We start from the raw sequence: 72,089 nt of genomic DNA on the forward strand, positions 1-72,089 counted from the left end.
CAGTAAATATGATTATGGTAATGCCAAGAATATATTTGATAAAATTCGCTCAGTACCTGGATTTAATATTGCTCATCTTAATATTTGTTCTTTAGCAAAGAATATTGACGAGATTCGTCACATTGTAAGCAATGAGAAAATTCACGTAATGTCATTATGCGAAACCAGACTGGACGACACGATCTCTGATATTGAAGTAGATATTCGAGGCTATCAATGTATAAGGTTAGACAGCTGGAATCGAAGTGGTGGTGGCATTGTGACCTACATCAACGAAAATGTTGAATTCAGTGTCAGAAAAGATTTATTCATTGACGGTCTAGAGCTTATGTGTATTGAAATTGTTTTGCCAAAGCTAAAACCTATTATTATAGTATATTGGTACCGTCCTCCAAACTCCCACGATGCGATTTTTGATCAGTTCGAAACTTTACTACAGTCGTTAGAATTTTCCTCAAAAGATGTTATAATTTACGGAGATTTGAACTGTGATTTAATGAAGAAACCTTGGTCATGTCAATCGAGACGGCTTCAACTTTTAGCTGAAGATTTCGATCTGAAGCAATATGTCGACAAGCCGACAAGAATCACACCGTCGACAGCTACATTGGTAGATGTGTTGTTTTCATCTTGTAAGGATAAAGTGAAATTCTGTGATGTACTGCCGTTATCAATTAGTGATCATTATATGATCGTTTGCTCTTTAGGTAAAGCCAAGGCTGGGAAAGGTTACCATAAGTTTACATATTGCCGAAATATGAAAATGCTTAATCTGGAGGACTTTAAGGCTGATTTAGAAAAGAATAGCTGGGATGATGTACTGGGTGAGTCAGATCCGAACAGTGCGTATGACAAATTTTCTCATAAGTTTATTCCTCTATTGGATAAACATGCCCCCCTTCGAAAGAAAAGAATACGGCATCGAGAGTCACCGTGGATGAATATTGATATATTACGTAAGATGCGTGAAAGAGATCACATGAAACAACAAGCCCTTCGCTTTAAAATCGACGAGGATTGGAAATTATATAAGAGATTGAGAAACTCTGTAACTGATATGATACGGCGAGCAAAACGAGCTTATGTGTCTGAAAGCATTGTAAGGAATAATGGTGATACAAATGCAATGTGGAAATCAATACGACGCATAATGCCAAAGAAAAACAGTGATACTCCCATTCAAAAGTTGATCATTGAGGGAAATGAAGTTAAAGGTTCAAAAGAAATAGCGGCCTCTTTGAATGATCATTTTGTATTAAGCTTGGCTGCTAGAAGAAAACAGGAGTCTAATACGAAATTTGGTAAAAATATGCAACAATATTTATCTAGGATTAGATCTCAGTTCACTTTTACTCAAATTTCTCCAAATGATGTAATGAATGTTACAAAAAATATTTCGAGGAACAAAGCTACTGGTTTGGATCAAATTCCTGCCTGTATCATAAAAGATACTATTGATTTTATTGTCGAACCTTTGACCCACATTCTAAATCTGTCATTGAAAACTGGTAAAATTCCAAGTATATGGAAAAGGGCACGTGTAACACCTATCCACAAAGGTGGTGATAAAGACAACCCATCAAATTATAGACCGATATCAATTTTACCAGTAATGTCCAAAATATTAGAGAAAATTGTATTTGATCAAATATATTGTTACCTGTGTCAAAATGACATACTCAGTTCACATCAACATGGTTTCCGCCCTGGTCATTCCACTTTAACCGCATTGTGGTATTTAACAGATGAAATGTGTAAACAAATTGATAATGGAAATGTAATTGGTGTCGTTACTCTGGATTTAGAAAAGGCGTTCGATTTGATTTCCTTTGATGTTGTCACTGAGAAATTAAGATATCTTGGATTCGACTCACAAGCATTGCATTGGTTCAGTGATTATTTCACTAACAGAGAGCAGTCAACCTTGGTAAACGGAAACTTGTCAGCAAGTAGAACGGTTACAAGCGGAGTGCCACAGGCAAGCATTCTTGGGCCCCTTTTGTTTATCTTAGCTTTAAACGATCTGCATAAATCTGTCAAGAAGTGTGCGCTTTCCCTATATGCAGATGACACTTGTTTATATTTTCCTTCAAAGGATCCGTCCTGTTTACAGAAAACAATCAATGATGACCTAGTGTCACTTCTTGAATGGTTTAAAAGTAACGAATTATTGTTAAATGTAAACAAATGTCAGTTTATGTTGATTGGATCTAAACGGAATTTGCGAAATTTTCAGAATGTTCATCTTAACATTCAAAATACACCTCTGCAAAGAGTTTCAGAATGCAGATATCTCGGGGTCATTCTCGATGAAAACCTAACATGGACCCCACAAATTGAAAACGTTAGAAGCAAAACGCTTAAAGTCTTTCATGCAGTCAAGCGTATAAGAAAGTACATTGATAAGGATACCTCCCTGTTGTTATACAAAACTCTAATCCAACCCCATTTGGACTACTGTAGTGTAATCTGGAGGACTAGTCACTCGGGTCAACTACATCGATTGCAAGTTATTCAGAACAGATGCCTAAGAATGGTGCAAGGTGTTGGCACCCGTTATAATAGGGAAACTCTTTATTCTTCTCTTCAGGTCGACCGACTCAAAGAAAGAAGAGGAAAGCAAGCCTTAATCTTTATATTCAAACTGTTGTATAACCTTGCTCCAACAACTTTGTCCTCTAGTGTTCAACTCAGATCATTTGAAAATTACACTCTACGAAACTCAAATACTCAAATTGTGATGCCAAAACCTCGATCTAATTTTTTTCCGAAATAGCCAATTATATGTTGCATGTAAAACTTTCAATAACCTTCCTGTTCATTTAAGAAGAATTAGTGACATCAAAAGTTTCTCGAGAGAGATCATGAAGTTAGCGAAAATCCCTTAATGTGTCCAAAGAAGTATATTGATTTTCTCTTTTGTTTTTAATATCTGAATTTTTTCTTCTTTTTTTCTCATTGATCTTCTTTGTAACTTGTTCAGTGTTTGTTATATATTATTGTATATAATTGCATATGTTTGCTTTTTCGCCGTGTGTATGTATACTTTGTTATTCGATGTGAAACACGGCCTTGCTGAAAAACAGCTGTCCAGCTGAAAGCAGGCTTTTATTTCCGTGTATAAATAAAATAAACTCAACTCAACTCAACTCAACTCAGACTCAGAGCCTCCTTCTCAATTGTGGAGTACTTCTTCTGGTATGCGTTCAATTTTTTGGAGAAGTAGCTAACTGGACGTTCAGTGTCTTCTTCATCTTCTTGGAGCAAAACCGCTCCCACTCCTACATCGCTAGCATCTATTGCCACCTTGAATGGCTTTGAGAAGTCAGGAGCTGCCAAAACAGGCTCATTAGCAAGGACTGCCTTTAGTTTCTCAAAGGCTCTTTGACACTCATCAGTCCAGGTGTACTTTGCCTTGCCCTTCAGCAGGTTTGTTAGGGGGGTGACTACAGTGCTGAAATTCGGTACAAATTTCCTGTAGAAACCAGCCATGCCCAGAAATCTGAGCAACTCCTTCTTGGATTGGGGGATGGGAAAGCCTAGTATAGCCTCTACCTTGGCTTCTCTTGGCAATACTTGTCCCTGACCGACTACATGCCCGAGATACACCACTTTGGCCTTCGCAAATTCACTCTTTGCCAGATTAATCACCAATCCCGCGTCCTTGAGTCGATCAAAAAGTTGCCGCAAGTGTGTAATGTGCTCCTCCCACGTGTCACTGTACACTAGGATGTCATCAATGTATACTACACAATTGTCAAGTCCGGCAATGATTTGGTTTGTCAGCCGTTGGAAGGTGGCTGGAGCATTTTTCATGCCGAATGGCATTACTTTGCATTGGAACAAGCCATCTGGTGTAGCAAAGGCAGAAATCTCTCTGGCTTTGTCGGTCAAGGGCACTTGCCAGTATCCCTTTAGAAGGTCTATTTTACTGACATATGCAGAATTTCCGACCCTGCCAATGCAGTCTTCTAGTCTGGGAATGGGGAAAGAGTCTTTTTTCATCACGGCATTCACCTTTCTGTAATCTATACAGAATCTTTGAGACCCATCCGGTTTGGGCACCATGACGATTGGGGAGCTCCAACTGCTTTTACTCGGTTCTATTATGTCATTGTCTGGCATGTATTGAACCTCTTCTCTTACTTTTTGCAGTTTGCTCGGGTTTAACCTGTAAGGGTTTTGCTTGATAGGGTCAGCATCTCCTACATCAACATCATGTACAGCCAGAGGGGTGCAACCTGGTTTGTCTTTACACAGTTCTTTGTCCTCATGTAACAGACTAGTCACATCTTTCCTCTGATTTTCAGGTAGGTAGTTTAGTGCCTCATCTACTTTTCCTAACATCTCTGAGTTAGACAACCTGGCACTAGAGGGCTCACTTCCATTCTCATCTTGAGCTTCCCCCTCTTCCTCTTCTACCACCTGAGCTACGCCTACCGGCTGACTAGCCTTTCTCTCATAGTACTCTTTCAGCATGTTTATGTGACACACCCTCTGATCTTTTCGTCTGTCTGGCATACTGATCACATAGTTCACCTCATTGAGTTTCTTTTTGACATAGTATGGGCCACTGAACTTGGCTTTCAGTGGTTCACCTTGTATGGGCAGCAGTACAAGAACTTTGTCACCTGGTTTGAAGGTTCGGGCTTTTGCATTTTTGTTTGCCTTTCTCTTCATAGAGTCTTGTGACACTTTCAAGTGTTCCCTAGCTACCTCACAAGCCTTTGAAAGCCTTTCACGAAACTTTGACACATAGTCAAGTAGGTGGACCTCATCATCCTCAGTCATGAATTTCTCTTTGATGAGCTTCAGTGGGCCCCTAACTTCATGACCGTACACCAACTCAAATGGGCTGAAACCCGTCGACTCATTTGGGGAGTCCCTCGTTGCGAACAGCAGGAAAGGGATGCCCTTATCCCAATCCTCGGGATACTCCTCACAAAATGCCCTAATCATCGTCTTTAGGGTCTGGTGGTAGCGCTCCAACGCACCTTGGGATTGGGGATGATAAGCTGACGACTTCAGCTGCTTTACACCCAAACGATACATCACCTCTTGAAATATGCCTGACATGAAATTTGACCCTTGGTCAGACTGCACTTCCTTGGGCAACCCATATCTAGTGAAAAACTGCACTAGAGCATCTACCACAGTCTTAACAGTGATATTTCGCAATGGTATAGCCTCTGGAAACCGTGTAGACATATCCATGATTGTCAAGAGGTACTTATGACCCGACCTAGTCCTAGGCAAAGGTCCAACACAGTCAACTAGAACCCGACTGAATGGTTCTTCAAACGCAGGTATCGGAATCAATGGCGCCGGCTTCACTGAATGCTGTGGTTTTCCAGCCACCTGACATGTGTGACAAGTCTTGCAAAACTCAGCCACATCCACATTCAACCCTGGCCAATAAAAATGCCTCATGATCCGATCCTTTGTCTTTCTGACGCCTAAATGGCCGCCAACAGGTAACTCGTGAGCAATCCTCAAGATCTCACCGCGGTAACTAGGAGGGACAAAAACTTGATGGACCACCGTCCAATCCTCATCAGCTGGCCTATGGGGAGGTCTCCACTTCCTCATCAAAATGCCATCTTTGACATAATAGCACTCAGGGACCTTTTCAGCCTCAACCTCAGAACACGCCGTCTGAGACAAGCCTTTCAACTCAGAGTCTGCCTGCTGTGCTTCAACCAAGGAAGACTTGCTAAACAGCCCATCACTGTTAGCCTCGGAGCCTAATACAGCAACCCCATCATTCAAATCCTTGAAAAAGGTTTCTGCCAACCAAACAACGGAATTCTCCTCCACATCAACAGAATCCGCATCATCTTGAACAGCCCTACGCGAGCCTGGGACCTAGTCACAACACAATCTGGGAAAATCCCAGTAAACTCCTCCTGCAACTGCTCAGTTTCAGCAACCACCACTGGTTTATCCGAAACAACTGGAGACGCAACCACCTTGTCCCCAGCCAAGTCATTCCCCAACAGGAAGTCAATCCCTGCCATCGGCAACTCAGGAACAACTCCAACAGTAACAGGACCAGAAACTAGGTCACACTTCAAATCCACTCTATACAGTGGCACTGACATATAACTGCCATCAACAGTCTGAATCAAGACTTTTGCATTCACTGCACTATCTGGTGGAAAAGTCATACCACCATCCACCATCAACGACTGAGAGGCCCCCGTATCCCGCAGGATGACCACTGGCTTACCTGCCTCACCAGAAGTACATGGGGTCACCTCACCATCAAACAAAAAGCTACGATAGCTCTCATCCACCTGCTTCAGCCTATCTTTGAATTTGGGAGATTGACTTTCAATGGCCTGTGTTTCACTGAACGGGACACTGTCTTCGGGTAGGACACTTTTTGACATGACAAATCCCAAGTCCTTCTTTGTTTTGTTTTGCAACTTCCAACACTGTGACTTTACATGCCCTGTCTTGTTACAGTGAAAACATTTGATGACATTTGCACTTGTACTGGACCCTTTGTCAGATTGAGGCTTTGGTGCCGATGAAGTTTCAGAACTCGTGCCTTTTTCAGGACCAGCATTCTTTGGATTGCTCGACTGATTTTTGTCTCTCTTGTTTCCAGAGAAATTCCTGAAAGGTGGTCTGTTGTCATTTCTTTGGGTCAGCTCTTTAATACTCATCAGCCATCAAGGCTGCTTTATGCAAACTTGTCACTTTGTGATCATCCAAATGTGACCTCACACTGAAAGCAACACTCTTTTTGAATTCTTCCAAGAGAACAACCTCACGTAGGTTATCAAAGTCCTGATCCACTTTCAGGGATCTGTACCACCTATCAAACATCATTTCTTTTTCACGAGCAAACTCAACATGTGTCTGGCCTGGTTTGCGGTACGAATTTCTGAACTTGTGTCTGTATGCCTCTGGCACCAACTCATAAGCATTCAACACTGCTTTCTTGACTGTAGCATAGTCACGTGATTGCTCTTCAGAGAGAGATGAGTACACATCAGCTGCTTTGCCGACAAACACACTTTGAAGGAGCAAGGGCCAAAATTCCTGTGGCCAGTTCAAACTGTTAGCCACCTTCTCAAATGACACAAAATATGCATCAACTCTGTTTTCTTCAAACTTTGGCACCAATCGAATGTTCTTGGCCAAATCAAATTCAGAGGGAGCCTTTTCATGATTTCCAACAGTCTGTGAATGAGTCAATTCCATCTCACGCAATTTCACTTGTTGCTCCACCTCAAACTTCTTCTGTTCCATTTCAAATTTCTTCTCTTCCATTTCAAGTTTCTTCATTTCAATTTCTCTTTGTTTGTCCCTTTCCTTCATTTCCATTTCTAGTCTCATCTTCTCTTTCTCCAGTTCAAATTCCCTTGCTCTTTCTCTCTCCTTCATTTCCAATTTAGCAAGCTCAAGCCTGGCTTGATCTGAAATTTGAGCTCGATCTGGAGTGTCAATTTCTTCTTTGAGCTCCATGTGACCAGCTACTAAGTCAAGAATCTCTGCCTTTCTTGCACCTTGTGGAACATCTACATTTAAATGCTGTGCAATAGCAGTCAAATCACATTTGCGTAACCTTTGCAAATCTTTGAGGGACAAATCTGTCCTCTGAACAAATGCCTGAACATCCATTGTACTGATTGACATTGTCACACTGTAATACACACAATATACAATTGAACAATCAACTCAACTGATATTTTGTCTGTACCAATACTCTGGATTCCGGAACGTTCCAAATTCTAAGTTTTGGCTTAAATTCACTTCCCGGACAAGCCCCCAATTTTGTTACGACCAAAATCACTCTGAGAATGATCGCACAAAAGAAACAATCAACTGATGTTCAGGCGGTTTATTAACAGTGATATTGTGGGTACAGACTGGTAATCGGCGTCACATCAGTACAACAATGATCAATAGAAACAATTACAAATCGGTAATGGAATCACTTACATGCATCCAAATCTTAGATCTCAAAGTTGCTACAGTTCCCTGGTAATGTCCAGATACGATGTTCGATGCACAAATGCATGATCCGCGATGCACCGATGAAAGATTCCTTCGACGTAAATCCAGAGGCACAGGTTACAATAGTCCGCGTTATAAATCCAGGGTATATGTCCACAATAGATCCACGGTATAATGTTCACAGCGAAATGTGCAGAATCCAACCACCACGTCCAATCGATGCGTTGAATGATTCACTTTATATTGTCCAGCTAGGAATCCAGCCCGTCACAGCTTTGCCGTAGCAATGTCCATTGACATAAAAACATGGAGTCTATCCCAATGAAGGCAAATTAATTCTCTGCAGGCAAAAATGTCTCCCAGGCCTTATCTCCACAAACAAAACATGTCAGCAGGTAACACAGGACTGACTATAACAAGTCGCTTCAGAGCCAGAAGTGACGTAACTCTCAGAGCAGAGGTGTTAGGTACTCTGCCTACTGCAGAATTTCTCTGGCTTATATACTATCCATTCACCCCTTTCTAGCACATTCTGTAACTCTCTCCAACCTGGGGCCACATACATGAACATACTAGCAAGTCCTAGTTCCAGGAAACCTGGATGACTCACTGCATAACATCATTGCCAAAATTAACTACCAATCACATTGGGCTACAGGGACAGTGCCTCACTCAGCCAAACATGTAAGCACTTCCCAGAACATTCTGGAATGGGTGAAATCATTCTAGATTGAGTGAGCTATAAAGTATTTCCTGTTACATGCATGTACTGTATAGCTACATTGTATAGCACCTAGAAAATTCTCCACTGATCTGGTCAGCCTGTATGTACTATATCTATACCACATAGAATGTTCTCCATTAATCTGGTCAACCTGTGTACATACACATTAAAACAGCCATGCATACAGTACATAATACATGTATATAACTACTAGTGTGTACATTTGTGACATTTGCAAGAACAGAATTCAGAATATATAGCAATCATAATGCCCAGACTAGCTTAGTCGATGAAATTTGCATAGAGTCTCTTGAGAGTCAACCTCTAATAAATCAGCAAGAGAACATCATTTGGATTGTGATATTATGTATAGCAGCAAGGCCTCTGCTGATCCATGTTGACTTTAGGGGAAAGGGGGCATTTAAGTCCGAATGAAAATTCACACACACACACACACACACACACACACGCTTCGGTACCTGCAGGTGCCGAAGACTGTTATGGTCCAGATATGGGAGTGCCATCTTATGCCCGTAATCAAACGCCGGCCCTTAACGTCTAATCTTATAGAACAAGTAGTCAACAGAATTGCAAACGTCGGGATATGTGACAATTATACAGACTTGCATCTCTCATAACACACAATTACAAAACAGAATTGTTGCGCAACGATTCCTCCTCAAAAATATACACTGTATAAAGAATATGCCATTTCAAAAAGACTAAATTATGTGAAATTTTGTGTGAAAGGAAACAATCAAACCAAGTAGGTCTCAAGCGTTTGTTTGTTTGTTTGTTTTTTTCAAAGAAAGTGTAGAATCGTGAAAACAAATATTTTGAGTCAAGATGACATTTGCTTGTCTGCTCTCCTTTTTTCTTTTCAGATTCAGAACAGTTTTCCCGGGTTCCTGTCACATACGGCTCTGTACGTCTGGGTAAAGAAAGTTTAGTGCTGACTGTCAACCATTTCTGTCAATGGTGGATTACTGCAAAGATCACGGAGTTTTTCTTTTCCGAGAAACGGGTCATTTGCATACCTTACATACCCAAACATGTAACAGCGGGAGAGAGGCACACAGTCACATTCATCATCCATGATGACATCCAAGGTGTGCACAAGGTATGTTTTTTGGTGTTTTTTTTTTTATGAAAATAAATCGTTTAGGTAACATTACAGGTAATTTGATAACACTTTTTAAATGTCCCAATATACTTTTCTTTGCATGATGATACCAAAAAAAAAAAAAAAATGAAAATCTAACACATTGATCAAAGATCAAATCACCCCCATTTTAGGCAGTATAAATGAGTATGTGAACTGATATAATGAAGAAATTTTGCAAGCGTATCCCGAAGTCACATCCCATAATCACTTCCCAGCCAGGGCAAAAAAAGGAATTGTTTAAGAGTAATTTATTTATTTTTTCAACAGTAAACAATCATGTATCCATGTGAGTGTGAGTGTGTGTGTGTGATGCACATTCACAAAAGTCATTAAATGTCCGAAATATAATATGTCATATGAAATATCTCTCCCTCTCTTCCTCTCTCTCTCTCCCTCTCTCTCTCTCTCTCTCTCTCTGTATATATATATATATATATATACATATGTATATATATATATGAATTCGTTTGATCTAAACTTTAAATCAGTTTGAAATTGGCTTATTTTCATGCCTGGAAAACATGAAAGTCAGAAAGCCGATATCTAAATATCTGTAGACCTAAAGTAAAACTTAGTTGAACGACTATTATTCTGCAGAATATTCATGAAAAGATGGTGACAGCTAGCTTCGTTATTGGACGGGTTGGTGGCGGCGAGCAGTTCCCTGTGAAATTGAATGACGGCAGCGTCGTAGTAACCATGTGGGTAGAGGAGAAGGTGATAAGCACTAAAGTGAGTATAGTCTAACTTCACAGTCTATCTTTTCTACTGCATCTTTATTGTTTTTTTATCACACATGGATTCACAAGATTGGTCAGACTGTTAGATACTTTGTCCGTTATATAGGTAATGGATGGCGGACGGAAAACAACATATTCGACTCCGCGTTTCGCTCTTCTTGTTTGCTTGTTATACCTCAGCAAAAATAAGTTCCATATCCGGATTAAGGTAAAATATTCTTTCGTAAATAAAACGCGGAGTGGGCTTATCCGGGCAAAAATGCCCATGATATATTGTCTGGTGCACTGGACATTTGTCGACATTGCTTTGACTTTGCGCATTCGCGACTAAAGAGCTATTCAGTTGTACACTATGACTTTAGTCGGCTACAATGGAGATGGTGGGGGGCTTCCAAAATAAGATCAAAGTTGGGTAAAATTGCTATACTCTCTAAAAAAGAAAGAGTGAATTTTCACTCGATTTTCACTCCCCTTGGTAGTGACGTCAAGGATCACTAGAAGTGGAGTGAATTTCGAGTGAACAGAAATTTCACTCCAAAAGAGAGTGAAAAAAGACGGAAATGTTTTTGGTGGGATGTTCACTCCTTTCTCACTCTAAATTCACTCCTGACGTATTTCACTCTTTTGTCAGTCGTTTTTCACTCCTTTCTCACTCTCAATTCACTCCTATTGTATTCACTCTTCTTTAACTCCGGAGGGTTTTCACTCCTTTTTCACTCTTTTTTCAATCCTTTTTCAATCTTTTTTCAATCCCAAACGGAATTACACTCTACATGAGCACACATCTCTATCACCATTGATCACAGCACTCAGTGCACTAGTTATTCAACCCTGGAGGAAAAAGTGACAATATGGTGATGAATTTGGGAATAATCTAGGTGGTCTGGAGTCATTTTTGGAATAATGAATACCAATCAAACTAATACAAACAAAAACAGCAAGCAACGTTCATAATATAGATATTTGTTAATATTAATGCATGTATTTAGAAGCCAACGATCCACCACTGGTAGCCCAGTGCATTGCCAACTTTGTGTTCCAGTTTTGAAAGTAATTCCTACCCGAGCTGGATCAATACATGAAACTGAATAAATATAAGCTAGTAATCCAAATGGCTCTTGTTTCATATTAATTTATTCTTTCTTTAAGTAGCATTGAGGGGGATATAAGAAGATAATGCACTAAATGCTACGCATGTTATGTTTTTTTTTTAATGAGCTGATTCTCTATATCAAATAAATGTGTAATGTCCACTGGATCACCTGAAATTTAAAAAAAAAAAGGAATATACCTCTTGAAATATCTAAACTTCAACTGCAGAGCAGTACACCATTACAAACAGTCTTCATGTGCCGAGTATCTGGTTTTCCATGAATTATGTGGCCAATAATAATTATACATGTTTTTATCATTTAAGAACTGTCACCACAATCATCACAAGGTCCCTGTAAATATGCTATTCTAGCTGTCATTCCCAAAGCTCTACAAATGGAGAGTTTGTTTGCAAAAACTTGTTTGCAAGTCCATATGTGCCAAATGGAGATATCTGCGATTAAAGGTCAAGAAAAATAAAGAGAATAATAAGAAAATGTTTGCTTCTTTTGATCATAACTTTAAAAATTACCTTTATATGTAGTGACCAATATATAATTTAAAAGGTATTATTTTGTACTTTATGACAGAGACCGTACTTCAAAATCTTCAAAAATGGACATATCGGTTTTTGCGAACAAACTCTTCAAATATCAACATCACACATTTCCCCGAAAATATGCCAAATTCATAAAGTTTGTGCAAATGTGAAAAATTTTACAAGTACCCTTCCTGAACATGTTTAATTTTCGACTACAAGTGAATATAATTATTGCATGTTCAATGATAAGCGACAAAAGACTTGCAAAGTATAGTCACCATTATCTATATTATAATACAAAAACAATTACACATGTAGTAGGAATTGTGATTGCTTCGAAAAATTGACAAAAATACAGAAATTTTCAATACTGCATGGTTAATCAAGTTTGGATCCTCTGTCATGTAACACAGTGATGCTCTACAAGTACATTGTACAAATACCTAAACATACTCGATCAGAGAAGCACGGTCTTGACTTTAAGTAGGCTTTAGGTGGGGTACATTGTATTTATGTAGGTGATAGAGCCAGAGGGGGGCCTCCCTGGAACCCCCCAGACCTCGGCCATCAACCGTGCGATCATTACAAAATCCACACACAAATTGCCTGTGACATAATCTATAAAACGGTAATGTTGATTTTCAACAACAACAAAAAAAGTCACTTGGCTAAATTATGCTAATTTGAGCATGAAATCAGACCATTTGCCATAAATAAAGTTCCAGAAAGGCACATTTTTTGTTTTTTGTGTAAATATTCTTTCTAGTGTCCATAGCAAATGAAAGAGAAAAAACTGTGCCATCAAATTCTGAAGTATCTATTTTTTTCTATTTACTCATGTATTTCTTTGTTTCTTACTTTTTGTTTTTCATTGCCTTTTCAATGAAATTTGTCAGCAACACGTCCAGCATGAAAATATTTATGTTATTGATTACAATCAATAACCCCCCCCCCCCCCAAATAATCATGCCTTCATGAAATTTGGCATGGAATGTCAAAGGGAAGGAGGGCTCGTAGCCCCCCCCCCCCCCCCCTCAACCGGGCCTACTATTTATGGAAAAAGAATTGCAATCAATACAGTTGACACAACATGTATCATATCATTGATCTTCTTCACCTAAATAAGGCATCATTGTACAATATTGAACACTTGTAATCCTTCCGAGTTTTGCCAGATGTAGCAACAACTAATGCATGCAAACTGAATTTCTTATAGAGTGATTTTATGTGTTGTCATGTTGGCCACCATAATGGTGGCTTCCATAGCAAAGGCGATCAATATTCATTCATGCATGCCTCTCTAACAAAGGTGTTCTTTTGCCTTAGGTTTCCCTGAAGTAAACATTGCTGCAGCTTTTGTATGCAGTCTTGATTTCTAGTCGGTTTAGGCAATTGACTTCATTAGGCTGCGTTCACATAGAAGTATACGGTATTCGCTATTCGCTATTCGGGCACCCAGTACACCATCACCTGCACCGTCAACTCGCCATCCCATGCAGTGAGAATTTCTTCCTCCTACATCCCAGCAAATCTTATTAACAGTTTCTAAACTGCATCAGAATGTCAGTCTACATGCTTATTTTTGCTAAAGGGCAAATCCAGACCAAAATTGTCATTATTTCATAAACGAGAGAAGGTATACGCTGCAAGAAAATCGAACAAGCTCATTTCCCACTTTGCTATACTATTCTATGCTATTCGGTACATTCAAATAGTGCCCTCTTATGTGAACCGGTGTTAGGAAATCCTATCGTTCGGTTCAAGCTATTCGCGTGCCCTCGAAAACGAGCCCCAAATACCCAAATAGTATACTTCTATGTGAACGCAGCCTTATGGTGGGCAATTGTGACATCACTGCTAACACTCTATATCAAAATATGATTGTCAGTTGCAGGTTATCTTAATAATTTGTTACGAGATCAAGGGAAGAATTATCCATAAGTTTGACTTGGCACATTAGTGAACTAATCTATTTAACTCCATCTACTCTAATGCCGTGGATTTATCAATGATGGGCTGCAGATGTTTCGTGGAAATAGAAGTTGAACCAATTGAGCTTCTACCCACAAGTTTTTCAAAGTACAGTACATCAATTACATGAAGGTGAAAATGTACAAAATAACTCTGGGTCCCATAACCCTAGGGATCAATGATTCCCATCAATTTTGCTTTATTTTTTTAAAAGATTTCCCCCCCTACTCCAAAGAAGATGGATGCAATAAATTTGAGCACATGCATATTGTACTGCATCAGTGCTAATCAAAGGGGTGACAAAGGTATGTGGTAACTTAATCAAAACATGGAGACATGATCTTCATCCCAAAAGAGCATGGATGACCATTGGAAGATTCTACTATTTAGCTGCTATTTGTAGCATTCCCCCCCCAAAAAAAAATAAATAAATAAAAAAATGAGGGAAAGAAAAAAAATTACATACGAGTGTCTGTCAACAGTTTTCTCTCTTGAATATTAGGCCATAAAAAGGTTTTATTAAAGCAAATCAGAATTGCCTGGAGAGAAGGGGGTGCTTAATCATGAGCGCAGCCAGATTCGTATCATGCGGAATACCAAGCTGTGTGTGGCCAAACATTCTTTGATACGCTTGGAACACCTCACAGATGAATGTATTGATTAACATGTGGCCATGAAGAGGAGATTTTTTTGACTATATAAGTCAAAACTATTTTCAGTTACTAGTATATACAACAATCAACAATTTAAAACATTAACAATCACACATTCCATGCAACAAACTCTTTTCATCGGCGAGCCCTGTTCTACTTTTAATGTTGAAATGCTGCAGTACATCCTGGTAACAGCTTCATGCTAAACTACCGCTGAGCCTGATGAGGCTGACTCTTCAACAAGAATGTAAGTTCCAACGTCAGAGGAGCGTATGCTGTATCTCAAAAGAGGAAAAAGCAAGGGTATTTAGACCTATACACCGATGGTAGCTGTCTCTTCTCATTGGGCTTCTAGTCTAACGTTGGAATGGTGCTCGGTCAGGGGCTTGGTGGGAGCTGCAACTACTCTCTCTCTCTCTCTCTCTGCCTGAGGTGATGTGTGGTGTCATAGCTCCTCAAGGTCTTTGAACGATACTCAATGAATCCATGATCCTTGCCATACAGGTATACTCCTGAAATATAAAAATGAATTGTAAGTCAAAGCTTTTTTCTTGAGTCTCAACAAATTTGACTTTGGCACAGAGTTGACTATAACTGATGAAGATCTGATAGCAGTAGAAATACATGTAGTGGCATTCTTATGGAAGAAAACGAGAATAGGTTTATTATACTGGCATGTTGAATCAGGCCAATCTGCACACAAATCTATTAGACATCTATGAGAAGGTACATCACAATCCCCACATTGCCTGTATATTTGCACAATGAGTTAATTAAGAAATAGATGCAATTTCCCTGTAAAGGCCCTTTTTTTTTCTTTTTTGGTGGGGGGGGGGGGGGGGTCATGCCCATAATCTGAAAAACTTTGGGTCCTTGCCCCCTAACTAAACAAGGATGATCAACTCCTCGTTTGGTTGCTTAATTCTGTCCACTAGCTCTTGAGAAAAGTTGAAAATCTTGAAGTTTTTGCAAGCTAGATGAATAAGATACCATGTACGTCACTTAATCTTTCTGCTAAAGAGGGCTAAAAAAAGTTGTAAATCACATAAACTTACGAGTATAAACTTACATGTCCTTTTGCACCTTGTGTGGTGTCTCACAAAGTGGGGTACTGCATCGCAACTGCCTTGGCTACAGCATCCTTTGCTCACTACTTGGTATCTGAATTTAAAAAGAAAGCAAGAAAAATGTTAATCATATTCTACGACAAAAACATCAAAAATTTGGCCCTCATTTTAATCTTTTAAGGGGCTGAACTATTTTTATGTTTTTTTTTCTTGGCATTAATTTCTATTGCTATTCAGTACCACTGTTTCAAGTACATTTATTGCTACTTGAGCCAGATATCACTTAATACATATGAAAATTTCATGCAAATAGGTTAAGTGTGAATGTGCACAGTTAGTAGAAAAATTTATACAAGATGTGATTATCCATTGAACTTCATGGCACATCAACTCCCACTTTTTTATTAATCATTGTGATGATTAAATCATAAGTATTAGGACTATTATCAAATCAATATACATGTGGCCCGATGGGGCTACCACGAAAATAAGTCAGCGTGGAGTCTTGTACGTACACTCTGTTTACATGTTTCATACAAGTATACCAGTCTTTATTTTTAAATCTATAACCATCACTTCATTAACAATGTTATACTTACCGGTCCCTTCTACTTTCTTTCCTTTTTTTTTTTCTTTTTTTTTTGGGGGGGGGGCAAATTTTAGTCTGCTTTTCTCTATACTTGAGAAGACCAAAAAACAAAAACAAAAAACAAATGAACAGGCAAATTACATGGTTATATATTGGATGGAAATGTACATTGTAGTACAAGACATGACAATGGGAAACTGGTATTCCAGACCAATTTTCAAATTATAATAATAATACATGTATATGAATAATAATATTTTAAATGATTGAACTTACGCTGTACAGTTTTCTGCTTCCATTTTCAACAACGAATATGCTGCAATGATCTTGATGTGCAGCTGTCTCCTCGGAACAGTCAGAACTCCTTCCCTCAGCTTTTGAAGTATCTCTTCCCCCTTGAAGTGATGCGTGTGTTGAATTCCTGGGCAAATAAGTAAAAATTAATGGTTTTATGAATAATACAAATGGCAAGAGGATAGTAGGTTCCTCCAGTTTACATTATAAACTTCAAGAGCAAAATCATTTAACATACATATTTGACATAAGCAACAGCTCTACTTACACAACTCAAGACTGACCATAACATGGTTTTCACTTCTGTCGATACGGCAAGTACACGGTACACATTTTTCTTAAATACAAGGTACTAACCTGTCAAGACATTCATTGTCAGAGGGAAGGACAGCTCCAAAACTGCTCCATGAAGTATCTTGAAAATCATTTCTTCAAAGAAAATAAAACCAACCAAGCATTCAGTCTCTTAATGTATAGCCTCTTATGTAATTACTAAGACTCTAGAATGTAAAATAAATATAAATCAATTTCAAACTAGTCTCCCTTCATTAATCATTGTGGAAAACAACAGAATAGCTTACAGCAGGGTTAATGCAATGGAAGTCCATATCTCAGAGGCTCCTTCGCTGATGTTGGCCCGTTGTTTCCAGCATTCGTCAACCCTGAATTCAATGGCTAGTCGTTGTATGACCACATCTGCTACTTTGCAATCTGGTGATCTAGCTGCACCCTCTTCGTGTGACAGAGACTGTACAGCTATCAATGTCTGTCTTTGTTCTCCAAATGATGACCCCTACACCGAGTTCCTTTAAATCACCATCACTCCCGAAGAGCTGTCATGTCTACGTCCTTATCTGGAGGAAAGTATGAAAACACAAGGTTCAGAAATGGATTTAGAACTCATTTCCACAAGACAATATGCAGTTGTTTTGTCCACACAAATACTAAGTGAGCACCAATACAAAAGCTAGTAGGCCTAATTACTTTTTTAGCTACATCAGCATATTTAATGTTAGAATTAAAGACCCAAAGATGATCTCTGCCAAATTTCAATACCTAAGGTCACCTGTAACTTTCATAAAAAGCAATGTTTAAAATAGTACCAGTCATCGTCTGCTACAAAGGGGATCGATCTCCATGATGTGTGAGCACGCTGATCTTCAGCTAGAACACCCTAGAAGTGTGATGTCACAGTGGACCGAACAAGAACAGTACACGCATCATACTTCTTACCTAGTTTAGTAGATGATCACGACACATGACGTGGGAGCTAGTGTACGTGGTATTCTCCCAGCTGTTTGGATGCTCATATGTAGCGGCAAATAAAAGTCCTTTTTACTACATACAGTGTATATAATGAACAATAATCATAAATCACCAAATTTCACCATTCTTTATTACCGTACTGATCGAGATCACCATCTCATCTGGCAACACAGACCAGTGTCAGTGATTCGGCTGTCAACTCAACAATAGCAATGTAGAGTACGTGTCTGGCGCTAGGCGCTTCTAATGTATTGCTTTAATTAGCACAGCTTAGTAACAGTTAGGACCCTATAGTATAAGTTCGATCTCTACACTCGACCATAGTAATCTCTGTGTGATGATATGCTTACGAATGTCAATTCAATGACTACCATGTACGACCAACGTTTCATTCATCACTCATTTTTTTTTTTTTTGTGAATAGTTCAAGCCCTAGATCCCGACGTGTACAATTAAAGTGTTGTCTAAAGACTCAACGTATTATTAGATCCCGACACCTAGCGTGTACCATCAGCTGAGTTTCGGCCTCGGATTCTAGCTGTTCGTAAGGTGTTCTATATGGTTATATGACCAGCCCCATATAGCTAACGGAACGCACGCACTAAAATTGCGCTATTTTAAAACGGAGATTCATAATCAACGAGACGGTCACGACATTCAAAACTGCAGTATTTATGGCATATTTGAGGTAAGAATTAGGCGGATTTGTATTATATTTTTAGAATAAACAAGCTACAGATCCTTAGGGTGTCGATACCCCCAACCCTACAAACCATCGTACATTAAAGGACAAGTTCACCTTTATAAACATAAGGATTGAGAAAATGCAACAATATTAGTAGAACACATCAGTGAAAGTTTGAGGAAAATTGGACAATCGATGCAGAAGTTATGAATTTTTTAAATTTTTGTGTTGGAACCGCTGGATGAGGAGACTACTACAGCTTTTGAGTCATATGCGTACAACAGTATAAAGAAAATGTAAAAGAAAATTCAACATATTTTCACTTTTTTCGCATAATAAAAGAGCACTTGACTTGCCTCTTTCTAAAGGCAGGGGGAATAATATTACCCATAACATTTGTCGGTAACAAGTCAGGGGAATGTGTACTTTTTTCAAAAGATGGAATTTTGTGAAATTCTCTTTATGTTTTCCTTATATTGTTGTACGCATGTGACATCTAAGTTATTCATACACTGCAGTAGTCTTCTCATCCAGCGGGTACTGCACAAAAACTTCAAAAATTCATAACTTTTGAACGGATTGTCTGATTTTCCTCAAACTTTCAATGATGTGTTCTACTAATATTGCTGCATTCTCTCAATCCTTATGTTTATGAAGGTGAACTTGTCCTTTAATTGTTCGAAGGAGCGCCAGTACGGGCCCGGGGTTATTCGTATAGAACCCTAAAGGTAACTTACATAAATGGTCGTTTACGGAGAGGTATAATTAGATATATCTGGTTGGCTTACCTTCAAAAATGTGAATAATATCTCTGCCCCACTCAATTTGAAGACAGACATTTTCTCCCGTCCATCACGACATCCAGGCTCACATTCTCACGATTGTACTTACACGCACGTAAATCTGTGATCCTATGCATAATACACGCACAGCTAGCACACAGCACGCAATTGCACACAGTGTCACAGTCCACGCACAGGCGACGCGTCGCTCTTCATCTTCAGGTAACCTGCCCGCGCCCAAGCCAGGGGAAATTGCGGCTGGTGATTGGCTTAGAGTAAACACATGACAGGGGAATTCTCAATTTCTATTGGCCTAGCCAAATGCGTTTAAGTATGTATTCACTCGGAATTCACTCGGCTTAATTTTCACTCGGAATTCACTCGGCGAATGGGTTTCACACAAATTTCATTCGTTACAAGAGTGAAATTCACTCGACAACGAGTGAAAGTCACTCTTAATTGAGTGAAATTTTATTCACTCCTTCCGAGGAGTGAATTATTCACTCGAAATTTTTTAGAGAGTATACGCCAGTGCATAAATCGACTGTTGTTGGGCATTCCTAAGTCCCCCCCCCCCCCCCCAATAGCTGAAATGGGCAGCATTTCTCTTCCATTGTGTTAGAAAGGGCAAATAGTAGCCGTATAATTGTAAAATTTCCTTTATAACATTGCCAACAATAACTTCAAGAGAATTGTAGCAGTCTCCTTTTCCACCGATGGCTATACATCGAGACTTTGGAATGTCCGATTTTCCTCAAACGTTCACTGATACGTTCTAGTATGTTGCTGAATTCACGCAATCCACATTTCAATATTCGGACCTCTGTTCCTTTAAGTAAACAAATGTATCATTAATCTCATGTTCTCTTTGTGGGAATGGTTTTTGTCTTAATGAATAAAACAGCAAAAACCTTTAAAGGGATCGTATAGTTTTGGTTGAGACCTACTTTCAGGTTTCTAACATTTTTTTTGGTGAGATAATGAGAAACCTCTCATGAAATATGAAAGAGCATGTAATTCTATGAGGAATTCAACGTTTATTTAATGAAAATTGGTTTTGAAATGTCTGAGATATTCAAAAAAGAGCGATTCTAATAAAAGTGTGTGACCCACACTTTATTACGATCACTTTGTTTTACTTTGTTTTTGGATGTTTCAGTCAATCCAAACCCGATTTTCATCAAATAAACTTTGAAATCCTCTTAAAATGGTATGCTCTGCATTATATCATAAGTGTTTTCTTGGTATCTCGCAAAAAGTAAAAAGCCCAATTCTCATCTCCACCAATACTGTACCATCCCTTTAACACTCACGCAAACATGAGCGAAGTCGTTTCAGCATATGGGGGTACTTAGTTACACTTTAGAAAGTGTTCATAGGCCTACTGGATAAAAGTAGATCTGATAATGAATAACATTTATTGTGTACCTGTCTGTGTATGTATGCGGTCTTTGCATTTGTGATTGTGCGTGTGTGTGTGTGTGTGTGTGTGTGTGTGTTTGCCTCTCATATCCATTTCTATTAATTATTGATCATGCATGCACGGAATAAAGATATCACTGCTTCCTACAATACAAGCTTACTTCTCATCAAAGTAGGCCTATTTTAGATGTAACGGAGTATCAAACAGTGGTACCTATTCATTAAACATTTCTTTCACGTAGTCAAGCTGATTCCATTGACTGAAGAGTGTGGGTTTTGATACGTATCTGAATATGCGTGATATTGATGTATGTATATAAGCTGAAAAAATGCATAGAATCATAAATCAGTTTCCTGTATAGGTAACAAAGCATTATCTATATTACAAATTCATGGGTTAAGTCGTTACAGCTAAATAACATTCAAGATGTGTCATGGGGCAAGTATGCCGCACACACACTCTAACTGAGAAGTCTACAGATACGCGCTATTACCTGTGTAGTGTTGAAAATTATTGAAAAAAGAGGGGAAACTAAAAAGCAGAGCTTGTAATATGCATTGTCCTCAAAGCCATTGTTACTGAGGTACAAAGAATGTAAAGGCCGTGTCACACAAGCCTTGCGTGCGACTTCCAAAGAACAATTTTGACTACCCGGAGGTCCTCGTAGATGATCCGCACATGACAGTACCTAGCATGTATCTCAAAAGTAGTCGCCCGGAGGTGCGCACGCATATTTTTTTACCCGCAACCGTGTTTAGGCCCTGTCACACCTTTCCGGGCAAGCTACTCGGGCTTGTTACGTGTAGGGATTTTCTAGCATACCGGACATTCCTGAGAGCGGAAAAGGATTTGTGCGAGTCAGCGCATGTGTCTTACTTGCTGGACGCGTTATACTTGCGAGTATACTGTGTGACCTTTATACCAGTCGCGTGGGGGCTGACAACTCAGTGAAGGAATTCCTCTAATGGAATGGCTGAAATCTCACAGAATTTCATTATCTTGGCTGCATACTGGACAGCGAAGTACCTGCGTGGGAATTACCTGGGAAGTACTGCCGCTAAGGGTCTCCTACTGGCCTTCTGCGTGGACCTCTACGGGCATTCCCGCGACTCACCCGGAAAAAGTTTTGGTCATGCTCAAAACTTGGCTGCGGTTAAATCAGACTTGCGTGAGCACCTCCTAGCAACTACGCGCTAGATACTGCCACGTGCGGACCAACTGAGGAGAGCTCCGGGGAGTAAATTTGTTTCCCCGCAAGTCAAGCCGCAGACGTTCCCCGTACGGTATGACAAGGCATGAATGAAAATTGCAAACATTCTTGTTCGCCCGCTGAAAATCTTCTACGTGGTGGAAACTACCTCCTCGCCACAAGCCCACGTAGCTTGCCCGGAATGGTGTGACACGGCCTTTACCATGTATCAGACGGGCAGAGAAGCGTATAGAGTGAGTACAGCACAATCGTTGATGACAAACTAAATCCCTATAAAAGCCCAAAGAATGTCCCTCTTTTAGCAAGAAGTTGTTATGATGATGATGATGATGATGATTATTATTATTATTATTACTATCATTATTATTATTGTTATTAATTTTATTTTTATTATTATAACATTATTGTAATTGTTATTCATTTGGTCATAATAATAGTGCAACACAGTGCAATGTTACAGGAGTACTAAATGTAACAAACGCAAACAGAAAAACTGACCAGAATGAATATTAGTTATTTGTGGAAAATTGAGCAAAGAAAATGGGATTCCTTCGGGATCCGGACCTCCGGATTCCTAGCCCGGTGCTCTACCGACTGAGCTATAGAAAGTCCTTATTCAGTTTTAGTCCCAGAAACCTCAAATACTCTTGGTCAGAAGCTATAGCAGTGTGTTAGTGTGTGACACACACGTGCGCACTTTAACGGATAGAGAATCGTATATAAAGTGAGTACAAATATTCATTGATGACAATCACACATAAAAATGAACCCTACTTTTATGTCTCATACAGTGGACTAGCTCCCAACAAACCGGCATCCTTAACTGTGTGATAACAAGCAATCATACACGCAACCATAGGCGTACCCAGGATATCTTAGAGGGGGGTGTTCAGTGGCGTACCGTGGGTCAAGACATGGGGGGGGGGGCACCTCATGGAAGCAACATCAGAATTGCATAACTGTACAATTAAATGCGAGCGAGCGGAGCGAGCGAGCTTGAAAATTTTGACATTTTACAGTCCCCAAACTGCCGTTTGTAGGTATATATGATAATATATGTATATATATATATATATATATATGCTCTGGAAATTAAGGGGGTTGCACCGGGTGCAACTGCTGGCAGTTGCTGGCAGTAACATCAGGAGAATGGCATAACGATTAAAGAGAATTTTGACATTTTACAGTCCCCCAACTGCCGTTTGTAGCTATATTTTTTCGCTTTAGAAATTAAGGGGAGGGGGCGCACCGGGCGCAACTGCTGGCAATTATTGACAGCAACATCAGGAGAATTGCATAACGATTAAATGCGAGCGAGCGAAGCGAGCGAGCTTGAAAATTTTGACATTTTACAGTCCCCAAACTGCCGTTTGTAGCTATATTTTTTCGCTTTAGAAATTAAGGGGAGGGGGCGCACCGGGCGCAACTGCTGGCAATTACTGACAGCAACATTAGGAGAACTGCATAACGATTAAATGCGAGCGAGCGAAGCGAGCGAGCTTGAAAATTTTGACATTTTACAGTCCCAAAACTGCCGTTTGTAGCTATATTTTTTCGCTTTGAAAATCAAGGGGAGGGGGCGCACCGGGCGCAACTGCCGGCAATTACTGACAGCAACATCAGGAGAATTGCATAACGATTAAATGCGAGCAAGCGAAGCGAGCGAGCTTGAAAATTTTGACATTTTACAGTCCCCAAACTGCCGTTTGTAGCTATATTTTTTCGCTTTGGAAATTCGGGGGGGGGGGGGCGCACCGGGCGCAACTGCTGGCAATTACTGGCAGTAACATCAGGAAAATGGCATATAACGGTTAAATGCGAGCGAGCGAGCTTGAAAATTTTGACATTTTACCTTCCAAAAACTGTCGTTTGTAGCTACATGTATATTTTTTTCGCATTAGAGGGAGAGGGCGCCCGGTGCGCCCCCTGGATCCGCCACTGGTAGTCAAGGGTGTCGGTTTATGTTCATGATTGTGGGAGGTATGACCAGCGAGGGGACGTCGAAGTGACCAAGCGGGAGAAGGATGTCCAAAATCTGCACTTTATATGAAGCATCCCCTAATTTGTTTGTGTTTGTAAGTGTGTGTGTTTCATATAGATGGAAAAGTTAGGAAATAGCCAAGGTCAAGTCTTATTATTGGCAATGCAAGGCATTTTGATATAGACTAGTATGTAAAGCAACACTGCAAAATCAATGATCAAGCTTTGATAGCAAATGTGTACAACCTATATATCAAACATCACATTGCGCAACATTGCAGCGACTCTTTTTGCCATTCCGATATTCTGAGTACACTGCGCACATCCTGCTTGTATTCAGAATGCCAACCAGGAATCACTGAATCACAATCTTTTGTCATCTCCGGCTTTTCGAACAATGTTATACCTCTTTAATTATATGGTTAAAAGAAATCTTAGAAAAATATCTTTTTTTCTTGATCATCCTTTCATGTCGATTTCAAAAGCAGTTTACTAACCCTTGAATTACCATTTTCGTAGGTTTTTTTTCTTTTGTTTACCAGCGGATTGGGGGGGGGGGGGGGGGGGGCACGTGCCCCCCATTCCCCCCCCCCCCCCTCCCCCGTAGTTACGCCACTGTTCCTAGACCTAGATATCTAGTGAATTTTAGGGCGCCGCGCAATAAAGTCATCCAACCACAATTTGTAGACTCACATTCAGTTATCTTTCAGTTTTGACTTTCAGTCATTGAAAAAATTCATATCTACTGTTACTAAAGATTACCAAGTCCAAGTGCTATTACTAATTACATTGAGTAGCAAGTAACTTGCTACTCCCAGAGCTTCCAGAGCTTGCTGCTTCCAGTAGGCTACTATACTGACTGTACTTGGTAGTCAGTGGCGTATCTAGGGAAAACGGCGCCCGGGGCAAGCGCGAAAATTGGCGCCCCTAATTTCTGAAAAAGTGTTCAACCCCAACCCCATCCCTGGTAGGGACTTTAAAAAAGTCCTCATGATATGCTTTTTGAAGCAGTTAAGAGGGGTCTTTTGAGGTTGATTTAAATGTAATAGATATTGAAGAATTCTGGCGAGCGAGCCGAAAATTTTCATATTTCAGCTTTATACATAACATGGAATTCTTTCATTTTTGGTTATTAAATCTTCGAATTACAATTCTAAACAATATATAGTGACGCCCTTATAGATAACGATTTATACCAACAGTGTCCAACCCCCATCCCGGTAAGGACTTAAAAAAAGTCCACATGATATGCTTTTTCAAGCACTTAGAAGGGGTCTTTTGAGGGTGACTTAAATGTAATAGATATTGAAGAATTTTGGCGAGCGAGTGCAGCGAGGGAGCCGAAAAATTTTGTATTTCAGCTTACAAAACATGGAATTCTTGTCATTTTTGGGTTATTAAATCTTCGAATGACAATTCTAATCAAGATATAGTGACGGTCTTATAGATAACGATTTATACCAACAGTGTTCAACCCCAATCCCATCCCGGTCAATAGGGACTTTGAAAAAGTCCACTTGATATGCTTTTTCGAGCACTTCAAAGGGTTTTTTTGAGGGGTGATATAAAATCTGATAAATTTTGATAAATTTTGATAAATTTTGGCGAGCGAGCGCAGCGAGCGAGCCGACAATTTTTGTATTTCACCTTACAAAACATGGAATTCTTGTCATTTTTTGGTTATTAAATCTTACAATTCTAATCAAGATATAGTGACGGTCTTATAGATAACGATTTATACCAACAGTGTTCAACCCCAATCCCATCCCGGTCAATAGGGACTTATAAAAAAAGTCCACTTGATATGCTTTTTCGAGCACTTCAAAGGGTTTTTTTGAGGGTGATATAAAATCTGATAAATTTTGATAAATTTTGATAAATTTTGGCGAGCGAGAGCGCAGCGAGCGAGCCGACAATTTTTGTATTTCACCTTACAAAACATGGAATTCTTGTCATTTTTTGGTTATTAAATCTTACAATTCTATCAAGATTTAGTGACGGCTTCATAGATAACGATTTATGCCAACAAACTAAGGACTTGGAAAGATACTCTAAATTACTACGAGGTGAGTGAGCCGAAATTTTTATATTTCCACGTCATCATTTCTTTTGTTCTTCTTAGTTTTTTTTTTGTGGATAAATCTTGGCGAGCGGGCGCAGCGAGCGAGCCGAAAATTTTTATATTTCAGCGTTACAAAACATGGAATTCATGTTTTGTTTTTATCTTGTTTGATTTGGTTTTCTGCCCCCCCCCCACCCCCCCCCATTCTCCTTCCCCCCGTCCGGGCGAGGGTTTTTTTCTTCTTCTTCTTCTTCTTCTTTTTCTTCGTCGGTTTTTTTTTCTTCTTCCTATTTTTCTCCGCTTTTTTTTTCACGTGCCCACCCCTTGCTCCCCCCCCCCTAGATACGCCACTGTTAATAGTTGATACTACTAACTTAGCATGCAATGTGCCTATAATAGGCTGCAGCGCAGCATGCATTGTACACACATAATATTATGCATCATACACAATTTACGGTACCCGCGTACGGTATAATACCGGTAAACGGTGAACATTATGCCCAATGTATCTTCGCGATTCGGCCAGAAAGCAAAGCAGGGATCGGGAATGTCTACTGTTTGCGCGTCAGCTTCGCGCGCGGTGCAGTAACGTAGTATTAACACGTACTGTACACGAGTTCTTTAGTGCGTATAGTATTATGTAACTCCATAATGTATCATCATCCACACAAACATTAAGATAAAACAAGGAAGAGAGAGAGAGAGAGAGAATGAACGCAAAAGAAAGGAAAGGCGGAATTCAAAACGGAAATAAAAGCGACAAAGACAGCTTTTGTTTCATTTGTCAACATCTAAACATTGCTGAAGAGGGGTGTTGAATAGCTCAAACACCTCCCTTTTGCCCAAGGGAGGTGTTTGAACACCTCAAACACCCCCATTTTGGCAAAGGGGGGTGTTTGAACACCCAAAACACCCCCCCCCCCCTCGGTACGCCCTTGCACGCAACAACAATATAACAACAACTGAACAGCAATGTTTACTAACACGCGCCACGGCCCTAATCTCTACTTCGTCACCATCGAAGCATTTTTACAATCATAACATTCATCACAAGGGGAAGACATTGTACCCAAAATTCAAATCATATAAAAAAAAAGAATACAACATACCCAACAAAAAAAAACCCCATCCCAAACCCAGTTATAGAAACTCCCCAAATGTTATAAATATAATGTAAATTAAACATTCAATTTATCATCTCAGACAATATTTAACGCCAAAATGAATGCATGCAAAATGTCATGACATAAAAGTTATATACTATTATATGGATGGCTGTATGTTTTGGCTGGGTAATCATGTGTTGTTTGGTTTTGTGTTATGTTTTAGCATTCATTCTGCACTGGTGTTTTCTATGTGTGTATCATCTGAAGTACAGCTCAAAGGCCGCAGAACCAGGCGGGGCAGTCACCCCCTCCCCACACACTCACACACACACACACACACACTCACTTCCCAATTGTTGGCCCTTCCGAGCCAATGAAAAGGGGAGGTGGATTTACGAGAAAAAAAAAATGACGAAATTAAAAACTGTCAATGAGTCTCGGAGAGTTCAGCCCCCTGGATTCTTTCGGGGGGGGGGGGGGGTATAATGCATATCGACACTTTACAACAATCCCTAAAAGAAAACAAAAACAAAATGAAAATGTTCCGCGGTCCATGCCGCTGCTGATACATTTCCTCTATAGTCTATACATCTAAAGTATGCAAAAGTGACGGCAACGGTTTCTCTGCTGGTTTTGAATAAACACACAGACAAGGGACATCAGGTTTTTCACCACGCTGAACAATCAACAATTGGATTTCTTCACTAAAGCTCAGGACAACCCCATGAAGAACCTACTGGTTAAATTTGAAGTGGAGCAAGGAAGCAAGAAAAGCGAGCTTGAATTCCTTATCGATTACACGAGTAAGTAAATCCACATTCCCTATTGTCAATGCGAAGATCAAACTCTTGAAGCAAATGTATATTAATGTTCATTATTGGAAATCTTGGTTCGCATTTTGCTGGCAGATTGACTTAAACTGGTAGGATTTCTAGAAAAAAAAAAAACACAAGTCACAAAACTTCTACCTGAATTATTCAGTGAACGTTTAGAACCAGACTTTTTAAACACTAATTCTAAAAGAAATGCGAAAAATGTAGTTCCTTAAAGGGAAATAAATTACTCTTTACAACCTAATTTTCAATTAAAAAAAAAAGAAGTGACTGATAGATTACCATACTTTCTTAGTTTTATTGACGCATTTTCTAGTTAATCGAAAAATTTCAGTCTGAATGAATCTACTCAAAGTTTGTGCATGACAATTTGTGTATGGCTAAAAATGTTAACACTCTATGTTTTAAGAGGGCCGTGACTTCGTCTATACGCCAATTAGCGCTCAAATATTTGAATAAAAGAGCAGCAGTACTTTCAGTGAAATTTTCAGCGAATCTCCTTTTAGAAATATGACAGCAATATGTAACTCAATAATTACATATTCTTCATTGTTTTCAGAGATAATAGATGACAATCGTATATCTTGTTTAATGAAGTAAGAAATCAAAAACAAATAAGTATGCAATACTGACAGATGATAAAGGTACGAAATTACATCAATTCATCTGGACTTACTGTTTTAATTCCGAGAGCGATTTAAAGTCAGATCATTGACTTTCATCAGTTCGTCTGATTTGCTGGCGGGAAGGCATCGTTTCCAATCGGCGCAGACGCACTACATACGCTATTGTTCGGAGTCAGTTGTCGAGTAATGATTATCTGGATGACAGAGTTGTATACACCCGGGAGAGGTTGTGTTGTTGCTTTAACAATATTGATATAATAATAACTCAGTATTTATATAGCGCTTATCAATAAAATCCTCTAAGCGCTTTACATGATGGGTATATACCTGAACATAAAGTACTGCATAATCCAAGATACTATAATTTACACAAATAATTAATCACTTAAATAACAATAATAATTACATAAATGCACGGTTATTTAAACTACAATGAAAAGCACAATACCCTCAACAGGCTGGTAACATTTAACTGAGCAACTAATTACGAAAGAGATAAGTCTTAAGTGCAGTTTTGAAACTGTTGAGGGATGGCTGATTTCTTAGGCTCAAGGGGAGTGAATTCCAGAGTGAAGGGACGGCGACTGAAAAGGCTCTGTCAACATGGGTGTGGGAGACTACCTTAGGGGCTTTTAGGAGATTCTGTTCAGCTGATCTTAGAGAGCGGGATGGTTGATATTGAGAAATCATGCTAGAGATATATGGGGAAGATTTTCCTTGAAGACTCTTAAATGTGATAACTAGGATCTTCAACAGAATGCGCTTATCGATGGGTAACCAGTGTAGTTGTTGAAGAGTATTAGATACATCATGTTTCCTCGGAACCCTCTGGACAATCCTGGCTGCAGTGTTCTGGATTCTCTGAAGTTGGCTGATCAGGGATTGTGGGAGTCCAAACAAGAGGCTGTTATTGTTGTCAAGTCTACTGGTTATGAATGCATGAACTAAAGCCAACGTCGCTGGAGTAGAGAGATACTGTCTAATCTGTCCTATCCTTCGGATGGCTATCATGGCAGAACGGCAGATAGAGCGGACATGTTCTTTCATTGTGAGATGTTGATCCATGATGCAACCAAGATTCCTTCCGAATGGGGATGCTTCCACCACCAGATCTCCAACTCCAACGGACAGCTGTTCAGGCATATGCCGAAATCGCGATGAGAAATGAACGATTTCAGTTTTTGCATCATTCAGTGTAAGCATGTTCTCCTGAGACCAAGCTTTGACATCTGCGAGGCATTCACTGACAAGAGAGAGTGATTGAGACCTGTCACTTGATCGGAAAGTCAAATAAATTTGGGTGTCGTCAGCGTACATCATCACTTCCAAGCCATGCGCTTTAACAATATCACATATCGGAGCACAATAGAGTGTGTAGGTAAGTGGACCCATTACAGATACCTGTGCTACACCACACGTGTCGCTGTAAACGCTTGAAGATGAACCGTTGATCACCACGACATGGGATCTGTTAGCCAGGTATGACTGCAACCAGCTGAGGACTATACCACCAAATTCATAGCGTTCAGCTAACCTTCGGAGCAAGATTTGATGGTCGATAGTATCGAAAGCCACACTATAGTCTAAGAGATCAAGCACGACTTCCTCGTAGCCATCCAGCGCCAGACGAATGTCATTTTGGACCCTTATCAGACCTGTTTCCACGGAATAGTTGGCTCTGTATGCTGAATGTATATCTGGCAGAAGGTGATTGATATCCAGATAGTCCTTGAACTGGCTTGCAGCTATTCTCTCAACCAACTTTGCGACAAAGCTCAAGTTCGATATGGGACGGTAACTACTGAGTTCATTACGAGGAAGGTTGTCCTTCTTCAGCCTGAGTGTTACAATCGCCTGCTTCATGCTCTCTGGTACTATTCCTGCCTGAAGACTGCCGTTGACCATCTTTGTTAAGATAGGAAGTAGGGCTGACGAACACCTTTTCAATAAAGACGTCGGGATAGGGTCCAGATTACATGTAGGATTTGATGTTAATTTGATAGTTTCCAGCACTCTGTCATCAGTGACAACATCAAATTCCCTCAAAGTAGCAGTACAATTCACAGTAACTTGAACCGACATATCTCGAAGGGGGCAAATATTTAACTCAGCCCTCAATTTCTGGATTTTCCCATTAAAGAAGTTTCCAAAAAAGGTGGCAAGTTGCAGGTCAGAGTCATGTTCTGGAAGAACTGTCTGTGACGTGGGTGCGGAGAGGCTGCTCGCCAAGTGAAAGAGGGCGCAACACGTACCTTTTCCAGGAAATAGTTGGATTTTGCTTGCAGAAGTTCCTTGTATGATTTACAACTATTCTTGTAGATTTCTTTGTCAACCGTTAGTTTCGTTTTTCTAGCACGACGTTCCTTCTTTCGTCGCTCTTGCTTAGCACGGGGCAAGCTCTGAGTGTACCAAGGTGCATGTGGCCTCAAGATCACATCTTTCTCTTCAAATTGGAGCATGCTCATCAAGGATTCCTCGAAGCTCTCGATCATAGAGTTCCATCAGTTCTGGAATAGTTGGTAGATCATCACTACATAAATCCGAGGAAGTGATGTCATTACAGAACCTCTCCATGGCAATGTCCTTCAGTTTCCTAGCAGTAATGTGTCGCTTGATAGGACCGGGTCTTCTCGTATTCAAGCGACACATAATTGCAGAATGGTCTGATAGCAGGCTCTGCGATGTTGTAACTGATGATACCAGGGAATCGTCGTCCCTAGAAACAGTGAGGTCTAAGGTATGGCCTGCCGTGTGCGTCGAGCATGCAATGTGATTCTTTAACTTTGAGACATTTGGAGGATGTCCAGGAAACTAGATGCATCAGCACTATTCGACTTCTCAATTAGCTATGTTAAAGTCACCGGCAATGATCAGTCTCTGAGGTGATGCGAGAAGTATCTCCAGTAAGGACGAGAACTCCCTATAGAAGGCCGCATTGAAAGCTTACTTTTTCGAAGCTGGTGGTCGATAAAGTACAATAAGTCGTAAAGTACACGAGTTCGCTGAGGCTAAAGTCAGATTCAGGTATTCAAAGGACTTGAAGTCCTCCAGAGGATTCCTGGTAACATGGTACCCTTTGAGAAGTAAGACGCCAACCCCACCACCTCTGCCACTATCACGAGGAATGTGGTGGAAATCTAAATGAGGTAGTGTCTCTTTGAGAGTAGCAAGAGTATGACTCCTTCTCATTACCAGTCAACAATGTCTCTGTGAGCACCATTATATCCAGTTTGTAAGTGATAACAAAGTCACAGAGAGCGTTACACGTACCATGGGATTTTATAGATCGGGCATTCCACAGCGCAAACCTCGTCGAAAATTCCGACTGGCTGCTGGACAAAGTTCCGTTGGTAGGAATGCTCCTCAGATGCATTACCCTCGATTCGGATATTCGGTTTATGATACTGTCGCTTTTCCGTTGAGAAATGCGTGCTTCAGCATCCCGAGTACCACTGTTGAAACGTCGTTTTCTCCCCCCCCCCCCCCGACATCCTCTACGTTTAACGATGTTTAGTTCTTTCAGCAGATTCTTTGTCAGACTATCAACTCGGTTTCTCTCAATGCCTCTAATAGACGTTTTGACTTGAAAAAGCTGTCTTTTTGTATAGTGGTGAATAGGTCGATCCATTGTGGCATCCCCCAATTCCGCCTCAGTAGGGTAGAATGGAGTGCAGTGGACTTTGGGTGCACATGACCATACACTGATAACTATGGTAACAAGCAGTAGCAAGTATCGTCCCAGCAGCATTTTCAAGTCCGTATTAGCTGATTAGAGGCGAAACCATCGCGAAGATCCGGGGAAGAAAAACAGTACATGTCCGACGATAGACAACTCACTGTACGGCAAAAATGATCACACGAATCAAACCAAGTTTTGCGTCAATAATATACATGTACAACAATCCAAAATGTTGCATACTACATATGATTCCGTAAACAATAGGTAGTTAAATCAGAAGCAACAACAAAATGATGAAACCCTGACTTCAAAGATCGATTTTGAGAGCGATCGAAAAGATCGTGCAGCTAGCGGCAGCGTTACAAATATTTTTTGAGAGATATGTTTTCGGAGTAGACGGCTTCCCACCCCCCCCCCCCTCTTCGAATCACCGAGGCATATCTTTGTCATTGAAGTTGTGTTTGAATGTCGTCAGGTGGGAGAAGACTTCCGAATCGTTGCCCTATAGTACCTGGTTTTTATTATGTAGCGGCTGCTTGGTTTCACCAAGATAGTTCTCTCGTTATCACTGTCCTTGACGTTATTTGGCGTAGACAACGTTGTTTTTCTTTTCCGTAAGTATCTTGTCCCTTTGATGGACCAGCTTCTGTTTGATTGTGCAAGCCGTTGTGAAGTAGACAGTACGGGAGCCTGAATGAATCCGTTGGATTTTCTCAGAAAGTCCGTTGACGTACATTGTAGGGCACAGAGATACCTATGCTCGGCGCTGCTCTGCTGGACATGTGGTTAGCTTTCTCGTCCATCCGTGGTAGACACGAATGCAAAGTGGTTCCCGGAGATGTTTAAGCAGCTCTTTCTCCTTTGCCTCCTTAGAAGACTAATTGTAGGACGCCCTATGAAAGAGTGTTCGCACTACTCCCAATTTGTGAATAAGGGGGTGGTGTGATTCAAACAGAATGTATTGGTCTGTATGGTGGGCTTTCCTGTAGACCGAGGAAAGGAGCGTCCCGTCGTCTTTGATGGTGATGAGACAATCTAGAAACGCTAGTTGTTTGTCATTTGCTGTCTCAACTGTGAACTTGTTATACGGTTCGAAGTTATAATTGATATGCGCAAGGAAGTTCTCTAGTTCTGCAGTCTTGATCTTGACCCAAGTGTCATCAATAAATCTTAACCAACGAGAGGGTGAATTGCCGGAGAATGAACTCACAGCCATGTCTTCAACATCTTCCATATGGAAGATTTTGTACCAAAGGATAAAGTAATTAAAGAAAAGAGAAACAACGTCGTCTACGCCATACAGTGTCAAGGAGAGGGTTGCCAAGAAAACTATATTGGTGAAACAAAGCAGCCGCTACATAAGCGATTCTATCAACATCGAAGACCAGGTACATTGGGCAATGATTCTGCCGTCTTCTCCTACCTGAAAATATTAAAACACAACTTTAGTGACTTCTTAAAAAGGAGCCTTGGTGGTTCGAGAGGGGGGGGGGGGGGTCAGGGAAGCCGTCTACATCAACTCCGAAAACACATCCCTTGCAAAGGGTGGGGAACTGCGACACAACCTCTCCCTGGTGTACAACTCTGTCATCCAGAGAACCCCTCGACGACTGACTCTCAACAATAACGTCGGTAGTGCGTTTGCGCCGATTGGCAACGACGCCTTCCCGCCATCAAAGCAGACGAGCTGATGAAGCATCAAGAATCTGGCGTGGAACCGTTCTCGGAATTAAAACAGTAAGTCCATGAATTTGTCGATTTTATTTTGTACCTTCATGTAATACACATGTATTACCTGGACGAATAAGAACTCACACCAATTCATTACAGGCAGATTCAGATCCAATATTTGTAAACGGAAATGGTCACTTGAATTTAGCACAGTTAAAGGCAAACATGCTCCATTTAGAAAATGAGAATGCCAATAAAGCAAAAGGAGCCTGGACTGAATATTGATATTTTAGAGAAAATGTAGGAGAGAAAATATACATACTCTATACTATAGTTATTATTGAAAATCGTAAAAAAAAGAATATAGATACGAATTTAATATTATTATACGAAAAGCCAGTATGCGTAAAATGGGTCAAGAAAATAAGAGTTTGTACGCAAAAACCGATAAGTCCATATTTACCAAATGGAGATGTTTGCGATTAAAGGTTAAGAAAAATAAAGAGAATAATAAGATTTTTTTTTGCTTCTTTTGATTAAAACTTCAGAAATGTACCTTCATATGTATAGTGACCAATATATCATTTAAAAAGGTATTATTTTGTACTTTATGACAGAGGCCGTACTTCAAAATCTTCAAAAAAGGACTTATCGGTTTTTAGGAACAAACTCTTCAAACATTTGTTGTACCAAGAGGAATCTAAATGCAATGTGGAAATCTTTGAGACACATACTACCAAGGATGAATAGAGACACTACAATTCATAGATTTTGTTGATGGTAGAAAGTAGGAGCGGCTTAGATGTGAGTCGCAAAAAAAAAAATGATAAGATTCTTCTTGGAATTTAGAGCAATACTTGACTCGAGTTGTATCCACCTTCAGCTGTAGAAAATAACAATCTCTAATGATTAAGCATTCGAGTGGCTACTATTTTATATCAACATGTGGGACGTTATCTGGTATGTTTGTCATATTGGTTCTGCTGTCTTTCCACATGCTGCAGCTACATCATCACATGGATCAGCTGCTGCAACCGCAGGTATGTTTATCAAAAGAAAGAAAGAAAATGTAACAATTTCATGATCAATTTGTTTAACCTGTTTTCTGTTACATATTACTTTATTGAAATGTAGCATCTTTTGGAAGTGTATGGTTAGAAGATAAATGCTTTATTTACTACCACACCTTGGACTATTGCGACTTCATTTTGTATGGCTGCCACAACATTTGGTGCGGCTATACCACATTTTCAGTACAAGTCAGGTTCCATAATGTCCTCTGCTGCTGTCACCTCACCAAAGCTGTTAAGTCCTGTGGCTCAACTGACAATTCTATGACGGATATCTCTATGCAAAAAACCTTATTTCAATTAATACTTTCACTAGGAATTGTTTGCTCCCCTGTCACTCTCGGCGCGCCATCTTGTGCACAAGGTGTAGCTTTTATGTCATTTGTCAGATCAATCATTTTAATGCTGGTTATGTTTCAGTCGCTGCGAGAATAAGTTGACACTGAATATGCTTTCTTTTTGTCCTACCACATATCATATATTTTTGTAGATGTAGCTTGATTACTAAGTAATTCCAAACTAAATTTTCTTTTTCAACAAACCTTGAGGTACTACCACGTCATCTGTAATGGCTGTGACGTCATTAGGTGCTGCTGCCACATCCTCCTGCCAAGCTTCCATGTTATCATCTCCTGCAGCCTCATCACCACAAGGCCCGGCTGCCGTGTCCTCTGGTATGGCTATATCATCAAAGACATCAATTGTGGCAAAGCAATATGTTATCACTTGACGCCTCTTGATGCATGTCGTGAAAAAAAAAAATATGGTTGTACTGGATTCTAAAACGTTAAAAATTCTTCGAGATGGTGAACCTTTCATCAAAGGTCTACCGCAAGGCCTTCGCAATTATTTTTTTGTTCATTGGAGGCTTCCTATACACAAACAGATTATGTGTGCAGGTATTTGGGCATATTATTGAAAAAACACATATATTTAATATACATGATCAGAGAATACTTTGACCTTCGCTCATGCATATGATATATTAGGCAAACTTATTTATCCGTGTGTCTCAAGGTACCATAACTTTGACAATTTTTATGTCATATGTCACTTGTTGCACGTTTAGTTTTGACACATCAGAAAGTGAAAGAGATGGACACGCCTGAGAAAAAAAAAAAGGAACAGTGAACCCCAAAACAAAGGCTTAATGTGGGGAAGCGTGGGCGCATTACTACCACACACAAAAAAAAAATGTTCAAAGTAGTATTTGACTTTTTCTGTTTGAAATGATAGAATAAGCAAACGTATTCGTTCATAATTAAGTCTCCGAGTACTTCGAATACTTTCTACTTAAGCCACTGACCAATGCAATTCCTTCTAGCTTTGGAATCCCTTGGTTACAACTTGAAGACGACGGGCAAGTGCACCAATGTTGTTTGCAGTTCGCCCTACAATTGCAGTTCGCACTGATCGTCTTCCAGAATTACCCTTGGTCCTATTCGGGCTTGATTTTGATGTTTTCTCATATTTGTCCAGATGTTGGAATTTGACGGGGGTTCTCCATCAGGAAAAGCATTCCTATAAATTATGATGACTCATTACATAATTCCTTGTCTCAAGGAATTACATATCGATAAACAATCAATCTATTCAGGATTTAGCTGAATCATATTCTGTAACTTTGGTAAAGTAGGAGTGTTTCGTGCACCAATTCCTTCACTTGATTGATTCATTACCCAAACACACGCCTATCACGAGGAAGGAAATGAGATGAAGAGAATGGGCATTCATTTCAATAGACTGGTTCACAAGCATTCAATTACTCGTTACTATGTCGGACAATCCTCAAACAACTTTTGTTGGTGTCAAAAGCAGCCTATCCTTAATTTGTACAACATTTTTGAATATGTTTGTGAACATTTATATCTACCCTTGATTTCAGCTTGGTGAGCAAGTGGTTTGTAATTTCTTTTTTTTTTCAAAATTGCAGCAAATGAATTCTTTTTTTTTTAATTTTACATAACATTTTCCAAACCACAACTGAAATGCACAAATATTTTCTTTTCTCTCTATGTCGTTGTTATATAAATATAATCATGTCACATCGGTTCTGCTGTCATTTCATCTGCTACAGCCACATCATCACATAGCTCAGCTGCTGAAACGGCAGGTATGTTTATAACAAGAAAGAAAGAAAGAGGAATTTCATGCTCGATATGTTTAAACTGTTTCTTTCACTTTTCGTAGTATTCATTTTTATGAGAATTATTCCTTTTACTTTTAACTGTATGCAATTAATACGATTTTATATGTAGTTGGAAAATGAGCTTTTAATTGGATTTTATTACCACGACCAGGGCTACGGTTTTTCATAATTGTGTGATTGCCACACCAGTTATTGCGGTTACATACACACATGTCCAATCTTACCCAAGTTCCATGGTGTCCCCTTACTGCAGCCACAACATCAAGTGGCCCAGCTACTTTTAGTCCTGTGGTTGAACTGACATATTGAAGGCAAACTAAACCAATTCATTGGCGGACATCTCTATGTAAACATTACAGTGTAATTAATATTTTCTGTACGAATGTATTTCTCCCCTGACATACTTGGTGCAACAGACACGCCATCTAGTGTAGCGGGTGTCATTTGATGAAGTTGTAGCATAATCAGCTTAAGGCTGGTTATTCGCTGTGAGTGTGATTAGTAAAAACTGACTTTTTCCTGTTTTCCTACCACGTGTAATATATTGTCATTACTTTTTCTAATTATCAAGTATTTTCTTACCCAGGGCAGCCCATCAGTGGTGTATACATTTTTGTTCTTCTGAGCACTGGAACAGGATATATTTTGTAGCTTGATTACTAATTTATTCCATTTTTTTCCTTTTTCGACAAACCTGAGGATCTGCCACGTCGGCTGAAATGGCTGTGACATCATTAGATTCGGCTGCCACATCCCAAGTTTCCACGTTGTCTGTAGCCTCATCATCACAAGGCCCAGCCGCCGTGTCCTCAGGTATGGCTGTTATTTAAAAAAAAAAAAAAAATCAATTCAGCTTGAATTGTAGGCCTATACTATTTTCCAAAATGAAATCTGCAATCAAACTTTAAGCTTAAGAGCGATGTCAGTGACTTCTGTAGTGACATCAAATAATTTTATTTTTAAAAAAGGTTACAAAATGGAAAATGAAAATATGTCTACATACCCGTACCTGGTGAAATGATCTGTTAAAAAGGATGAAGGGTTACACAGTGGTAGGCAGAATGATGTGACTTGTCCCTGCTTGATGCATGTCGTGAAGAAGCTCTGACTGGACTGGATTCTAATAGGTTGAGGTGGTGAACCTTCATCAAAAGTCTACTGTATAAACCTTTGCATTTATTATTATCTTTTTAGAGGCTTTCCTTTACACAAACAGATAATGTGTGCAGGCATTGGGGCGTATTATTGAGAAAATGATATTTAGATAAGGGAATACTTTGACCTCCGCTGATACAGATGATAATAGACAAACTTATCTATTCGTGTGTCTCAAAGTACCGTAACTTTGACAATTTTATGTCATATGTCACTTGTTGTAATTTCAGTTTTGACACATGAGAAAGTGAAAAAAAAAGGAACAGTGAACTTCAAAACGAATGCTTAATGTGGGGAAAAGTGGGCACATTATTAAAGCAAAAATGTTCAAAGTAATATTTGTCTTTTCTTTTCGAAATGACAGAATAAGCAAACGTACTCATTCGTAATTATGTCTCCGAGTACCATGACTTTTATGCCAAAAGCCACTTGCTCACCTTTTGGCTCTGACACTGACCAATGCAATTCCTTGTAGCATTGGTATCCCTTGGTTACAACTTGAAGGCGACGGGCAAGTGCACCAATGTTGTTTGCAGTTCGCCCTACAATTGCAGTTCGCACAGAGCCTCTTCTTCCAGAATTACCCTTGTTCCTATTCGGGCTTGATGTTAATGTTTACTCAAAACATTGTCCAGATGTTGGAATTTGAGGGGGTTCTCAATTAGGAAAAGCATTCCTATAAATCATGATGACTCATTGCCTAATTCCTTGTCTGAAGGAATTTCATATCGATAAACCTCTCTCTAAACACGGTTTAGCTGAATCATAATCTGTGAGTTTTGTAAAGTAGGGGTATTCATGCACCAATTCCTTCACTTTATTGATTCATTACCCAAGCACACCCTGTTTTATGAGGAAGGGAATGAGATGAAGAGACTGAGCATTCATAGCAATAGACTTGTTCACAAGCATCAATTACTCGTTACTATGTCGGACAATCCTCAGACAACTTTCGTTGGTGTCAAAAGCAGCTTATCCTTAATTATGTACAACATTTGCATACGTTTGTGAACATTTATATCTACCCTTGATTTCAGCTTGGTGACCAAGTGGTTTGACATTTCTTTTTTCAAAATTGCAGCAAATAAAATCTTTACTTTTTATTTTCAAAAACATTTTCCAAACCACATATTATGAAATATATTTTTTTTCTCTATATGTCATACATTATATATATTGTGACGAACTCGCCTTCTCGTCGTGAAGTAAGTGAGTGTATTTGACTGTTTGTACAAATGTCTCCGCGAGCCATGTCAGGATGGCCGAGTAGGCGGGGTTCGTTTTGTTGCAGTTTACAACGATCCCTTTAAATTATTAAAACTACTAGTCTGTACGCTACCATGTATTATGTTGTGTCAGAAGCAGCTCACCAACACAAGCGGCACACATACCAAGTTCAGCATCACTTATGTATGTCACTCCCAAGCGTCACTTGTAGAGGATGTTAAATTGGTACACTTATTTTGTTACCAACTTTTACTACCAACTCTTGCTACCAAGTTCTGCTACCAAGTTTTGTTACCAACTCATTCACGCTAACGTGGAACACCTTGCACAACCATATGGTGGCACAGGTATCGTTGATGGCACGGGGTAAAGTGCTGTATCGCACCGTTACCAACTTCCTCAGGCGACGACTGGAACTTGGATTGGGCACAGGGCATATGCGACAAGTCACATTACCACTATTCCCGAAATCCAACGGCGACGGCTGGAACTTGGATTGGGCACGGACTATGCGACAAGTCACATTACCAATATACCCAAAATCCAACGGCGACGACTGGAACTTGGATTGGGCACGGACTATGCGACAAGTCACATTACCATTATACCCGAAATCCAATGACTTGCTAGTTGGTCTTCTCAGGAACGGCGCTCCAACTCAGGAACATGTACCACCACTCTCCAACCTGTTGTATTGTGGCAGAACCCTCAAGAAGACACAGTGCAGTCAGCAATTCAGGAACATATGTACAGTTTATTACACATAGAAGTGAACAAAAACAACACATTGAAAATGTATCATACGCGGGCTACTTGTTGCGGACTATGTCACACAACGACCACTTTGTATGCCTCTCCTCCTATCGCGGAATGAGGAGGCAATCCCGCACGGCCGTGAGCAACGCGGAAAATACCCGCAGTAGTCGTTCAAATTATTTACAATGTTGGCGTGGTTACAAAATTCGTACAATGATTATACGTTTTAACAGTATTAGACAGGGCAGAGCCAGGCAAAAACTGCCTTTTTTTCCAGTCAAGGTTTTCTCACTTGATTCTGGTACTTTAGACCATACTTAACAAAATAAGCTTCTGCGCCATCTTGAAATCTTTCCCGAATCCAAGATGGCCGCCCAAAATCCAAAATGGCCGCCCAAAATCCAAAATGGCCGCCAGAGGACCTAAAAAGTGCCTTCTGTGGTTAAGATTTGTCTGGGGATGGGTTTTTTTTTTTTTTTACTCTATTTGATGATAAATGGTAAGAGAAATAAGATTCAGTGGATTAAAATTAGAATCAGTTTCTTTTTTATTGCAAAAATCCAACATGGCCGCCAGACGCAGCTCCCGAAATTGATAAATGTCATAATAACCGGAGGGTCAAACCCTAAAAACTCGCTTACTTAACGAGTGAGTTCCACTCTCTCTACAAACTAAGAAGACCATGCTTAATGTCAAATTTCTATTGTAACAAACAACATACCACTGGTCTACCTCAAAAAATTTGTTGCGAAAGCCTCCAAATCCAAAATGGCGTCCAAGATGGCCGCCATATTTACTGAATTTGCTATTTGAAAGATAGAATTTGATAAAAACATCAGATTTCAACAAATGTGATGTCATATGAAAGAGAATAAAATTTCCTACAAGTTGATACCATTTTTGTGGGAGATTGTGATAAATGGATTAAGATTTTAAGGAAAAATACTCATTTTTTGATATTTTTCTGAAAAAAGGAAAATCATGAAAATGCTTGATTCAGCATAAATCAGAAAAAGACTGAAGGATTGTCTTGAAACGTTTTTAAGAATTTTGCTTAACATATAATCAATATTTGGAGAAAATTAGGGGTCAGTACCATATGCGGTTCAGGAGTTATAATGTCTCAAACTTGAAAACTCACTATGTAAAAATTTCCACTTTAGCTGTGACAAGACCTTGTTGGTCGTAAAGAGAGTCTGCATGCGGCAAGACTACAACACGCATCACTGGCACTGACGCTTGTAGCAGTGCCAGTGGTGCGTGTAGTAGTCTTGGTGCGTGCAGACTTTTTTGACAAACAAGAGTTTGTGCCTGCAAACTGCAAACAGGTGACGCCGATCGCTATCATTTGAAAGTAGATTGTTCTGGAGCAGATGAGATGAAGCAAAAAATGTCTTTTAAATAGAGGTAGAAGCTTGAAACAACCATGCTATAGAAAATTTAAAACAAAATTTGGATCAATCACTCAAAAACTTCAAGATTGCAGGCCATCAAAGCTGACATAGTTTATTGCGCCAAATTAAATGTATTATTTTAATTTTGGTACAATTTTGTCTGTTGTGCTACCTATTTATAGTTTTTATATATTTTGAACATTGTAGTGCTATTTCAAACCGTCATGGGTTTTTATGAAGACATTTTTAAAACCAGTGATATTCTTCTCCGAAAAAGAAAAAAAAATCGAGTGGAAGTTTCATTTTTGAAGGAGTTAATAACGGAAATCAGTAAGTTTAAAGTAAAATTGGAGTGAAATTTGAGTGAAAATTTTCATTTTTACTCATTTTAGAGTGACCTTAGGGATCACTCGTCACTCTTTGGGTGATCCCTGAGATCACTCTAAAAGGAATGCAAATGAACATTTCCACTCTCGAGTGATCCTGATATCTAAAATGTGAAAGCATCTACCAATGGCATTAGTTCAATTCAATTTTGACGCTATAACCCACATGAAATCAGCCTAAAACGATGTAAGAAAAATATATTCACTGTGAATACACTTTCAGCATGCTTATTTGTAAATTCAGATCAATTCATTTCGATTCAATGTTTTATTTCATTTTTCGACAAGAACATATAAACATCACTTCTTCTTTTTTGTTAACAGAAAATCAGGTGCTCAAAACTATGTAGGATGAAAAGAATACAATAATTGTAGCACCTTACAATCATTACAGATTATCATAAAACTCGAGTGATTTGAAGTAAGTAAACATTGTGGGTACTTCGAAAAATGGAGGGACCCACTAAAAAGACAAGTCTTGTAGAATGTGGGCCCCTCAGAAATGTGAATATACAGCATGAATGATCATTTTGGACAGTGTTATTTGAACAATATACTGAAAAGTAATTTCGCACAACACATTTAAAAGCAACTTTGAGAAATTGCCGCCATGTCGGATTTTTCGGGGGTGGGGGGGGGGGGGGGGGTGCTCGGATCAGAAGGGCTTTCAAGGACATGTACGGATCAGATATTATTACACATATGCCATCATCATTCACGTTTCTACAACAGCAGAGTAACATACAAGTACAAAAGCATATCTTTGATATAGAAGCATTTCTTTTTTAAATCAAAGATTGGGCCTTACCCAAACACTAAAATGAGCTCCAACCCCCCCCCCCCCCAAAGTAAATAAACCCTGAATATGGTTTAAACAAAGACAATATATATGATAGACAGCAATACAAGAAATTCTAAAAATATATCAAATTATTAATCAAGATTTGACTCTGACGCAACACACTAAAGGTATCGTTTACCATTGGAAGAGATATCACATTCGATTTATATGTGCAGGTTAGTTGTAAGTCCATCACAAAACATTCTACCATGTAAAAAAAATGTATATATATATATTATGAAGCCTAAAACATACGGAGATATCACCATTTCTTTTCAAGAAACCATAACATTGATAACTGTTGACAGCTTAGAATAAAAAACTAGAAATGTCGCTACGGCGACTGGTATGTCTCCGCTATAATGCATGGTTCTCCTAATAGGTCTATAGTACAATGTCTTGACAATGTGTGATGACAGTTTCACACAATTGGCAAAATATTAAAATGACAGGTTTGCCACAAATCAATGTCTTGACAATGTGTGATGACAGTTTCACACAATTGGCAAAATACTAAAATGACAGGTTTGCCACAAATGTGCTGAATGTTCACTTTCCTAGAACTAGGTTCAATTTAATGAATGATTAAAACGTCAGAGTGCAGGTATTTGGGGAACTGATGATTTTTACTTGACTGTTGACCCTTTTATAAGTTTATGCATTAAGTAATTTTCAAGGTATTGAGAAAAAGTATAATTTCAGTATCAAATAGTAAAATAGCATTATCTAAACCTGGCCTTTGACCTTTGACCTCACAGTTCCAAAGAGAATCACTGTCAGGTAGAACATGCATAAATATGTAAGTTTCATGATGATACCTTGAGTTACTTTCGAGATATGGAGGAAAAAGTGCAATTAAGCACTTTCACTTGACCTTTGACCTTTTGACTTTTGACCTTTTGGCAAAAACTTCCCACAGAATATATATTTGGTAATATATGCATACATCAAGTTTATAAAAAAAACTTCAGGCATTGCATAAATATAAGTAGTGATATTTTGAGGAGTTGACCTTCACCTTTGACCCCCTGACCTTTGACCCATGACCCCCAACTTTCCTAGATAATCACTGCCCATCAGTACAAGCATATATATACTAAGTTCCATGAAGATACCTTTAACCATTTGCGAGATATGGAGAAAAACATGAAATTTCAACCTTTTTTTCACAAAATAACCTGTGACCTTTGACCCTTGACCTTTGACCCCATGACCCTAAAATCCAAACAAAGTATTATCCCCAGGATATACCCTCATACCAAGTTTGATGTAAAACCACCACACGGTTCTTGAGACATCGACAAAAACAAAACGGGACAGACGTCCGGACGTACGTACGTACGGACGGACGGACGACCCGAAAACATAATGCCTCCGGCCACTTCGTTGGTGGAGGCATAAAAACATATCAGAACAATCTACTTTGAAATAATAACGATCAGAGTCACCTGAGCTACCACTTGGTGTGAAAAGTTAGTTTGCAGGCACAAACTCTTGTTTGTCAAAAAAAAGTCTGCACGCACCAAGACTACTACACGCACCACTAGCACTGCTGCAAGCGTCAGTGTCAGTGGTGCGTGTAGTAGTCTTGCCGCGTGCAGACTTTCTTTACGACCAACAAGGTCTTGTCACAGCTTAAGTGGAAATTTTTACATAGTGAGTTTTCAAGTTTGAGACATTATAACTCCTGAACCGCAAGTGGTACTGACCCCTAATTTTCTCCAAATATTAATTATATGTTAAGCAAAATTCTTAAAAACGTTTCAAAATAATCCTTCAGTCTTTTTCTGATTTATGCTGAATCAAGCATTTTCATGATTTTCCTTTTTTCAGAAAAATATAAAAAATGAGTGTTTTTTCTTTATATCTCACTTCATTTATCACAATCTCCCACAAAAATGGTATCAACTTGTAGGAAATTTTATTCTCTTTCATATGACATCACATTTGTTGAAATCTGATGTTTCTATCAAATTCTATCTTTCAAATAGCAAATTCAGTAAATATGGCGGCCATCTTGGACGCCATTTTGGATTTGGAGGCTTTCGCAACAATTTTTTTTAGGTAGACCAGTGGTATGTTGTTTGTTACAATAGAAATTTGAAAATAAGCATGGTCTACTTAGTTTGTAGAGAGAGTGGAACTCACTCGTTAAGTAAGCGAGTTTTTAGGGTTTGACCCTCCGGTTATTATGACATTTATCAATTTCGGGAGCTGCGTCTGGCGGCCATGTTGGATTTTCGCAATAAAAAAGAAACTGATTCTAATTTTAATCCACTGAATCTTATTTCTCTTACCATTTATCATCAAATAGACTAAAAAATCCCCATCCCCAGACAAATCTTAACCACAGAAGGCACTTTTTAGGTCCTCTGGCGGCCATTTTGGATTTTGGGCGGCCATCTTGGATTCGGGACAGATTTCAAGATGGCGCAGAAGCTTATTTTGTTAAGTATGGTCTAAAGTACCAGAATCAAGTGAGAAAACCTTGACTGGAAAAAAAGGCAGTTTTTGCCTGGCTCTGCCCTGTCTATATCTCTTGTACATGGTTACTATAATTCGGCATGTATCATCAGTCTAAACCGGAGTTGGTATTAAAATAATCCAAACTTGCCCATGACAAACAAGTAACCACATACGTAATAATAAATGTTAAATCTTATAATAATGCACAACCACATTAAAGCGTTTACCCAACGTTCCGATAGTTGTGCCCCTTTCTATGTTATAGACACTATCGATTATGACAAATTATAATCGAACGGTTAAATCGAATTGGTTCCACCGAATTTCGTATCCAATATATGTGACGAACTCGCCTTCTCGTCGTGAATTAAAGGAGTGTATTTGACTGTTTGTACAAATGTCTCCGCGAGCCGTGTCAGGATGGCCGAGTAGGCGGGGTTCGTTTTGTTGCAGTTTACAACGATCCCTTTAAATTATTAGAACTACTAGTCTGTACGCTACCATGTATTATGTTGTGTCAGAAGCAGCTCACCAACACAAGCGGCACACATACCAAGTTCAGCATCACTTAAAGTATGTCACTTCCAAGCGTCACTTGTAGAGGATGTTGAATTGGTACACTTATTTTGTTACCAACTTTTACTACCAACTTTCGCTACCAACTCAGTCACGCTAACGTGGAACACGTTTCACAACCATATGGTGGCACAGGTATCATTGATGGCATGGGGTAAAATGCTGTATCGCACCGTTACCAACTCCCTCAGGCGACGACTGGAACTCGGATTGGCACAGGGCATATGCGACAAGTCACATTACCACTATTCCCGAAATCCAACGGCGACGACTGGAACTTGGATTGGGTACGGACTATGCGACAAGTCACATTACCAATATACCCGATATCCAACGGCGACGACTGGAACTTGGATTGGGCACGGACTATGCGACAAGTCACATTGCCACTTTACCCGAAATCCAACGGCTTGCTAGTTAATCTTCTCAGGAACATGTGCCACCATTCTGCACACCGCTGCTTGGTGCTAGAATTCTCAAGAAGACACTGAGCAGTCAAGAGTTCAGGAACACATGTAAAATTTATTACACATAGAAGCGAACACTAACAACACATTGGAAATATATCATACACGGGCTAATTGTTGCAGACTATGTCACACAACGGCCACTTTATATGCCTCTCCTCCTATCGCGGAATGAGGAGGCAATCCCGCACGGCCGTAATCGACTTGAGAAATTCCTGCAGTAATCATTCAAATTATTTGCAATGTTGGCGTGGTTACAAAATTCGTACAATGATTATACGTTTTAACAGTATCTCTTGTACATGGTTACTATAATTCGGCATGTATCATCGGTCTAAACCGGAGTTGGTATTAAATAACCCAAACTTGTCCACGACAAACAAGTAACCACATATTAGATAAATGTTTAAACTCATAATGATGCACTATCACCTTGAAACGTTTGTCCACCGTTTCGATATTGTGCCCCTTTCTATGTTATAGACACTATCGATCATAACAAATACTAATCGAACAGTTAAATCGAATCGGTTCCACCGAATTTCGTTACATGGTTTCGCTCCCCATGCAGGCTTCGTCCCTGGAGCCGAACACATGAAGAACAAAAAATGACAACAAAAATGTACTACTAGAAACATTATTCAACGTTTTGCTCCTTTACAAAACTCTACGTACAGTCCATAGCATCGTTATGAGACAACTACAGTCTTTAGTTCAAAGCTGTCCAATTGTCATATAGACTAACTGTTCGTCAGAATCTCATCTTTTAAGAGTTCAACAGTCTCTTCGTTTGGTTTCCTGACCTGGCTGCTCCCTTGCAGCAGACAGGCCGACACGAGAAATGTCACACGTCACCCTGGCATGGTGTGCCAGAATGAATCCGATGTATGACGAGAGGAACGGGCGTGCCCCAACGGAGAGCGGCTCCTCGATCGGGGCAGATAATCAGGTGGTCTTCCCGGTGACCGAGAATAGCGTGCAGGTGAGGAAGAGTCGTCACATCGGCGATGTCCACTAGGTAGCTTTCCCGCAACCACTGGTGCTGTCGCGCTGACGCTGACACGTGTCCCTGCTCGGCCTGTGGAGAACACCTCTGAGTCGTCTCTCAGAAGCTGGTATGCCGATGAATTGCTTTCTGGGGGAGTTTCTGTCCAACTGCATTGACAGAAGTCCACCAGATGTGGCGGCACACGATTCTGAGATATGCCTTCGTTGAGAGGCGTGGTCTCCGTGTCGTCCTCAGCAAGGCTGGTAAGGTTGGCTGGCGCAGTCCCTTTTACCAACATCGGTGCTGTCGTTGCTGCACATATATGTTTCTCATTGTTTATACATGGGAGAGATACCCATGGAGTATGCAGCTGCATGTTCTCGAAATCTAGCGTGGTGTCCAGACCAATCAGGAGATCCAGACCAAGGATGCCCTCAGCTCTTATGTCAGCTACTACCAAGTCAGCATGGCACAAGCAGGAGCCAAGCTGAAGTTCCATGGTTGAATGTCCCTTTGTTTTCAACCGAGATCCATCTGCTTGACGAACAATGCTTGTCACTGGTTCAAGTGGTGGCTTTCGCTCAGGTCTCATTCGCAGGTACATTCCTTCTGAGACATATGACTGCGATGCACCACTGTCTATCAGAAACATCACCTCCTGCCCATTCACGTTCAAATTCACGTACAGTCCTTTCTGGAACGTGGATGACAGAAGTAAAGCTGCGGAACTAGGTAGTGGCGGTTGAGATGTCTCTGGTTTGGATGCCTCTCTGGCTGGTGTGCACCCGTCGTCTGGAGGATTCGTACCCTCCTTGGATGTGTCCTTGTTAGAAGGCTGACTGTCCTCGTTCTGTTCGCTTTTAGGGAGTGTCTCAGTCTTTAATGCCAAGTCGTTTCTCGGCACTGGTGCTGGCTGCTTCTTCTCCCTCTTCTTTATTAGATCGCTGACTGCTTCGATCATGAGAGTGGTGCTATTTTCAGACACCCCCATGGATTTGTCAGCAGTGTCTTCATCCTTCACAGCCACGTCTTGTTCTTCCTCCTGTGACAGCAAGACACGGTTATACTGCCGACGGTCGCTCTCCATCCGCAGGAAGGCTTCTGTGTTGAGAGCAGCTTGGATTGCCTCGTCGAGCGTACGAGGCTGAGCCCGGAAGAGGCCGATTCTGATATCCCGATCAACTATTGCATCGAGAAAGTGACCTCGAGCCAATTTATCTTGGCCCGCTTCCTCGAATTCAGGATATGCCATGGATGTAAGGTCGCGAATGCTCTGTCCTAGCTCCTGCAAACTTTCCTTCGGTCTGCGTCGTCTGGTGCGCAGTTCTGCCAGGAATACTTCTGAATGCGAAACAGGTCCAAAGCGGTGCTTCAGGCGGTTCACGAGTTCTTGGTACGTCAAGTGACGTCCCGTCTGCTGTGCTAAAACTTTGACAGCAGCTCCTTTCAAGCTGGCAGCCAAATACTGAAGAGCTTCCACTTCCGTCCAGCGGTTAACTCCAGCGCAAGCTTCGAAATGACAAAGATAGTCCAGCGCAGGTCCTTTGCCATCATATCTATCTGGTATGACAGCCGGTTTGCTGGTTCCGTTGCCCTGAACATCATAATGACGTCTCTGGTCCCAGAACTCTGTTCGACGTCGCTGGTTCGGGCCAAACTGGTGTGGCATTACATCTGGTTGTTCTCCAAATGTAACAGGCTGGTCACTTGTACGAGATGAATGCGACTGCTGCATTGGAGCTTGATGCTGCTGAGGTAGTAGCTTTGCCGATGGCGGAGCTGACAACTCCACCTCTCTATTCGCATCTCCAAACAGCTGAGGTGACACCACTGATGAACTTGGTCGTGACGACTGGTTAAGGCGTCCTCCAAGTGTCATCGGTGAACAGTGCGAGTTAGGTACCGAAGTTGGTGCTACTCCAGTTTGTTTGCGCACCGACTCTGACACCTGAGCAATCAAGTCGTCGATTTCGCTGATCTTGCTCTCCAACAAAAGTGACAACTCCAACAATGGTATCTCGTGTGCCATAATGAAAACACAGTTAACTACATTAATTCATACAAAAGTTACAAAAAGGGATCCCACTCCTGACACCATGTGTGACGAACTCGCCTTCTCGTCGTGAATTAAAGGAGTGTATTTGACTGTTTGTACAAATGTCTCCGCGAGCCGTGTCAGGATGGCCGAGTAGGCGGGGTTCGTTTTGTTGCAGTTTACAACGATCCCTTTAAATTATTAGAACTACTAGTCTGCACGATACCATGTATTATGTTGCGTCAGAAGCAGCTCACCAACACAAGCGGCACACATACCAAGTTCAGCATCACTTAAAGTATGTCACTTCCAAGCGTCACTTGTAGAGGATGTTGAATTGGTACACTTATTTTGTTACCAACTTTTACTACCAACTTTCGCTACCAACTCAGTCACGCTAACGTGGAACACGTTTCACAACCATATGGTGGCACAGGTATCATTGATGGCATGGGGTAAAATGCTGTATCGCACCGTTACCAACTCCCTCAGGCGACGACTGGAACTCGGATTGGCACAGGGCATATGCGACAAGTCACATTACCACTATTCCCGAAATCCAACGGCGACGACTGGAACTTGGATTGGGTACGGACTATGCGACAAGTCACATTACCAATATACCCGATATCCAACGGCGACGACTGGAACTTGGATTGGGCACGGACTATGAGACAAGTCACATTACCACTTTACCCGAAATCCAATGGCTTGCTAGTTAATCTTCTCAGGAACGGTGCCCCAACTCATGAACATGTGCCACCATTCTGCACACCGCTGCTTGGTGCTAGGTTTCTCAAGAAGACACAGAGCAGTCAAGAGTTCAGGAACACATGTAAAGTTTATTACACATAGAAGTGAACACTAACAACACATTGGAAATATATCATGCACGGGCTACTTGGTGCAGACTATGTCACACAACGGCCACTTTATATGCCTCTCCTCCTATTGCGGTATGAGAAGGCAATACCGCACGGCCGTAGTCGACTTGAGAAATTCCTGCAGTAATCATTCAAATTATTTGCAATGTTGGCGTGGTTACAAAATTCGTACAATGAATATACGTTTTAACAGTATCTATTGTACATGGTTACTATAATTCGGCATGTATCATCGGTCTAAACCGGAGTTGGTATTAAATAACCCAAACTTGTCCACGACAAACAAGTAACCACATATTAGATAATAAATGTTTAAACTCATAATGATGCACTACCACCTTGAAACGTTTGTCCACCGTTTCGATATTGTGCCCCTTTCTATGTTATAGACACTATCGATCATAACAAATACTAATCGAACAGTTAAATCGAATCGGTTCCACCGAATTTCGTTACAATATATATATATATATATATATATATATATATATGATAATGTCACATCGGTTCTGCTGTCATTTCATCTGCTACAGCCACATCATCACATGGCTCAGCTGCTGAAACTGCAGGTATGTTTATCACAAGAAAGAGAGAAAGTGGAATTTCATGCTCGATATGTTAAAACTGTCCTTTTTTCACTTTTGGTAGTATTCATGCATTTTTATGAGAAATATTCCTTTTACTATTAACTGTTTTGAGATAGTACGATTTTATATGTAGTTGGAAAATGAACTCTTAAGTTATTACCACACCCAGGGCGACTGCTTTTTCTTATTGTATGATTATCAAAGAATTTATTGGGGCTATAATTATATACACACAGGTTCCATGTTGTCCTCTTACTGCAGCCACAATATCAAGTGGCCCAGCTACTTTTAGTCCTGTGGTTCAACTGACATATTGAAGGCAAACTAAACCAATTCATTGGCGGACATCTCTATGTAAACATTGCAGTGTAATTAATATTTTCTGTACGAATGTATTTCTCCCCTGACATACTTGGTGGAACAGACACGCCATCTATAGCGTGTGTGTCATTTGATGAAGTTACAGCATAATCAGCTTAATGCTGGTTATTCGCTGTAAGTGTGATTGGTAAAAACTGATTTTTTCCTGTTTTCTTACCACGTGTAGTATGTTATCATTGCGTTGTCTAATTATTAAGTTGTGTTGTTTTTTTTTTTTACTCAGGGCAGCCCATCAGTGGTGTATACATTGTTGTTTTTGTGAGCACTGGAACAGGATATATTATGTAGCTTGATTACTAATTAATTCCAAAACATATTTTCCCCCTTTTCGACAAACCTGAGGAACTGCCACGTCATCTGAAATGGCTGTGACATCATTTTATTCGACTGCCACATCCCAAGTTTCCACGTTGTCTGCAGCTTCGTCACCACAAGGCCCAGCCGCCGTGTCCTCGGGTATGGCTGTTATAGTAAAGAAATCAATTCACCTTGAATTGTAGGCCTACATTCTTTTTACAAAATGCAATCTTCAATCAAACTTTAGGCTTAAGACCGATGTCAGTGTCTTCTGTAGTCTATATGACATGAAATTATTGTATTGATAAAAAAAGGTGAAAAAACGGAACAAAATGATAAAATATTTCCATATCCCCGTACCTGGTGGAACGATCTCTTAAAAAGATTGAAGGGTTACACAGTGGTAAGCAAAATGATGCAACGGCGTAGCCAGGATTTGATCTTGGGGGGGGCGGTTAGTGTGCGAGGGAGCGAAGCGACCGAGCCCGAGCGAGCGGAGCGAGCGAGGGGGGGGGGGGGGGGAGGGTGTCATCTGAAATGGATGTGACATCATTACGTTCGGCTGCCACATCCCAAGTTTCCACGTTGTCTGTAGCCTCATCATCACAAGGCCCAGCCGCCGTGTCCTCTGGTATGGCTATATATCATCAAATTCAATTGACATGATTAATGCAGGATATATTAGAACTATACTTTCTTTTAGAAAATATGAAATCTTTAGAGGGGATGGCTAGTAACTGATAAGTAGGAATCAGTGAGAATGCTGGAGGATGATTGTTCCAATCCTTATGGGATTCATTTAAGAGTACATTATATATCTATTGTTGTGTGAAAATTATTTGTTTCAGAATGGCCTCGCATTCACGTAATGTGCAATTTAATGTTTCCAGGTTAGCGTGCCTGGTCAGTGACGGGGCATTAATTTTCACATTACTTGAATATGAGACCGTTCTGAATCAAATAATCTTCACAAAACGGTAGATATAAAATGTATTCTTAAATGAATCCCACAAGGACTGGAACAATCATCCCTCAGCATTCCCACTGATTTCCACTGATCGGTTACCAGCCATCCCATTAAATCAAACATGAAGTTTAAGCTCAAGTTGTTTTATTTCTTTTTCCAACAAATTGAGGATACAATGAATGTTCGGTATGAAAATAATGACACTAAATCAGTATGCAATGAACATAATAACATTTAATAAAGACACAGAAGTATGTACACAGGCTTATTTCTCTTAAGCAATGGCATTGCCTTCTGTACATGTAACTTTTACCCATGTTCAAATAAGACGTTGACCATTGCGTAAATGAACGTTTGAAAAAAAGCAACAAATAGAACAACATGATAGAATCATTTCATACCTTTACTTGGTGGAACGATCTCTTAAAAGGGATGAAGGGCACCCGGCGGTAAATAAAGTTACTGGTCCCTTCTTGACGCGTGTTGTGAAGAAGCTCTGGCTGGACTGAATTCTAATAGGTTAAAATCTTATTGAGGTAGTGAACCTTAAGTCTACTGCAAAAGACTTTGCATTTATTTTTTCGCTTACACAAACAGATAATGTGTGCAGGCATTGGGGGTAATATTGGGAAAAACATAAGAACATACTTTGATTTTCGCTCATGCCAGTCGTGCATGCGAAGACATTAGACAAATCTATTTATCCGTTTGTCTCAGTTTACAGTAATTAAAAAAAAAAGTTTATGTCAAAAATAATTTCTTGCACTTTTGGTTTTGACATTCAGCAATCAGAAAATGAAAGATGATAATGATAAGGTCTTATTTACCCAGGGTAGCCTCTTCAGTGTTGCCACTGCCCTACCAGAGGGCCCTGCCATTATTATTACCCCAGCGTTGCCAGGTACCCATTTATACACCTGGGTCGAGAGGGACATAGTGGGTACAAACATCTTGTCCAAGGACGTAAGCACTGGGCGGGATTCGAACTCGGGTCCTCCGAACGGGAGTCGGGAGTTTTATCCATTATGCCACAGCGCCCCCAGATGAACACAATGACGTCTAAGGTTCCCAAACAGAACAGCAAACCCCAAAGCAAAAGTTAAATGTTAGAATCTTGGGGCGTATAATTCTTTCTTTTTTTTTTTCAAAGTATAATATTCGACCTTTTCTGTTTAAAATAATAGATTAAGCAAACGCTTTTCGTTCATAATTATGTCTCTGAGTACCGTGACTTTGAACACTTAATGCAAAAAGCCATTTGCTGAACATTTTTTGTCTCTGACTCTGACTCATGCAATTCCTTCTAGCATTGGTATCCCTTGGTTACAACTTGAAGACGACGGGAAAGTGAATCATTGTTGTCTGCAGTTCGTCCTATAATTGAAGTTCGCACTGAGCGTCTTCTTCCAGAATTATCCTTGTTTCTATTCGGTCTTGTGTCATGATTTTGATGTTTTCTCATTTTATTGCCCAGATGTTGAATTTGACGTCGGTCCTCGATCAGAAAAAGCATTCCTATAAACTATGCTTCCTGACTCATTACATAACTCAATGTCTCAATGAATTTGGAACCGATAAACAATCTCTCTATACAGGGGTTAGCTGAATTATATTCTGTAGGTTTGGTAAAGTAGGGGTGTTTCATGCACCAATTCCTTCACTCGATTGATTCATTACCCAGGCTCACCCTGTTTTATGAGGCAGGGAATGAGATGAAGAGAATGAGCACTCATAGCAATAGATTTGTTCACAAACATTCATTTAGTCGTTGCTATGTCAAACAAGCCTCAGACAAGTTTCTTTCTTGTCAAATGCAACCTATGCTTAGTTTGTTCAAAAGGTCTACATAACTTTCGAATATGTTAGTAAACAGTTATATCTACCATTTATTGTGACAATTTTTTTCTTCAAAAGTGTAGCAAATTAGTTAATTTTAATTACATTTTACCAAACCACAAAATATCATAATGATCTTGTCACATCGTCTGCTGTCATTTCTCCTGCTACAGCCACGTCATCACATGGCTCAGCTGCCTCGACCGCAAGTATGCTTATCACAAGAAAAAAAAGAAAGAAAATGGAATTTCATGCTCGATAAGTTTAACCTGTCTCTTTCGTTCATTTTTCGTGGTATTCATGTTAAAGAGAATTATTCATTTTACTATTAAATGTACTTTGTAAGTATAAGTGTATATGTTGTTGGAAATTAACTCTTTATTCGTTACCACACCCTGGGCTGCAACAACTAACTGCTTCTTAATTTTGTAAGACTGGCACAACATTATGGTGTGGCTATATAACAATTTTTCAGTGTCTTTTGCGGCAGCCACATCATCAGATAGCCTAGCTCTTAAGTCCAGTGGTGACGCAAAATGATATAACTTGTCCCTTCTTGACGCATGTCGTGAAGAATTTCTGACTCTTATCAAGAGCAAGTCAAATACCTGTACTTATCTAAAAACTTGTTTTGAATAGCAAATAATTTCATACTTAAGTACAAGATTTGATTTTATACTTATTCAGAGTAATTATTTCACTGATACCAAGGAATTGAAACCTTGGAATTTACAATGTTCTTTACTTAAGTACAAGTATCGAGTATTTTTACCTTTACTTAGGATTGGATCTTATAAGACTAAAACTCTAGAATTTACAATTAACTTTTCTTGTCATTTTTATCAATGACTGCAGGACAAAAAGAAAATGATTGGGATTCTCTTCTGAACGAAATTGCCAGTGATATCTCAGAGGAATGTGATATCGAGCTTCTTGGGAAACAGTTAAGGTTCTCCGTGGCAGAAATCCAGAGATTCATTCGAACTAATACGATAGGCGGTAATGTGACAAACCGTGGAACCCTCAACATGCTTCGTGAATGGAGTAAGGGGCAGAGAGTAGCATCGCGCAAATCGGACCTGAGAAAAGCTCTCAATGATGCCAATCTGGTCCAGATTGCTGACAGGCATCTACCCTTGGGTACGTCATAATGCAAAGCCCATTGAAATTTCGTACGTGTAGATATTTCCCCATAATCACACGTCTAAAAAGGAAGTTTTTAATATACATCGAATACATGAAAAAAAAATCGTACTTCATATCGAAGTACACCAACTGATTTCTCTTCAGTCCTGAAATTTGCTATGGGGTTTACTTGCTGAATGTCTGTTGAAAAGTCTTAAAAAGTTACACGACAGTTTCGTCACTCAGAAATTTCACGTTTTCTAAATGTACGCCAAGACAAGATGTAACAATGAATTAAAAAGAATTGATGCCAAGTCTCAGAATTATGTTTAGTTTGCGGGAAGAGGTGAGGGGGGGGGGGGGGGGAGTCAGGCTTATTAATCACATGTAATTATTAACATAACCGCAAAAGTGATGTTGAGGGTATCATAAATCAACACAAATCCACATGCATCAAGAGGAGCCAGTGTGTACTTTTCTTTAAAAAAATTAAAATTAGTTGGAAAACTCTTTATACTTTCTTTACATCTTCCTCCATGCTTAACGTCACTACTTGTTGTAATCGTCCTGGAATGGTGGTACCGAAACTTAAAAAAAAAAGAAATGTTAGTAGTAACAAAGATTAAAAAAAAAAAAACTTCGGAAGGGTTATGTTCCACCGATATTCCCGCATTTTAAAAACTCAATTCCTCAAATGGCTTTCATTCCCGTTACATTTGGATGATATATACCTATTTCTTTTTAATACTGAGATTGTGTAATGCACAAACATCAGATATGGAAATAGTAAAAAAAAAATAATGAAGCCGCAACCTGATGTCACGATTTGTAGAAATTATTGAGTGCTGCCATGTCATTAGTCGTATTGTTTCAACAGATTGTTGTTAGTTTTGTTTTATTTTGTGTTGTTTCTATATATATATATATATATTTTTTTTTTTTTTTTTGCGACAGAGGGTTGTTTCCAAGTCGTTTTATTTACCTAAATTCAATTTCTTTATATATTGATATATAATACTACTTCCATCTCATTTCTGGCGAGAATGGAAAAAAAAAGAAGATTGTTAGGGAAAAAACATAAACTTCGGTTTTATTCCCAAACATAATTTTATGAAAGAAATCGCAGGTGATAGACGGCTGTATTATATTGACATGAGTGGAAGGCACCCGAAGATGCTGTTTATGTAGGAATGTTATCATCGGCTGGAATTCTTATAATTATTGTCATGTTTCATTGGTTATTTCAGAGTTCAGTGACTAAAACCCAACCATTTGTCAACGAAAAAGCCCTCAACGGAGTCTTGCCACGACCAGTGCTGTATTGACATTCATCTGAACATGACATTCTATGCGAACATTGATGGTATGTCGGCTATGACAATACTGGATCCGATGCCCATAGCTCGACGTCATGTAAAATAGATCTTTGAGCTAAACAGTCCAACACTAACAGACCGCCAAGTCCACCTAGCTCGACACTAGTGAAACAGATCCATGAGCTCTACACTAGCAAAAACGTCCTTCGAGACCGACATTATATCGCGAGGTTTGATATACAGAGTGTCGGTTTCATGGGTCTTATTTACACAGTCTTCAGCTGGTTGGCCTTCTTTGCCTTGTGTTGAGCTTTTGGGCTCTATGACCCGTGGGCTGTATGACTTATGGAATGTTTTGCAATGCTGATCTCGTGGGTTGTGTGACTCGTGGATGTCTAGCTCGTGGGATGACCCCGTAGTCTTCTGATCAAGCCATGGTGACATCGAAACTACAAAACTTCATTTCCTTTTCAACGGTGTGCCCAATTGTTCCTCGAACTTTATTGATGTCTTCTACTTTAATGCTGCATTCTATCAATCTACTTGTACATTTGGATTTCATTCGCCATTTTTATATATAAAGACTTTTCATCAGACGTGCTATGTACAAACTTGAATCCACAAAATGTTACCGTAGTAACACGTCATTTTGCTAGTTTGGTGTTTATACATTTGTAATGGATTTTGACTATTTTTAATGATTAAAGATTGTGCCCGAACGTATCCCTTTTCTTGCATGTGAAAGTGTGATATAATACTGAAAAAAGGGAATATAAAAATCAAGACTCTGTATTTGTTTTTTTTTCTGCGATGTATGATATGGTGCTACATAGCCCCCTTTGTGCCTGAACTTTCCCTCAGAGGCAGGGTTGACCTCCGACTCATGGAAATTACATATTTACCTTTGTCGTGTCCTTATACTGTATAGGTGACATTATTTATTGTTAATGGGCCCTGTTTTATAGAGAGTTAAAGATTTCGATGGTCAGTCTATCGCAGTTTGTGTAGAAAGGAAATTTATAATTGATTATATCTGTTGAAAAAAACGGGGCCCTGTACAAGTATTGTATATAGTAATATCAGTTCACATATGCATATTTGTTTTTCAATCTACATAGAATTCAGCTATGCATAACTTGAATACCTTCAAAACGAAAGGTTAGCTTTCAAGACAGTGAAAATAATCATATCTATCAAAATATGACAAAATACATGGAATATATGTCAAGAAAAAAAATCCATCAGTTCTGAGTCAGCTGCACGTCATAATGTCCTTTTTATTATTATTAATATCTTTTTTTTTATTGAGCCTTTTTTTCCTCTTCCTCTTTTGAACGGTAATACCGTCTTAATTAAACTAATATCATGCTGGAATTGTCGACGGTGTAGGGACTCTTCTGGAATGTTATCTATTACATAGTCATGTTGTTTTCTATTGTTGAAGGTAATCACACATGCAGCCGCAGAAGGAATTAATCGTGTGTGTGTGTGTGTGTGTGTGTGTGTGTGTGTGTTTTAGGGGCGTGTTCGAGGGAAATTTGGTTTTATACGTTCTTTGATATTTTCTACATTTTCCACTGTGCAGAAATATGGAAATCAAACAAAAGTAGATCCCGACAGATCAGTAGGCCTACATTATTTCATAGGAGACCCAAAGAAAAGAAAAAGAAACCTAAAAAACAATTAAATGTGAGGAATTCAGTCACAACATTGAGGGAAAAAAATAATGATCTCAGGGCTCCTCTTTGGTTCCTAAGCATGGTTATTCAAAATAATGCTTTGATAGGCGATAGTTTGCGAAATGGGCACATTGTTTGTGTTGAATGCTGTACGTTTCATACCCGCGGAGACTGTCTTCCAAGCTCAGTTTGTGTTCCTCGAGACCGCGCCACCTGCCTAGGCACTGACACCTTACAGTCGACGCATCGTGACAGTAGTCCCAGCTAGCCCTATAGCTGGCATGGTTGCATTCCCTCGAAAGTTGACTGACAACTCGACTGCAAGCCCAAGCTCCCTGGTATAGTTCTCTATAGTAACCTGTACACGTCGGCTCCATATCATTCGTTCTCCCCCTGCTGTTACTGTTCCTATGCTTTATTTCTTGAGACTGCCCACTCCCACATATCTATCACAGACCTATACGGGATGCTGGCATCTAGCAATGTCATGCAACCTACTGAATACAGGCAATAACACCTGGCACCACCACCTGGTTCGTTGGCATCTATATCCCTGTCTTTAAAAGCAGAAAAGTCCTGTCTGGGGGAAAAGAAATGACATGACTTGGCCAATTAAATACTACCTCATATTTGTTTAATAATCCGCTAACCTGTCGTCTGGATATACACGATATAGGTGGGGTCGAACAAACTTTTGACCACTGTAATTCTAATATTATTATTTGATAATGTGTCATGAAGATTCTGTCAGGATGTACAGTTGTAGATAAGCTTCGAACAGCAAGCTTTAGTGTCATTTAAATCATGTACAAATTTCCCCCTGTGTATATTATTCGTTTGTATTACCAATTGTGTTGGTACTGTATGCTATATGCACTGATAAAACCGTTCCATGCCATAAATGAATCGTTTATACAGTTGACTCTTCCAGCATGGCTCCATTTATTATACGATGGAGAAGGCGTTATGTGGATAATTACATATATGTGACTTTGCAAATGCATCATTGTTATAATGTACATAGGAAAAACAAAATAATGACCGTAGTCTGCTCTACTTGTACGTAAATTTATACTAATTATTTCAATACGGTCAAATGTCATAGTAGATGTTGTGTGGTGTATGTGCAGAAAGATTACAGTATTTCATCCGGTGTCTTTAACAATTACTGATGTGTGGTATTGCATACGGTGGAGGGATGCCGATAATGTTAGCCTGCCTTCACTGGTGGTACATTTTTTTTTCACTGCTTTTTAAAGCTCACATGCTCCCTTCCTGCTGCTTTAAATTTCAGAGTGTATAATGTATTAAGCTGTAAATTAGAGATCATTTGCTGTGGTATGTGGTCTTATGCGATATGGAAGGCAGAGTTCAAGCATCTGTGTTAATGAATGTCTAATGCGAATGTTCTTGTGCTGATAGGACTAATTAAATGTTTTACATTATCTAAGTATATGTTGACGACACTTTAGATATGTTCAGAAAATCTCCATATTCATATGTCTTCCAGAGAATATCAAACCATGTTTGTTTTTTCTTCTTTATTTCTTTTTTGCGTGGTAAAGTGGATGCAGTGAATGAAGCTATTGTTGTGAGTTACAGAGTGGTGAAAATCCTTACGTATTTGGGCAAATACGAAGTAACTTTGCCACGTTGAATTTCACATTATTCTACAAATTAAGTGAACATAATATTTTATGCCATGCTGTGCGATCTATCATGCCTATATGGCAAGTGTAATAATTTGTTCATTCACATGATCTTGATATGATGTATATCATTGTAAACTGAAAACAGTCAACACCGATAATTAATCTGCAATGAAAGTATATATCTGTTAAAAGTGAACTGGAAACATGTATCTTTTCACTAGTGGTAACTACCGTACCATTTGTCATGTGGTATACTTACGTAGTGTATGTATTTTGTAAGTGTAAATCACGTCGTGTACATACAATCACTGCAAGCCAATTCACATCTGCTTATTAACATGACGTTCACTGCGTGAATGTGGACAGTTTTTTTTTTTCAAATGGTTGCATTTCCCATGTCTCTTGAAGACATCAGGAAAGTGTGATAATAAAAAAAAAAATGTATGAACATTGAGTGTATGACAGCAGGCAAATCTACAGGACTGTGATTTGATCTCGATTCCATAATGTAAAATCAAATGAATGTATGTTGATCTTTTGATGTTTGGCCCAAGTATGCTCCTAGCGTTTGTAAAGACAATACAGACATATTCGTCATTGTTACGTTGTTGAGTGAGTTTCGTTTACCATTTGAAGTCTGTAGGAGAGGTTTTAGTGACAAGATAAAGATGGCTCAAATCTGGAAGGTCGTTAAGTTATAACAACGAATGATGCCCATTTTATCTAATGAAAACGAGAGTGAGCAATTTTCCGCTGACGATTTGTTTTGTGCGTATAGATCTAATATTTTCCTGCTAAGCTAGGATATGACACTCGGGAAATCATTTCAATGATTGTGTTGTTGTTGTTGTTGTCGAGGGTACAAACACGTTGAAGATGGAATGATAGAAGCATTATACTGCACGGTCTTAAGGAGTATGAATCTATGGTACTGTAAATATTTTGAAACAACACTGAAATACGTTCGTGACGCAACTTTTTATTTTACTTCTTGTACAAATAAGGATTACAAGATGGTGTGCATAATGTGGTCGCTGTGATTTGGTCTAACACGTCTGATGTTGAAACACTGATGTATAACAAAAATGATCAGAATATTTCTATTGGTGGCTGTATACACGTTTATTTTTCCACATAATTTTATGTTAAAGATTCAATTTGCACTCCATAAAGGGAATTTGCAGTTGTTAATAAGTATGCTTAGATACACTGAGCTTATAGTTTAGCCACATGAAGTTGACTATGTATTTCATGATTTGATATTAAGAATAGGATTGAATTGTATCAAATTTTAATGATTATATCTTAGTCAAAAATAATGTTGAAACAATTATTTTTTAATGGTTCCATGTTCATGAGTTTTGTGATTTATGTAAATCTACTGTAAATGTGCCATATTGTAACTTTAAATTGCATTATTTGAAGTGTCATGTATTAACCTGCTCACGTAAGATGAACGGTATCGCCTGTTATCATCAAATTATATAATGACTTCTGTTTCTGTCTTAGAAGCGTTGTAGGAGATGTGGTTATAGGAAATGTAAATGAAAATAAATTGTGATGCCTGATAGGACTTCGGAAGAGTACATTCTTCAACTGCAATATTTTGAGTTTAAGAATAATAGCTATATTCAATGTGCAAACTTTGTTACTCAACAAGGTAACTTTAATTCAGTTGAACTTTACATAAAAATATTCATTTCAGCTAGTAACTATACGTATTTTATTCTCCAAGATCACAACCAGATTTAAGCGCTTATGCATCAAGTTTGAAGATTTAAACATTGATTTGAGATCGTTTAATATGATATACACTATGTAAAACAGTTTCATGCTATGATGGAAGGCATACAATAATGTACTTCAACATCTTTGTAAATTGATATAATTATATTGCAAATATCTTGTGCTGATAAGTCTAATTAGTTGTTTTACAATAGGGTTATCTATGTTATAATGTTGAAAACACTGTCTTTTGTATAATTATGTTCAGATATCTCCTTCAAGTACGCTTTCTAGATAATATCAAAAAATGTTTATTGCGTGGTGAATTGGATGTAGTGAATGAATCATTCAATCGTGAATTACAGATTGGTGATAATCCGTACCAATGTGGGCAAATACGAAGTAACTGCGCCATGTTGAATTTCACATTATTCAACATATATAAGCGAACACGCTGTACCTGCATGATAGTCTGTTCATTCACATAATGTGGAAGTGATGTCAGGATTGGAAAATAAAAACAATACTATATATATATAATAATTATTAAGCCGCATTATTGTATTTCAGTTTACAGTGAACTCAAACAGTACATTTTTCACAAGTTGTAAATACTGTAATACTTACGTTGTGTATGCAGTTTGTAGGTGTTAATCACCGTGTGTAAATATCTGAAAACTTCACTGCATAGGCCTTTTATTCCTAGTATACCTTTTTAGCATGATATTCACTGCTTGGATGTAGTTTGATTTTAACTTGCCACTTCCCCAGTCTCTTTGAAGACACAAGGGATGTGTGATGATAAGACATGTAAAAAATGAAGTGTAACATGACAATAGGCAACTCTACAGGTGAGTTGATAGTGATTCCATAATGTTACATGGAATGAATATATCTTGGTCTTGCTGTTTGGACCAAGTATGCACTTAGCGTTTGTAAATCCAGGTATATTCGTTCATGTTACGATGTACAGTGAGTTTTGTTAGCCATTTGAAGTCTGAAGAATGGAATGAGTGACGAGAAAGAGAAGGCTCAAATATTGAAGGTCTTTAATTTAAGAAAGAATGGTGCCTACTTTATCTCATGAAAATCAGAGTAAGTAATTTTATGTTACTTATATTCATGAAATTGTTTTGTGTAGGACGTACTTACCTGTACTATGGTCCTACGCAGTCTGGAAATATACTGTAACCATTTTGCAACAACACGAAAAAAAATTGTAACAAAACTTTTTTTTCACTTACTTCCTGTACAGACGAAGAATATAGAAGATGTAGCAGTGCATTTTGTGTGAGGTGATATAATCATTTTGATGTTGAAACACTTGTTTATGCTCAGAATAGCTCTGTTTGGAAGGTAGTGTAAGTTATACGAGTTAACCTATTCACATATACGTCAAACGTATTTCCTGGAGCCTTTTGGCAATGAATGAGTATGTTTGGAAACACGTTGCTTGAAGTTGATATGGAGCATTTTTCATGATTTCATGTGATATAGCAAGAAAAAAAAATGATGTTGAAACATACTTTTCAAATGTTGTAATCACGGTTCCATTTTTGCTTGTTTCTGATTTTTAGGGTAAGTCTAGAGTGTCTTATTTGCCATGATCACTTTATCTGAAATGCTCTCTTATCTGAAATTTTCTGTGTAACGCCATTCATGTATGTGATGCCTGGGCCCGTCTCATAAAACTTGTCATCAGTGACAAGTTGTCATAGATGTGACAAGCTGCTGAAATCCTTGCATCTGATTTGCTGAGAGCAAATTTGTCATAGAAATGTGGCAGTTGTCACTGACGACAAGTTTTATGAAACGGGCCCCTGGTGTCGTATTTTATTTACTACATAATATGACTTCAACGTCTATGACTTGTTTTGTCTATAGAAGCCTTATGGAAAATGTGACCATACGAAATGTTTGAAAATGAACTGCATTGGAAGAAGTAGGACTTTGTAGGACGGAGGAAGAGTTAATATACTACTTCAATTCGAGTTAAACGTGATCGGAAGACGAAAGGTCCTCTGATATGACACACGTGCATCCAGTGGTTGTTGTCGTTGTTTTTGTTATACGCAGATATTTTTGTTATGGTCAATCAAAATATGAAGCGCGTTGTGATATTAAGTTGACAGGTAAAGAACGATGTACATGTAGGTGACAAAACTGCATGAGACAATGTTAGTTTGAAAGTTATGTTGATGTAACAGACTGATACTGACTTCAGATGGTGAAGTCAGGGTCATGTCTCTTCCTCAATATGTTTTTGTTTGTTTGTTTGTTTGTTTGTTGTTTATAGTTTGCGCATTTTTTCACTGTGAGTAAGTTTGACGTACGTAGTTTTGTGTGTACATCTGATGTAAAGAGGGCACAACTATACACTTGATATACACAGGAAACAGTAGAACTCATTTAACCTTGGAACACACCAAAAGCGTGTGCTTCGTAGGGTCTATATTTTGTTGTTTATAATGTACAGCTGAAATAATATGATGCAGAGGTTGGCGAATCCAACCTTTCATCTCGGGTCTACACAGCCGTGTTGCCCGCCGGCCCTCACTGTGTAGGCCCTACACTGAAACCCCCCGAACGCCACTCCATTTCAAAACGGCTGTTTGCAGGCCGCAATGCATACTCCCTGCCGACGAATGATAAAGGGCAGTGATCAAACAGGAACTCAGTGTTCATATCCGCTTCATGAGAAAACAGCTTTTCTTCATTTCGATTTTCTAATTTCCCAAGGTTGAATTTCATATTTTGTTACTAATCTGCATCGTCATTGATAACTACGTAAAACCCAGAGGTTGCAGACACTACATTCGAGTACTCAGAAAAAGAGGAAAAATTAATTTCAAAAGAAAAATGGATTAATCTGGACGAAGATATGATTAAAAAAAAAACGAATTAATTGTCGCTGTACATGCAAGAACATGTTTTCGTTTTTGTTTTGTTTGTTTGTTTTTTTTTGTATGAGATTTTTAATACAAAAGTCTAGCATTCTAAATTTTATAATTCAAACTCCTACTCCCACATTTTTCGAACCGGTAAACGTCGTAAAAAGTACTGCTTTTTATCAAGCAATGTTGAATGTTACGAGCTGAAACGTTATCGCATTTGTGTAATTACCTGTATGTAATGTTGAATGCATTTTTTTGTTTTTTGCATTTCGTCATGGACAAAAGTAGGATGTAGAATGATTGTTAATTTTTTTTTTTTTATATCTTAACTCTAAAACGCAGATGTGTTTACCAATCCTTGGATTGAAACATGCGTTACTAAATCACGTACAGGCAAATGAGTTAGTGATATGTGTCACACATAACGGGTCTTCCATGATTTTCGGGTGTCTTTTTTTATGGACATAGGCCTACATGGATAATATGATTGTGGTACGTAATATGATCGCTATCGACCAGGAGAAGGGTTGGCGCAATATTTGTCATAATGTCAGCTGATCAATGCCGTGATGTGCAAATGACATTACTTCGATAGTTTAAGAAGACATGGATTTAGAAACGGTTCATTACAATGTACATGCGTTTAATTTAAAAAAAAAAAAGTCATTTTATCCCATGCACATGGTCAATGTCATGTGTAATGGCAAATGATTTTGTCTTTGAGAATCTGCCTTTTATCTTTACATTTGTTGTGCATCCTTCGTTACTCATCAACGTACCCTATATACGTGACATAAATATGTTAAACTCAGGAAGCTGGTACAGATACTTTCTTCTATTAAGAGATCACACGTCAATTATTAATCATACAATAATTCTGACGTTTATTTCGTGCATTATAACTAAGTTTCAAGATTTAGGTATTTTGTACAACATTTGAGTCTTTCAGATTGGATTGCCTATGATATGAAAGTCTGTTGGTATAGGATTCAGCATGGTCATTGTCATGTCTAATGAAATACACTTTTGTCTTTCATAATCTGCCTTTTTTCTTTGTTAGTATTTTCATCATTGTGCAACCGTCATTCTGATCAACGTACCCTAGATTACATATCAATACACTCAGCTCAGCCACCTGGTACACGTAACAAGATCACGCCTTAATGACAAAATTTACATTCAGGACGTTAATGCATTAACACCAAAATTCAAGATTTGAGCATTTTGTTCATTACTTGAGTCTTTTATTATGGATTACCTTTATATTTTATGAAAATACGTTGGTAAATAGCATATGGAATGTATAAATCTACATTGTGTAGAAATTTCCCAACTAGATCCCAAAGTTTCCTTTAATTTTTTTTAAGTCTCATGCATTGCTCAACATACTAAAGTGGAATCACGAGGAAAGGCGGTGATTGGAATGTGAATGGTAGCTTGCGTAGTCTGTTCTCATAAGAGCGTTCTGAGGTGAATAGTAATGTAAATCATGTGTGTCTGAACCCATCAAGTTAAAACATGTGGAATTCTGTAACCAGCCAATTGTGAATGCTCTTTTCTTCTTGTCTAATTTGTTCTACAAGCTCTCATATTGTAATAAACATGATCTATTGCTAACAAATTATGCTTCTAAAATCCATTTTTCCCCAAACATTACGAAGGTTTTTTGCTTTGCTTTTGTTTTGTTCGGTTTGGTTTGATTTGTTTTTTTTTTAGACAGAGCTTTTAGAGGGCGCACTTATTAAAAAGCAAACGAAGCATGTACATGTATAGTATGTGTGACCGTGTATCACCAAAAAAAAAGACAAAAAGTCGCCAGACATGGACTTTTAGTTAGGGGAAGATTCTAAAAGAGCAGATTTCAAGCTTTAGAATGATATACTTGTACTGTGTAGCTCTTTCCAAATGGTCTATCCTAAACTTATCTAAATATTGAAAAGAATGAACACAATCTGGAAATCGTCTACGGCCTACTGAGGAAAGATCGAGGCTCCGAAGTATAGGGTGTATAATTCAGCGCTTAATTTTATAAAACCAAGCAGCTAGCTGTGCAATGAATGGGACAACAATAACGACAAAGAAAAAAATGTAAAACACCATCACAACAACAATGAAGGGATCATTAGATTGAGCTGTAATTCGGCGTGCTCTGTCGACACATTCTATCCCTAGCCAATAACAAAGTAGTTCCACCATCGTTTCCATAGTTTAGAGTGAAGCGTGTGTGAAGTATTTTTAGGAAATGAAAAGGGATCTATTTTAATCACACTATTTTACAAAAAGAAGACTGGTGTTCCAGAAAAACTGCAAAGAGAAAGTACAATTCCCCATTCATTTTATGATCCCAAACTTTTAAATAATGCAGAGGAAAAATTACTTAACAATTCAAAATAAGTTCTGCAATTAAAGTTTGATATATCATATTTCTCTTATACCCGCATTATCTTAATTAAATATGACATCATAGGAAAGCCTGATTAATTATCTTTAAAATGACACCTCACTTGCTATGATTGGGTGTTCCTGGAATGCACAGTATGACTGAGTATGAGGGAAGGTCAAATGTGAAATGTTGCAAAATAGAGCAAGCGTGTAACGTCAAACAGTGTAATTCCCATTTGCTTTCTCGTTTCAGGGAAGGAATGTGCTTGAAAAGAATGCATTGTGAGATTTTCATTAGATTTCAGGCTTCGCCCATGACTTAAGAACTGCAGTGGTATGTGCCGTGCATAAATAAATGAATGAAATGAAATGAAATGAAGATTAAAATTAATAAATTAAAGGTAAAAATTAATTAAATAATAGTAAATGATTATGTACATATAACAATTCTTCTGTAAATATTGTAAATACGTTATATCATAATCTATATCATTGAAAGGACTGGCCTCGACTAGCCTGCACGCTATTGCCAGTTTTTTTTTCTTTTTTTTTTTTGCCGAACTATATCTTAACTATTAATTGTTGTGACTTTGTTGACGATGTTTGTTTGTTTGTTTGTTTGGTAAATAAAATCTCATTTCATTTCATTTCATTTCATTTCATTTCATTTCATTTCAAATTAAACATAAAGGTTGACCAAACAGTCATCTAATTTCTAGAAAATGGGAGTTTTTGAAAGTTCTGTCAATTCAGCAGTGCTTATTCCAGTGGCCTTTTTTTTTCATCAAAACAGTATAATCATTATCAATAGCAGAATTCTTGCGACTTTTCACTTTTGATCTTTCCCCATACTCAACTGTTTTGCACATTCCACGAACACCCAATCACAGCAAGCGAAGTGTCACTCTAAAGATAATTAATCCGGCTTTCTTATGATGTCATATTCAATCAAGATAATGCGGGGATAAGAGAAATATGATATATCAAACTTTAATTGCAGAACTTATTTTGAGGAGTTTATTTAAGAAAATATGAAAAATCAAGATCGACTACGTTGACTCGTTTTACCTTCTTTGGCGTAAAATCAAGGCGTGAGTTTTTGAGGGAGAAAGATTTGCGGTGACACCATGTGTATGTAGTCCTTTACCGGATCGTTGTTTGGCAGAAGAGCCTAGACAGAGGAGAAATGAAGAGGGAAGCGACATATGGGGATTTTGAGGAGGGCAAAAAGTGAAGAGTAGGGGACAGTAATGGGCTAGAAGTTGAAGTTGCACTAGTGGAGACAGTAGACGTGACGTGAGTTTTTGTTCGTTTTTGTGCATGATGCCCGGTCACATTAGTCCATGGGCCAAGACCCGAAAAATGGGTTGTTGGTACCACCTGAGGTGGCAAAACTTTTTTGGTGTCATTTTGTTTGTCGGACATAGATATGCTTATCAAGCTATGATAGCATTTCCAAATGAGTAGCTTAGTCATAATAAATGAATTTTTAACCAATTTGGTCTCGTTTTTACATCCCTATACTTCTGAATCGAAACTAACCGCTATACAAAGAAGAGCACTGTCTTCTGTATGTCCTCAGGTGTTCTGTTGTAAACGCGGTGCGCTTTGTCTTTGTTCAAGGCAGCGAAGGGAATATCCAAAGGGTTATGATATCCACAGCTGTCACGCGGTGCGCTTAGTCTTTATCTAGACCAATGTACCGTTATCATATCTAAAGTTCCTCATAAAAGGGATTATCTATACTGTTTTTATACTACCCTCTCAACAATACATCAGTTTTAAACAAAAATCACTCCGTTCATTTACAATATTATTCATCATAATGTTTTGTAGTGTACCGGTACATTGTTTTTGCATTGTCTTTTATTGTTGGATGGAAATAAAGCGACATTGGAGTGGTGTTAGCGTTTTCACCGTAGCGTTTTCGCTGGAAAATGATAAATAATTGAAAATTACTGTAAAATTCATGAGGAATTGCTTTGTTGTTGTTGTTGTTGTTTTTAGATAAAAGGATATACCCTGTATCATAAGCTTTGGATGTTCCCTTCGCCGTCTAGAATAAAGACTAAGCGCTGTGGACATCGTAATCTTTGGATATTCCCTTCGCTGCCTTGAATAAAGACTAAGCGCACCGCATTTACAACAGAACACCTGTGAACATACCATAGAGCTGCATTTTACAGCTCGATAGAACAGAAGACAGTGCTCTTCTTTGTATAGCGGTTAGTTTCGTTTCAGAAGTACAGGGATATAACAACGAGACCAAATTGGTTAAAAATTCATTTATTAAGACTAAGCTACTCATTCGGAAATGCTATCATAGCTTGATAAGCATATCTATGCCCGACAAACAAAATGACACCAAAAAGGTTTTGCCACCTCATGTGGTACATGTAGGCCTACCAATATCTGGCCTGGCCCATGGACTACATTGGTGTATAAAGAAGTGCATCGTAATTGAACGAAACGAATTGGTTTGCCAAGCACAGGAAATTAAACGCACAGTCAGCAACACTAATCCAATGCGACGTTGTGTATGATGAGTGTGTGTGTGTGTGTGTGTGTGTGTGTGTGTGTGTGTGTGTGAGGGGAGTGCTTGTGTTGGGGTACAAGGGACAGTACCGGATGCATGTCATGAACCGATACCCACTAATTAGACGTAAGTAGGCTTGCTAAGGGCGAAAAAAGGGGCGATCGCTGCATTTTATAGTACAATTGTTATACTTGCACAGATGTGCCCTAGGGCAAATGAAAAATATTCATCTAAAGAGACAATCTGTATCTATGCAAATAAGCCTTAATTTGCATAATTTATGCAACATACATATAAATATTATTTAAAAATATATGTGCATCCAGCAGAAATACTTAATTTGGTAGAAGTATTCTATAGAATATGTGGAAACAATTCCTGCAAAAGTTGATTTCATACCTATGTAAATAAACATAAAATTTGCATAATTATGCAAGTTAAATGCAAATTGGTTTGTAAACAATTAAAAACCCCTTAAATCTCCTCCTATCGATATATCTTACCCGATAAGAATTTGAATAATTGAACTATCATTACCACCTAAATTACATAATTACTAAAGAAAGTAAAGTAAAAACATTATTTTTAAAGTTTTTCTCACAGTCTAAGAACTGCATATTATGATAAAACTACCAAAGTAGTATGCATATCCTTTAGTCAAAAGGAAATGGTTAGTAATATCAAAACACTATTTCTCTATGCAAATACCACCTAATTAGCATATTACGCATATTAATACCCGAATGTACCAGATGTCAATGGTCAAGGTCGAATTAACAAATTGTATCAGTTTATGAGATAACTCACACTGGATCAAGCAAATTTCACCAAACTTGGTCCAAGAATGACGTATGATGGGGCAATTAATTAAGCAGTTTTTACGTAAAATCGACAAAGAGGTCAAAGGTCAAAACGTTCAAGGTAAATGCTCAATATGTCATTATTTCCCCCATATCTATGCAATGTCTGAAGGTAATTTCTTAAAACTTAGTGACGGAATACATATACTACCAAAGTAAGATTCTCCAGAGAGTTTTAGATCAAGAGATCAAAGGTCAAAGGTCAGGTGAAAAAGTTAAAATGTCACTTTTTTTCTCCGTATCTCGCAAATGGTTCAAGGTATCTTCATGGAACTTGGTACTGGCAAGAATATTCTAGGGATTTTAATAGGGGTCATTTGTCAAAGGTCAGGGGTCAAAGATCAAGGTCAATTGGGCCTTTTGAAATTTCACTATTTCCCTCATATTGATATGCAATGCTTGTAGGATTTTTTAAGAAACTTAATTATGTATTAGCTATACCTAATGGAAATTCTCAGGGAAATTTCCTGGCAAAAGGTCAAAGCTCTAATGAAAGTGCTATATATCACTTTTTCTTGTGAATCAAGATATCATGAAACTTAGTACATATTTGTGCATGTTCTACCTGACAGTGATTCCCTTGTTGATTATCTAAAAAATTTTAAGCCCTCCCCTCTCAAGTGTTTTTATTTCCTCTTGATAAGTAGGAAAGGACATGGCATTCAGTGACACAGTAACATAGTCATCACTGTCATTGCATTTAGTGTATGGGTCGCATGACAGTTAATCTTGATGCACGCAATAACCTCTGACATTCTTAATTTTTACATTTTTTACTGTGTGGTTTTTTTTTTTTTAACTTCGACGTCTTTACACAAAACCAGTTAACTGGTTAACATAATTTTTTTTAAGCTTCAAGATCATGTACACACGTAGGTCATGATCATCTATACATGTATTAGCTAGTATGTGGTGGAATATAATATTTGTAGGACCGCCAGGGAGTTACATTATTCCAAGGGAAAACAGTCACAACCAGGGAGAATATGACATTTACGATCCTTGCAAACAGTACGTGTGACAATCTCTTGATAAATCACATCCTAGTAATTGTAGAGGCCATCTAATATACTCTTATATGGCTATGAACATATTATCTTCCTTTGATTTATTGTTGAAATTGACTGATTTTATGTCAGAGACTAAGATTATTTGACTTAAAGCATAACATCTCCTACATTGTTCACATGACAATTGTTGCATACATTATTGCCTTATCACAATGTTATCGTATATAAATTTCCTAGAACACTTTCCATGCCATAGCAGCTCCTAGTATACTGAGGCCAGAGGGATTTTTTTTTTCAGAAACATACTTTGTTTCTAACTCA

At 38.9% G+C, this 72,089-nt stretch overlaps 2 protein-coding genes across 2 annotated transcripts in view; both read left to right on the top strand.

Moving 5' to 3' along the window:
• LOC139712166 (uncharacterized) overlaps positions 1 to 10,604 on the top strand; it is a 23,220-nt gene extending 12,616 nt beyond the window's left edge. Inside the window, exons 3-4 of the mRNA XM_071624006.1 lie at positions 9,577 to 9,812; positions 10,455 to 10,604. Of these exons, the coding sequence (XP_071480107.1) occupies positions 9,577 to 9,812; positions 10,455 to 10,604 (386 nt within the window). The remainder of the gene's footprint in view (positions 1 to 9,576; positions 9,813 to 10,454) is intronic.
• A 17,338-nt stretch (positions 10,605 to 27,942) lies between these two features.
• On the top strand, positions 27,943 to 55,740 carry LOC139712167 (uncharacterized). The gene is made up of 9 exons (XM_071624007.1): positions 27,943 to 28,121; positions 35,132 to 35,167; positions 35,746 to 35,871; positions 37,275 to 37,310; positions 38,046 to 38,159; positions 51,055 to 51,090; positions 51,832 to 51,945; positions 54,763 to 54,798; positions 55,445 to 55,740. The coding sequence occupies exons 1-9, from the start codon at positions 28,043 to 28,045 to the stop codon at positions 55,738 to 55,740; spliced, it is 873 nt and encodes a 290-aa protein (XP_071480108.1). The 5' UTR covers positions 27,943 to 28,042.
• The last annotated feature ends 16,349 nt before the right edge of the window (positions 55,741 to 72,089 follow it).

This window comes from Diadema antillarum, unplaced genomic scaffold (genome assembly GCF_040938485.1).
Source record: "Diadema antillarum isolate AM-2024a unplaced genomic scaffold, OU_Dant_1.0 seq00001767_RagTag, whole genome shotgun sequence".
Taxonomy (NCBI): Eukaryota; Metazoa; Echinodermata; class Echinoidea; order Diadematoida; family Diadematidae; genus Diadema; species Diadema antillarum.

Bases quoted from the DNA above. Each gene is read 5' to 3' on its own strand.
- LOC139712167 (XM_071624007.1), top strand. From the start codon at position 28,043: ATGAAGAACCTACTGGTTAAATTTGAAGTGGAGCAAGGAAGCAAGAAA. The intron at 35,872-37,274 runs GTATGGCTATAT...CATCTGCTACAG, and splicing joins CCCGGCTGCCGTGTCCTCTG to CCACATCATCACATAGCTCA. The intron at 38,160-51,054 runs GTATGGCTGTTA...CATCTGCTACAG, and splicing joins CCCAGCCGCCGTGTCCTCAG to CCACATCATCACATGGCTCA.